Below are 72,089 nucleotides of genomic sequence, written 5' to 3' on the forward strand. Positions count from 1 at the left end.
TCTTCTTTGTGGTAGCTCCTCAAATATTGAAACACCTCTGTCATGTCACCCCTATTCTTTGTGCTGTGCTACACTACACTATACCATGCTTTGCCATGCTATTAAACTCAGGTTTTCCAACTCAGGACAGGCAGTTGTTAGACTGTCACTGATTTGCCTAATCCATCTTTGTCTTTCATATGGTATTTACTTGACTGGATTGTTCCCATGGAGATTGCCATATGGTAGAAATGGTAATACAAGTAGCACCCTTATGTTTTACTGATCCTATATGATTTTTAATAATAGCCAAAGTCCTTAAAGGTACACTTAGACCATTTGTACTTAATGTATTAATATTTTGTTAATTTGAAGTTGTGTGTGTTTGCATGTTTGGTGTTAATGTAGGCTCTGTGGCATAGAGACATCAACATACAGTACTAATTAACACCAATCACACACATTAATGGTAGAACCTACTGCTTAAGTAAATGAACAGCCATGTGCCTGCTGTTTCTACAGGCTGATAGGCATGTGCTATATTGACAAAGTAAGCTAATTTACCGAATGATTGTCCAAGTGGGACTTGCTGTTTATTTGTAGAGTTTTCCCTATTTAACTCAAGGGGCAAATAATGCACTTAACATGAATTAAAACATCAATAGCTAAACGTAAATATTGCAAATTCAGCAAGGAAAACAGAACACATTAATTCAGAATTAACCAGTCTTATCTAGCAATTGATGCTTACTAGAAAGTAAAGATAGTTTTACAACCGTGGCCATCATTTCTGCCTCCTGCTGGTTTAGGTCAGGTTTTAGGCTAGATATAGTAAAAAATGAAAATAAATAAATAAAAATAGAAACCTATAGCTAGAAATCTGCCTGGACAATTAAGGGTGTTTGAAAAAGTTCAGACTAGTAATGACTGGACAGATCAGGTATCTATTTAATTTATTCTGATTTTGCATCTGACCAATATCAAAAGCGTTTTTTTCTGCTCCAAGTCCTGTGAATAGGAACTTTCAAGATTTTCTTGTTTAATTCTTAGTACTTACAAATTCACAAAGGTGTCTAAAGGCCTCCTTTTAAATTTCTTTTTATAAAAAATAAGAAAGTCTTTCTAGAAGCTTAGATCTCTTTTCATGCCCAGCAGCCATCAGATCAGATAAATAGGATTGGAAATTCTCCTGGAAGTAGCAGCAGTCACAGGAACTTTGTACATCAACTTTACAGAATTAAACAATAGAGGAGCTCTCTCTGTCTCTCTCTCTCTCACTGTGTGTGTGTGTGTGTGTGTGTGTGTGTGTGTGTGTCCTCTCTTTCTCCTCTCTCTTTCAAACTCCTTCTCCCATCCTTATGTAATGGAATAATTAATGTTGGGAGTTCAGTTTTGAGGAATATATTGTATTATATAGAATTCCTTTCAAAAGTCTTATTCTCTTCATAGAGCTTTAGGTTTCAGAAACTTTTGTTTTAGCGTACAGCTGGAATATTGCAAATAGCAATGTTCTAATTATAGACAGTGGTACTTCAGTAGTCATCGTTAACTGATTCCAGGGGGAGTGATGAGTACTAAACATGATGAGTACCACACTTTTAAAAATAATAATATAGTGAGTCACAAGGTGGCCAATAAGTTCTAGCTCAGGCATTGAATACCATACAAACTATGAGTACCAGGACAAAGTTTTCATGACAAAATTTCATTGAATACCAAATCCAATGAATTTCAAAGCAGTTGAGCACCAAGTTAGTTCTGTATGTGTGTGAGTGTATATATATATATATATGTGTGTGTGTGTGTGTGTGTGTGCGCGCGTGTGTTTATATATGCATGTGTATCCTTGAAATTACATATAGATTTAATATACAAGTAATCCAGTTGCAATCATTCATTTAGTGACTTTTAAAGTTATAACAACACTGAAAAAAGTGATATGCCTATTTTTCACACTTATGATCATTGAAACATCCCATGGTCACATGATCAAATTTCAGACACCTGATAACTGACCTGTATTTATGACAGTTACAATGTACTTGGTCATGTGATTACCTTTTGCAATCTTAAAAACTGCAGTTATTCACTTAACATTTATGGTAAGAAAAGTTGTGAAATGACGGCAAAACTCACTCAACAATTGTTTCTCTTAGCAAAAAAAAAATTGGACTCAATTGTGGTTGTAATTCGACAACTATCTGCATGTCTCTTATATATTTCAATAATTAGGTTTACATGTACATTAGCATGGTATAATTGAATTAGCATTTACAACTGTTTGATTTAGGGACATTAAGTATACATGCAGTCCAAATTTCTAAATACAGAGGTTCTCCAAGTTGACCTAGAGGTTTCCCAATAAAATACTGATAAGGTCCAAACTCTACTTAGTAATCTGACTCAGCTCCAGTTGTTTAGCTATTGTAACATATATTTTAAAAGAAGATACTTACCAATCTGAACTTTTTGGTTGGAAATATTTATATTATAGCAGTTTGACTATGAGATTAATTTTTGATCCTATTAATTTATATGAATTTGCACAATGCCCACAGTTTTCAGCAGAAGAATAGTCTTGTTCTTTTCAGCTGTAGAATCTCTATTATAATAATGTTGTACAATAATGCTAGAGTTGGCATGCTATTGCAAACCACGTGTCCCTTGTAGCTGATAAGTAAAAGGGGAATTCGAAACTAGGTCTATTCTAATACACTTCTGATTTAAGAGGTACTAAATAAGTTTCCAAGATAGAATCAACTATGTATATGCAGCCTCTTCAAATGACCTATAGCACATATGCAAAATATGTAACATAATATATAAACCATGTAGCCAACTGCAGGTGGCACCTCAAAGTTCTATTTTTTTAATTTATTGATGAAAAACTTGATGATCCTAACTCGATCCCCCTAATATTATCAACCCTATGAGAGTTTGAGTTGAAGAGAATTACTCCAACAATTTCTTGGCTCATTAACTGTAATTAATTGTATAACTTTTGCAAGTGACAATAGCAGCAATGTGTTTCAGAGTGGTGTAGTGGTATGTATACAATATAAAAGATGTTACCCTGAGAAAAGTTACTTTTTCTCGCCACAATAAGGAAAGAAAGATAAGTGTCAGAGGTATTCTTTGAATTTTGTGCCATTTGTTAGCTTTAGTAAATCAGCTTGGATGCACAGCTGAAAAATGCACCACATATTCTACTTATAGAATAGATTAAATGGAAAGATATTCAGTAACATTTCTATCTGAATAATAATTGGGAGAGTACTGAAAGAAAGTTATTCCCCTAAAATAGTGCCTTTTTCTTCTTCCATCAGAAATCTAAATCCATAAAAGAAAATATGCAAATCACCCTTAAAAATTCTATTATGATTTACTAAGGACAGGAAGGTAAACATTTGAACATTTATCTCATAATTTGTCACAATTGCAAATATTAGAAGGAATATACTAGCCTCTATTTTACTAACAAATTTTCGATTTAAAAATTATAAGATCCTTTCTGATTATTATTTTTTTTGCCATCAAAGATTAACATAGCTCTCCTCCTCTAGCAGTTGCAATCTTTATGTCATGTAAAGATGCACATGCAATCTGTTTTCCTATGGATCATCCCTTAGAATTTAAGTTCCTGTCCATTTTTAAAATCAACATATGGTATGCAGTATAATTGAGTTCTACAGAAGGTGATGTTACAAAATCTGTTCTTTGCTGAGGCAATGCAAGGATAGTATTTTTTTAATCACCATTTTTATTAATGACTTGTCACATATGCAAATGTAGCAGCTATTAATCTTTTGCATATGGCAGGAAGCACTTTTGTTGGTCTAATAGACTTGCTGTAAATTATCATGTTACGGATTAACTCATTTTGTTTTACTAATACTTTGCTTGATTTTCTTTTCTATTGTTGAGAGGTCCCTCTTGAATTGTCCATTTGGACAATTGGAACCTGAATGATTAAGCCTGAGGACAAAGAGCTGAGTGAGAGGGTCAACCACCAGTGAATTAAAAAAAAGTATGTTAATTCCAAGTTACCTTCACTGCACCCGGGGAAAAAAAATCAAAGCATTTTCAATGGGAATTCTTTCCAGTATAATCACCACAATGTAAGCTTGTTGACATGTTTTTTTCATTCTTCTGTTCCCCCCAAAAACGATATACAACAAAAGTCAACAAAACAGCTGATAAAGCCTCGAGAAATAATCATGCATCAAATTCTGGAGGTTTGCAATAATTACCAGGCAACAGTGAATGGAGTGCTCCTCACTTTGCATCATGAAAGGGTGATGAATGGCTAGCAATTGGTGCAACCACCCTACACTATACCAAACAACAATACACCGTGTTTCACTATAAGGATTCCATCCACTGCTTTCTACCAAGAGTTTCCTAGTGAGGTAAGAATTTGCTTCATCTTTTGGTGATTTTATTTATTTATTTATTTGTTTGTTTGTTTGTTTGTTTATTTATTTATTTATATCATTTGTATGGCCATCCATCTCAGAACATAACAATGGGCAGTCCACAATAAATCTATAAAACAAATAAACCAACCATAAAAATAGAAACCAAAAATCATCTTACTAGGATGCCCCAAAACCATCCATAGGCAGCCATCACTCTACCTAGTGTCTAGTTTAGAGCAAGGTCTTGATGTCTTTTTCAAAGGCTAAAAGGGTATCAGCCTGCCAAATCATCAGTGATAGAAAGTCTTATAAGGTTCAGGCAGTTTTTAAAAAGGCAAACTTCTGAGTTCCCACTTGAAATCAATTTCCCAGGGGAGACATCTGGAGCATGCTTACCCTAAACAATATAGTGGGACAGGCAGCTGCCCTCAGGAAAAAGTGATCCAACAAATAATCTGGTTCTGTACTATGTAGGACTCAATGGTAATAAGCAGCATCCTGAATTGCACCTGGCAGGAAACTGGGAGCAAGTGCAACAGAGGGTGGGTGAACCTAGGGTGAACCTAAGAATGCCCCACACAGTCCGCATTCCACTCCATTCTGTACCAGTTAACTTCCGGGAGAGCTTCAAGGGCAGCCCCATGTGGAGTGTGATACTACAATCCAAATGGGAAATAATCAAGGCATACATTCTTTTCAGGAAATGCATAAAACCTGCTTGTGATATTGCACAGCCTATTCACTTTAGATCCTTAGCCAATGCCTATGGTTTTCAAGTCCTGTGACTCTGGTCAGAAAACACTACCCACCTCTGAGCTAAAAACATTTTTAAAATCTAAAACAGATATCTGTTTATATAAATGAATCAAGAATTATTTTATTTTTGTGAAAGAGGTTAGATTATGGACAGACACACACCTAATTTTACCATCAATTATTGAAGAATAAGGTTTGCTGAGAGAAAAATGAAAAGTAAAGTAATTACTTTAGTAACTGATAATGGGACTGAATTTGTTAACAAAAGATCCAAACTATGCTGAAATTGGCTGGTGTTGAGCATAAACGTTCTGCACCTTACAGACCACAACATAACTCCTTTGTAGAATGAAGAGGGCAAACATTACAAGCCATGGCTCATACTATGTTATCTAATTCAGATTTGCCTGAAACACTGTGGGTTGAGGCCATAATGTGTAGTAACCATGTTTTAAACAATGTAGTAAATACAACAACTGGAGAATTGCCATTCACTCGTTGGCATGGCAGAAAACCAAATTTAAGTTACCTACACACATTCGGAGCTCCAGCATGGGTACCTATTCCCTCACAATTAAGAATGAAAGGGCAACATAGAGCTAAGAAATTATTTTTTGTGGGTTATGAGGCCAATCATAGATCATTTAGATTTTGGGATCAAGGCACAGCTCATGTTTATTGTAGTGCTAATGCAAAATTTCTTGAGCACGTTGGATGGGATAAACTGGAACAGGAATCCCCAGCAATGATATTATTATTGACACCCAAATAGTCCCTAAAGATAAAATCAGTAAACCCCAAATAGCCATTAAAGAGGAAGAACAGGAAGAAGTAGAAGAACAGGCACAGGAGGAGGTCGAAAAACAGGAGCAGGTGGCACAGGAAAGTCCACAAGTAAGCCCTGTATTACCAAGACATTCAACCCGAGTAACATGACCACCTGATAGATATCAGGCTAGTGTTGTATGCCAGGTGAATACAGTTCCAGGTAACTATAGTAAATTAAAACTGTATCCTGCTAATGATCAGGCTGCTTGGCAGAAAGCAATGGATAAGGAACTGGAATCATTAAAAAGACTGGAGGTATATGAAAATGTTAAGTTACCACCAGGTAAACATGCCATAGGATGTAAATGGATATATAAGCTGAAGACATGGGACTGTTACCCATAAAGCCAGGTTAATAGCACAAGGGTTCAATCAGACAGCAAATGACTATGATGAGGTGTTTGCACCTAGTCTGAAGGCTACTACATTAAGAGCAGCATTAGTGTGGGCAGCTAAGGACAAATACATTGTAAATCATTTAGATATAGAAAGAGCATATCTGTAACACCGTTGCAACACACTATATGTTTAAAGAAACCTTTAAGTCTTAAAAATGATAATACTGATAATGATTGCTGGAAATTGAAAAAAAGTCTTTATGGTTTGAAGCAATCAGGATATGAGTAGAACCAATGTATAGTTAAAGAATTAACTAAGATAGGCTTTGTAGCTGGCATGGCTGATCCATGTTTGTTTAAAAGAGAAAGTAATAATGTAATTTCATTATTGCTATTATTTACTGATGACATAGCAGTAATCACCAAAACTGAACAAGAAGCTACTAAAATAATCTCACTGTTAGAAAAGAAATTTAAGATAAAATAGTTAGGAGAAATCAAACAATATCTTGGTTTAAAGATAGATAGAACCAGGGGAGGATACAAAATCTCACAGGCAAATAAAATTAACCAATTACTAAAAAGTTTTAAAATGGAACTTTGTAAACGGGCTAAAACACCAATGAGCCAGGAGTTTAGCCATAGTGATGTACAAAGTCCTATTTTTGATAAGAATATTTATCAGTCCTTGATTGGTAGTTTATTTTATCTCAGGAATTGGTCAAGGCCAGATATTGCATACTGTATTAATCAAATAGCGAGATTTAATGCTGAGCCAACTGAAAGGCACTGGCAAGCTGCTAGACGTGTGTTAAGATATCTAAAACAAACAATGCATTATGCATTGTATTTAGAGCCTAAAAATGAACTGAATTTAACTGCATATAGCTGATGCAAGTTTTGCTACAGACATAAATACACGAAAATCTACATCGGGTACTGCTGTATTATTGGGAAAAGCATTGATTGGATGGAGATCTATTAGACAGAAACATCTAAGTTTGTCAACAATGGAGGCTGAATTCTCATGTTTGTCTTTATTATGTACAGATTTAGTTTTGTATAAACAATTATTAATTGATATGGGAATTAATGTAACAGATCCTATTGTTGTTTATGAAGATAACCAATCAGCAATACAGATGGCTTCAAATATTGCTGTTAAAACAAGAATGAAAAACACAGATTTAAGATATTTAAATGTGAGACATTGTGTGCAAAGTAAAATGATTAAGCTAGAATACTGCATGTCAGAAAACAATATAGCAGATCATTTTACAAAGGCCCAAGACTCTATAAGCATAAGGCGTGCTGTGAAGATTATGGACTTAGAATGTAAGGTTGTACATATTGTCTTACCCAAAAGGGGAGAATGTTAGGAATGTAAGTAACCTAACAGGTATTTGGGTTAGAAATATATAAACCAGGATAAACATTTTAAAACTGTATCTTTAAGAAAATGCAAAACTGTAATTAGATGTGGTTTCTCAAACAGCCATAAAATGGAGCCAGAAACCTGGGTTGTTTAGTCTTAATCTCAGAAGAGAGTGTGTCTCAGTCTCTGTTTCCTTCTGTTGGAAAGTATTGCCGTTCCTCCATTTCTTCTAATTGCCTGATATTACTGGATTTTGATGTAAGTCTGATACTGAACTGTTTATGATACTGGAATTTAATATTTGGATTATCCCTGGATTGAAAATTGACTGATCTTACCTGTGAATGACTTTGGATTGCCTATTTTGAACTTTGCTTAAACCTTTATTGAAAGTAAAACCCTACATTTACTGTACAGTGTATCTGCGTGCTGTATGTGTATTATTCAAACATTACTCTCAAATACATCTCCCTGTATGCGCTCATTCTCCTAATGGGGAATTACCTCAACAGAATCCATTGGCTGTTAGTATGTTAGTGAGAGTGTGTAGTTCGGTTTTTAGGTGTTGTTCATGGGCTAAGCATTTTGTTCTGGAGATGAGTGTCTCGGCTACAGAATTGATCTGTGCTGGGTGGTTGTGTGAGAGTGTGTGTAGATAGTGGCTTGTATGTGTTTTCTTCTGGTAGATGGTGTGTCCTAGGGAACCATTGGATTTTTTGTATACTAAGAAATCTAGGAAGGGAAGTTGATTGTTAGTTTTTGTTTCCATGGTGAATTGTATTTTGGGGTGTAGGCTGTTGAGGTGTGTGAGGAAGTTGTTCAGTTTTCCTTTCTCATGTGGCCAGATTATGAAGGTGTCATCTACGTATCTGAGCCAGAGTTTGGATTTGTGATCATATTTTTCTAGAGCTTCTGTTTCAAAGTGTTCCATGTAGAGGTTTGCGATGACAGGTGAGGGGGTGATCCCATGGGTGCTCCTTCTATTTGTTTCTTCTAAAGTCAATAATCTACTGTTCTTTAGTGTTATCCATTCCTTTACCCACATCAAACTTGTTACCTAGTAATATAGCTCCCAATTGGGCAAGGAAAACCCTCCTCTTATTCTTGCATCTTGTAACAGTTTTAATTTTATTCTTGCTTTTTTACGCTGCCAAATATACTTCAACACAATTCTATTTAAATCTTCAAAAAAAACTTTCCCTAATTGGATAGGAATTGTCTGGAATAAATATAAAACTCTAGGCAATATATTCATCTTAATTGTGGATATTCTCCCAATCAATGATAGTTGCAATTTTTCCCATTTCATCAAATCTGTCCCAATCTGCTGTTTGAGTTTAACATAGTTATCTTCCTTCAGTGTACTACCCCTTGGTGTAATATGAATCCCTAAATATATAACCATGTTCGTGACCTGTATTTTTAATTTTTTTTCCAACTCTTTCTTTCATCTTGCTAACATATTCTTTGTTAATATCTTTGTTTTGTCTTTGTTTATTCTCAAACCTGCTACTTTTCTGTATTCTTCTATTTTTTCTGTTAATTTGGGTGCTGTTTCCAATGGGTCTTCTAATATAAATACCAGGTCATCTGCAAAAGCTTGCAATTTATACTCCTCCTTTTTAATTTTCATTCCTTTTATTTCTTTTTCTTCTCTAATATTCCTGTTCAACACTTCCAATGTTAACACAAACAGCAGAGGTGACAATGGACAGCCTTGCCTTGTCCCTTTTCTTATATCTATGAATTCTGTTAATTCTCCATTCACCATCACCTTTGCAGTTTGTTCATGGTATATTCTCCCAACATATAAATAACAAGAAAAAAAATCAAGGAAATAGTCGGTCCACTAAAGAGAGAAGATGGCAAGGAAGTAATCAGGCAACAGAAAGAAAGCAGAACTACTTAACTCATTCTTTGCCTCTGTCTTCATGCAAAAAGAAACGATAGCTCAACCCACCAAAAACATAACTGTAAAAGACAGACCAGAAATAAAAGTTAAAATAAGCAAAAAAAAAAAAAAATAGTAAGAGAACACCTGTCTGATCTTGATGAAAACAGATCACCGGGGCCTGATGGATTACACTTTTAAAGGAGCTGGCAGTGGTCATCTCAGAACCACTGCACCATATCTTTCAAAAATCCTGGAGCACCGGGGAACTACCAGAGGACTGGAGAAGAGCTGATCTGGTTCCCATCTTCAAAAAAGGGGAAAAAAAGCAGACCCAGGAAACTATAGACCAATCAGCCTAACATCAATACCCGGGAAGATACTGGAAAAGATAATAAAAAAACAGATCTGCCAACATCTAGAAACAAGTAAAGTAATAACTAGCAGTCGGAATGGGTTTGTTAAAAACAGATCATGCCAAACCAATCTTATTTCATTCTTCAACACAGTGACTAAATTAGTAGACCAGCAAAATATTGTGAACATAATATATTTATATTTCAGCAAGGCGTTTGACAAAGTAGACCACAACCTACTTCTTAGTAAGCTAGAAAAAAAGTGGAATAGATAGCACCACCACTAGATGGACTCACAACTGGCTGGCAAACCATACTCAACAAGTAGTACTTCATGGGTCTAAGTCTACATGAAGGGAAGTAAGCAGTGGGGTGCCACAAGTTTCCGTCTTAAGCCCAGTACTCTTCAATATCTTCATTAACGACTTAGATGATGGAATAGAAGGGGAACCAAATTTTCAGATTATACTAAGCTGGCAGGAATAGCTAACACCCAAGAAGATAGGCTTAAGATCCAGATGGATCTTGACAGACTCGAACACTGGGCCATATCTAACAAAACAAAATTCAATGTAGAGAAAAGTATAGTCCTACACTTAGGCAAGAAAAAGCAAAAGTACACATATAGACTGGCTGAAACCAGGCTCAATAGCAGTAACTGTGAGAGGGATCTTGGAGTCTTAGTGGACAACCAGCTAAATATGAGCCAGCAGTGTGCAGCAGCAGCCAAAAAAGCTAGTGCAATCCTAAATTGTATTAACAGAGGGATACAATCAAGATCAAGGGAAGTACTAATACCACTCTATAAAGCCTCAATAAGACCACACCTAGAGTACTGCATCCAGTTTTGGTCACCACATTATAAAAAAGATGTTGAGACTCTAGAAAAAGTACAGAGAAGATCAACCAGGATGATTAGGGGACTGGAGGCTAAAACATACAACGAACAGTTGCAGGAGCTGGGCTTGGCTAGTCTAGTAAAGAGAAGGACCAGGGGAGACATGATAGTGGTCTTCCAATATTTGAGGGGCTGCCACAGAGAGGAAGGGGTCAAGCTATTTTCTAAAGCACATGTAGGCCAGACAAGGAATAATGGTTGGAAACTGAACAAAGAGAGATTTAACCAGGAGAAAAGGAGAAACTTTCTGACAGTTGGAATATTGTTTCAATGGCTTGGATAAATTTCTTACCAAAGCCCATTTGTATCAATTTCAGTAAAATAAATTGCCAATTCACATTGTCAAAGGCTTTTTGAGCATCTAGAAACATCAAGGCCATTTATTTCTCAGGGTGTGCTTCATAATATTCCAGAGTATCCAAAATAATTCTCACATTGTCTTTGATTTGTCTCTTTGCTGGAAATCCATTTTGATCAGTATGAATAAAATTATTTAAGTATCTTTTTAGTCTTTTTGGCAAAATTGAAGCAAAAATTTTATAGTCTGAGTTCAATAAAGATATAGGTCTATAATTTTTAACTTGCTGTAGGTCTGTACCTTCCTTCTGTATAAGTGTAATGTATGCTTCTGACCATGTTTTTGGTAATCTTTTCTTTAACATAAGTTCATTCATAACTTCTAAAAGATGAAAATTTAATATTTCCTGAAAAGTCTTGTAAAATTCCACTGGCAAATCATCTGGACCAGGTGCTTCACCAGCATTCTGTTTTTTTAAGGCTTCCATTAATTCCATCATTGTTATACTTCCTTCTAACATTGTTTCAATGTTTTTGGGTATCTGAGGTAGGTTTGCTTTCTGAAGATATTGTTTAACTTTTTCTTCTTGAATATTCTCTTGAAAGTACAGTTTTCCATTGTAGTCTTGTATAATTTTTTTCTTCACCTCATTTCCATAGCAAACCTATCCTTCTTTATTTATCAGTTGACTAATTCTTCTTGCTTCTCTTTCCTTTCTCAGTTTATAAGCTAGCCATCTGCCTGATTTATTTGCATCTTCAAAGTAATTCTGTTTAGCATTTTTAATTTTTGTGCTAATTCCTCTTTTTCCATTAATCCCATTTTATGTCTAATTATATCCATTTTATTTTTAATGTCTTTTTTTGTGGGAACATCTTTAAATCTTTTTCCAGTCTTTTATAGTCATCCTCTAATGTCTTAAATATCTTTTTCTGTTTTATGTTTCTTCTCCTAGTATAATCTATTATCAAGCCTCTTGTGTAGGCCTTCATGATGTCCCAGAGATTCTGGAAAGATGTATCCTCTTTTCTATTTTCTTTGAAGAAGAAAACAAGTTCTTTCTCTATTTTCTGTTAAAAGTCTTTTTTCTTTCAGTATCATATTATTTAAAGTCCACCTAGATTTTCTCTTATGTCGTTTCCAAATAACTTACATTGGATTATGATCTGCCCAAGTGCTTGTTTCTATTTCAATCCATTGTACATTAGTCAATAATTATGTTGACATCCATATCATATCTATTCTAGACCAGGATGTGTGCCTGTTTGAATAAAAAGTATATTGCTTACTTTCCGCATTTCTTTCTCTCCATGCATCTTTTAAATTAAATTCTTCTGTTATTTGAAAGAAGGATTTTGGTAGTATCTTTCTAACTTTCTTTGTTGTTTTCTGTGTTTTATAGTTCAACCGGTCATTAATTATTCCATTAAAATCTCCCATCATACAAATATTAACATAGTCCAATTCAATTATTTTTGTATGTAATTTTCTATAGAATTCTTCTTGTTTATCATTCAGGGCATAAATTGCAATTAAAAGGGTTTTAAAGCTGTTATCCATTATTTCCACTATCAAAATCCTTCCATCATCATCTGTATAAATTAGTTCTGCTAAAATTGTTTCTTTAATATATATACCCACCTCTTTTTTTAGATTGTGCCACCGATGTAATTTGCCTAGTTTTCCTTGTTTTAGTATATATTCATGTTGTTTTTTTAATATGTACCTCTTGTAAGCAGATTATATCAAATTTTAATTTTTCTAATTTATGAAATACTTTCCTTCTTTTAGTAGCCAAATTAAGTCCATTTATGTTAATCGTAATCAATTTTCTTTCATCCAAGTTAAGCTTTATAAGAGGGTTTTATTACTCTAGTAGAACTCAATTCTCATTGTTTTCTGGGTTCACCACCTACTGCACCTTCTTCTTTTTCTTTTTCAATTACTGCTACACACTCCTCTTGGAACTCAATTAGTGCCTCTTCCTTTCTTTCTTCTTCCTCCTTTTCTCTAAAGTATTCTAAATAGAATAGCTCAGCTTTTCCAACTGTGTCAATTCTGTGTCTTTGTTCCTGCCAAGTGAACAAGAGGCCTTCTGGCATCATCCATCTGTAGTTTACTCCTCTTTTAAGTAACTCATTAGTCAAGAATAAATATTCTCTTCTCATCTCTCTTACTCTTCTTGGTATCCTTTTCAGCACCACAATTTCTTTATCTTTATATTTTAGTGTTTTCTCTCTCATCACCTGGAGTATCTGTGTCTTAATAATCTTCTTAGTAAATCTAATGTGAACTTCTCTTGGTAGTCTATTCCTCATTGCATATCTTGTGACATGAAATACTTCATCCATCCCATCCATCATCTTTTCTTTGGTTATTTCCAGTGCTTCTTCCATTATTTCAGCAATATCCCCAATTTTCTTATCTCTTTGTATATCTTCTTCAATTTTTTTTAATCTGTCTTCATATTTCATCATCTGTTGAATATTTTCCACTTTTTTATCTGTCTTTTCAATTTTTTTGCTCAATTTTCTGAATTCCTTGCATAATCATCTGTAATGTCACTTCCTTCTCTTTCTCTTTTTCCTGTTGTATATTGTTTGTATAGATCGTTGTCCTCCCGATGGTGATGGAGGTATCAAAGAAGCTGGGGCTGTTGTCCTTCTACTCATCTTGTAATGCTTATCTGTAAAAAAAGGGACAGAAGAAAGAGAAAAAAAAGGGGGGAAAAAAACCTGAAGGCAAGCAATTGCCACTCCAAAGGAAGAACTAGGAAGAAAAAAAAAGCCCCACAAGTTGGGAGGTAGAAAGGGAGGCAAAAGGTAAAAAGCAATTCTAATATAAAACAAGCCTCTGCCACCAAATATCCAAGGCTCTTTGATAAATCAGCTCAGAATTTTTCAAGGTCACTTCAATCTTCTTTCAACTTCAACTCCAGACTCCAGCTATCTGTACAAATGAGACCTAAATAAACAAACTGCCATGCTCATCTCTATATTTTCCAATGCAAAGCTCGGAGTCCTTGACTGTAGCACAAGCTAGTGAGAGGAAAAAAAAACAATGTATCCAAGCCTCTGGGCTGCAGTGCTACTTATTTTCCTTCACTTTCACTTCCCCCTCCTCAATCTACAACCAGGAACTAAAAAAAAAAAGTAAAGTCTTTCTCCCCCCTTTTTTTAAAAAAAGGGAAAAAAAATCTTAAATCAAGGAGAAGAATCTTAGTCAAAAAGGGATTTTCAAAACGGTTGTTAAAAAGGGAGAAAGAAATATAAACAAAAATAAAAAGATTAAAAAGTACCAGTCCAGCTTAAAGTTAATCAGCTTTGCCAAATTCAAACTTGCAATAAAAAGGGAAAAAAGAAAAAAACTTTCACTTTGACAATTAATCACACCGCTTAAATTCTTTTCTCTTCACTTTTAGTCCACTTTAATTTTTTCAGGGTGTTCTCTCCAAGAAATAATAAGTAAAAGTTCATCTCACCAAACTGACACACTTTCATTCCAATCTCTTCCATTCCGGAACTGTCCCAGCTTCAGCAGCTTGGAAAGCTGCCTCTCTGCCGCCAGCAAAAAGGGCTTTTCCTGGATCAATCATCACTTTGTGATGTCCCTGGGATTGACAGGATGCACCCTCCACAATCACCACCTATACGGGACGGTTTAGGTCTGGTGGGATCGTCCTGAAATGGAGACATCAGCGGCAATCTTGGAGCTTCAAGATTGCATGCTGTACCGATGAGATGCCAGCTCCGGCCTCTTGCAAGCATAATTTTTTATGCTGACTTAAAAACCTGAGAAATGCAGATGAATGTGAATGTGGGGGAAAGCATTTAGACACTAGAAAAAATGACCTTGGAGAGGGAAAGGCTCGGACTAATAAAAATAGTAACATCTACTCTTAATTTAGCCAAAACAAAGAAAGATAATTCAGGATGCTAATTATAGAAAAGACAGATTGTCCCTAAAGTCTTTGCTAAAGTGTTCATTTTTTAAAAAGTTATTAAAGAAAGAAACTGGTGCTTCTAGGCTTAAATTTCAACTTACTATATCTTACTTTATTCATGATAGAGAGTGACAAATATTTATTTTTACTGACAAATTTGCAATTTCAAAGGATCATCAAATGTAAATTTGGTATCTTCTTATCAGTGTCCTCTAAAGTGATATTATAAGAGATTGTGTTTAGAAAGGCAGTATTTAACAAATTCTCCTTCTGATTATTTTCCTTTGAAGTTAAACTTTATCAGAATTAAATTTATAAAATGCAAAGAAGAAAAAACATAACTTGAGATTCTTGAGAAACATACACAAGTGTTTATTCAAGCTGTTTATCCTAAATCACTCAGATAGCCTGGTTTGTTATGCCATAAAATTCTTGTGTATTCTCTAAGGAAAATGCAATTTTAGCAATTCACATTCCCCGGTAATTTTATCAGGAAGTTAAGTGTTGTTCTAGGTGGAGAAAAGAAAAAGAAAAAGACATATCATCTTGAAAACCCTGCTTTTAAACCAATCAAAGCAGGAAGCTATGTTTTGCTGAATGAACATTTAAGTTAATTCCCATCTGAATATCTCACCCTGTGCTTCTAAGATGATAGCAATAAAATAGACAATTCCATCCCACAGGCTGCCTCTCATCTTTCTTTTGCTGTTATGTTTTCCACAGTTTTCAGTGTCACTAAAATCTTGATTTATAAACTGCAAGTCTTAGCTTATAATCAGTTTCTGGCTGGGAATGAATGTATTCACAGATTGAAAAAGAAAAAAGTGTAAGAAGCAGTGACAGTGTTTAGGCAATCCCTGGATAAACATTAAACTTTCATTTGGGGCTGAGATCATCAAAATAGGTAGCAAATCATGCACTCCACTCCTTTAGAATACTTGGCAGGACAAATAGCAAATCTCAGCAATAAGAAGAGCCGTGAGAATTAGGGTCAACGCTGAAAACCATGAATATATCCTTAATCTTTTCATTTTTCTTTAGATGCAAGTAGAAACCAATGTGGCTTCTGTTACGTACATCTTATGCATTTCGTGTGTGGTTTGTGTAGCAAGTCCCACATTGGAAGCTGGGGAGGCAACTCTGGAAGCAAAAGGATTAGGCAACATATGGCCTGGAGAAGCTGATACTACTTCATCAAATTGAAAATGTAAAGTACTGCAGGAATCCCTAGCATGCAAGTATCCAAAACTGCAGAGGAATGGAGCAAACTTTTCTTTTTATAAGATTGTAAAATCAGCAGTCTTGCACTGGTAATAGTTTCACGTTGACAATCTGTTAAAGGTAAATACTTTTTTTAAAAAAAAGTATAACAAACTAGTTTTTTCCCCTAAATAACTCACAATACTATTTAAAAAAGCTGTTTCAAGAATAAATTGTGTTATAACAATCCAAGACTGTAGAAATTCTCAGTTTCAATAATTAAAAACAAAACAAAACACTTGGCAAAAGTTAATATGCATGCATTTTGTGCAGTAAGATGTTTGCATATTTTGTTTTTACATATATAGAAATTTTTTATTAAATACTATAATTGTAGTAAAAAGGCAAAGGTTTCAAACTGGATTGGTCACAGGGACAAGAAGTTTAGTCTTCCAAGCCTTTGGATTTGTGCTGGAGATCAGAGGGGGTATTCAACAGGTTCTGACCAGTTCTGGAGAACTGGTAGTGGAAATTTTGAATAGTTTGGACAACTGGCAAATACCACCTCTGACTGGAGATTTTACAATATCCTTCCCCTGCCACGCCCACCAAGCCATGCCCACAGAACCAGTAGTAAAGAAATTTGAATCCCACCACTGCTGGAGACTATACTCGAGCAGAATGTGTGATACATTTTTCTAGAAAGAAATTCCCTGAAGATGGGCTCCATCATGAGTCCAAAAGCTCAGAAGACTAAACCTCTTGGTTCCAGTGACTGACCCAGATTAGATCCTGAAACACTATCCTGGGACACATACTGTATATTTCCCTTCATTTGTCAGGTAAAGGTTTTCCCTATTCAGTCATGTCTGACTTTAAGAGGCAGTGATCATCTCTGTTTCTTAGTCAAGGGAGCCAGTATTGTCCAAATAAGTTTCCATGACCATGTTGCTAGTATGACATCATGCCACAGCTCAGATTGTGCAATGAAACAAAGCAATAGAAAAAGTATAAATAAAAGGTAGAAGATGCAGAAAGGAAAAAAGGAAAAAAAACAGAAGCAGAAAGCAACTATCTGGATCACTTGTGGACACCCTCAAGTCCTCTCCTTATTTGGAGAGGTTCAAAGAGTCAGTCTACTCATCAGTTTTTCATTCATTACCATGAATCATTGGCTCTGGGTTTTACAATCTTCCATCCTCCTGTAAGCCTATAATTATAGTCCCAATGTTTGTATTTTCAAAGGGATTCAACAGAGATGTCCTGAAATGGAGATTGCTTCCCCCGCTCAAGATTTACTGTCCTTCCCAACAAGAAGCTTAAACTTAGACAAGTGTATATTATTCCCATCATATAATTAGGGAAAGTAGTAGTACTTCTTTAAAAATATGTAGAAAGGAATTCTTTTGAAATGTTAATTGAAACATGTGAACCTGCCAGTGGGCATTCCAGTCAAGGAGGCATTAAGTCCCCTTAAATAAACAACAACCACCATAACAAAGATGGAACTTACACTTAAGTTCTTTTAGTTCTCCTAGGAAACATCCATGCTAATATTTTATGTATAAATTTGTATGTTTTAAGCTTTCGCCATAGGAGTCTAATGTAAATTAAAATACACCATCAAATTTAACAAGAGTATCAAACTCTATCCAGAAGATCACTCAGAGAAGGACAGTTTAATTTTATTAATTCAGAAAGCTACAGATGGGCAAATCTCCATTCTGTGGTTTCACAATGCTGTTAATATTTATAGAACTGGAGAAAATGTTTAATTTATTCAAGGCACGAATGGCATTTTGGAAACTCACAAGGAACACATCAATAAAAATGGTAGGTAAGAGAAGGTAAGCAGCTGACATTTTGTTCTCTATCAACAAGCTGCTTTGCTCAGTCACAGAGAAGGATTTCAAAAATCAAGCTAATACAATGACTAAAAAGGGGGAGTAGAGGAATCCTTTGAATGAGTTACTTCTTTCTTCATTGTATATCATTTCTCTTCCCATTCTCTCTTTAGCATCATGCTATTAGCAGCATGGCTAGTATGCAAGACAAGATCAAAGTCTAAATCTAACCTCTCCATATCTCTTTTGCACCTTCAAGACATCTTAAAGGCAAGCAAAACATCCTTTTAGCATTCTCTTGTCTGTGGACAGCGGCTCTTCCTGTCCATATATCTCAGTTATATTGTATTGATCTGAAGAGCTTAAAAAGTTGTTTTTTAAAATAAGAAACCAGTGTGATACATTAAACAAGAATGCTTTTGATAACTACAAGAATGATAACTAAAAGAAGTAGCCTGAATAAATGCCAAATTAATAATGAAAGAATCTATAGATGTCTTTCTAGGGGTAACTATATTATTAGGCAACAGTGGTGAATTATTATCTTTCACACATCTGCATTGGTTGCATCTGCATTTCACCCTAAGCCATAATGTATGTTTTTTTCCCCAATTTGTTCTATGAAACCATATATTATGTGATTTTGAGAGGTGAAGTCTACCCATCTTGAAGAGACCAAGTTTGAAAACTACAGCATTACACAAAACTGGATATATATGCAGAATAACAGAGCTGGAAGGGACTTTGGAGGTTTTCTAGTCCAACATTGCTCAGGCAGGAAACCTTTTACCATTACACCAAATGGTTGTCCAATCTTTTTTTTTAAAGTTCCAGTGTTGAACACCCACAACTTTTGGAGGCAAGTAGTTCTACTGACTAACTGTTCTGTCAGGAAATTTCTCCTTAGTTTTAGTTTGGTTCACTTCTCTCCTTGATTGTTTCCATCCATTGTTTCTTGTCTTGCCTTCAGGTGCTTCATATAATGCAGGGATCTTCAAACTTGACAGTTTTAAGACTTGTGGACTTCAACTCCCAAAATTCCTCCTCCAGTCATGTTAGTTCAGGAATTCTGAGAGTTGAAATTCACAAGTCTTAAACTTGCCACACGTCTTAAACTTGATATAATACGTTGATGGAGCCCCTTTATGGCAGCCGTTTAGATATTGGAACACTGCCATCATGTCACCTCTTTTCATTAAACTAGACATTCCCAGTTCCAGCAATCATTCTTTATATGTTTTAGTTTCCAGTCTCCTAATCATCTTTGCTGCATTAAAATAATATTTTACTGTTTCACAATAACATTTAGATACAATTTCATATCACATTTACAGTAGTATTGTTAGATTTATTTGTGTGTTTCTTCAAGTGCATAAAAATATTTTTTCCTTAGCTTTGTGACAATAGATTACTGTCAAGATTCCCTTCAGAGGTCATTATAGTTTTTCCAACTAAAACTACCTGCTAGCTGGGAAGAAATCCAGCTGTTTAAAAGTCATTCTTGTTGAATAAATAAGTGTGGGGTTTTGAATATTCATACAAGAATAAGCAATCTCAGGATATTTAGTGACCAAATGTAAAAAAAAAAAAAGCTGTGGAAATACACTTCCACACTTGTAGACCCATGTATTTATAACAAATAGAATGTTGTAATATCTTATTTCTCTTCACTGCCTAATAAGCCAAGTCACTACACTGCGACTGAAGAATGAGGCACTCTCTAACTGTTGTATGACACGAGAAAAGGTAACACCAGTTCCATCTTGTCCACTTAGCAGTAAATTGCTTTCTTTTTGTATTTGTTAATCTATGCCCTTCCTACCATTTGGCCTTCTCCTCCTCCAGCTTGTGGAAGAACAGAATTAAACAGAACTGAAGCCTGGCCATAACCATTATCCACTTAGTGCCTATAAGGTAGGCTTGATTTAAAATAATAACATTAAATATGTATTGACTGAATTACCAGACTCTGCTGGGATTCTTCAATTTATGGAAATTAGGAGTTCTGTACTGAATGGAAATCTTTTGCCATCTAAATAAATAAGAGAACATTTCTAAAACTAAATGGAATGCAAAATATCTACCTTTTCCTTAAAATATAAGTTGATTCAAGAAAATTAGGCAACTGGCTTTGACATTTTTTCCATCAGAGAGACATCTTTGATCTTGGACATTCAAATCCACAATACAGATGTACTGCTTTAGCAGTGCTACAAACTGTCATTATTACATTTAAACAGCAAAATCTTGCAGCTAATGTAGATTTGGCTAGGCGTCAGACAGAGGGTCTGTAATTGTGCAGTGAATGTTGGTTAATTTCCTCCTGTCCTACTCTACATACATGGAACAAAGGTAAGAAAAATAGAAGCACCTGCCCCTACTCAGCTGAGCTGATTAGCTTAGCCCCATTTAATAGGCCTTATGGGGGATGTTTGTTAGGGAAGTGAGACAAAGCATTAGCTACTTGTCTCTGAGGTGCATTCAGTCCAATGGCTGAAACACCTGTTGGAATGCTTGTGACAACCTATAATTAAAACCCCAGCAAAGTTTGCTAAAAGGAAAGGAAAAGAGTATGTCACAAATAAGGAAATTCCTTTCAAACCTCATTAACCAGTGGATGACTTGCATACAGCAACTTATATTACAACTCAAACAATTTGCAAATCCATCTATTACACATGAGGGGAACTGGCATTAGACTGCGTGTTGGTCTTTCTTTTAGTCTGAAGAATATACTGGAAAGGTAAACACTGTTCTCTGATTGGCTCTCAGAAGACCTGAGCTCCTGCCCATCTATTTGCTAGTTTATAGCCCTGGCTCAGAGCTGATCATTCTGAAAGAGTAGCTTTCCAGAACCTAGAATTTTACCCTTACCCTTTGGCTATTGCCTCATACTCTAGAGAAGCAAGGGCATCCTGCCATCCTCCTTCCTTATCAATTAATGTTGTATTTTATATCAACTTTTCCTCAGACAATAATACTGGACTTAGTTTCAGGCAGCATGATCAACATAGCTGTGAATCTGGAGAGCATCCAGTTGGAGGATGGTAGTTGTAAACGTCATATGTCATTATTGAAAAGAATTTGAGTGAGAATAAATATAACTTCCAGTGAAACTCATGCAAATTTAGTGAAACCACCTCAAAATTGTGTGGATTATTATTTGTGCAGTAAGAATATATACCCAAATGTGCATGCATGCACACACACACACAAAGAAAGGCAGTGGTGAAAGGAATGATTTTAAAATTTTAAGTTGCTCTATGGACATTCAGAGAATCACAGCTGAGAAAGCAGTTTGAAGAGGATAGAAAAAAAATGGCAGATATTGATGAATTCTCAAGTAAATAGTTCTGTACATAAGAAGAGCTTAATTGTTAGATAAACATTTGACTTTCTACACTCCCTAGGGGATGTCACGGTTTCGATTTAGAGTCTACAAGGAGCTTGGCAATGCATACACCATATCCTGTAGTCCTATGAGACTAATATAATCCAGATTTTAGTGAGGCACAGATAGTACAACAATATCTTCAGCAGTTGTTATCCAGCAACAGATTGCTAACAAGTCTGCTTATGCTTATGATGATTTGTATTCCACCTCTAAATCCAGAGGCACTGAAAATTGATAGCATTCTAAACTATAAGGAATTCTGAATAGATAAAAAGACAAAGATTACTGTAATGGAAGAATAAAGTTTTAATGCCTTTCCTGAATTAAATCATGCTCAGGAGCAAAGCAAAATGCCTCTCCCTAATATCCACCAGACAAGACATGGTAAAGTAATATGATCTCAGTCTTCAATTTGAAAGCTCTCTTTTCTAAGGAGGATACAAATACATAGAACGTAACATCTAAAATGACCCTGACATAATTGTAAATAGCCCATTGCTATGTTCTGAAGTTCCCCCTCTGGTCCAGTTCCAGAAGGGGGCGCCCTGCCGCAACCTGATTGGCTGATAGTTTGACAGCTGACTATATAAGGAGTTGTCAAACAGGCCAACAGCTGTTGCCTCAAGGCTGAGTGGCTTTTTCACTGTTAGCGTGTAAAAACCAATGAAGCCTGAATGACCAATTTAACTACCTTGCCTCATTCTGTAGTGCATTCGTTCCCAGTTCGAAACACTGGCGACGAAAGTGGGATTTCTACCCTCGAGGCATTAGGTGAGCTTGAAGTCCTCCTGTGAGGTAACCAAAAGAGCTGATCACTGTGGCAGAAAGAGCCAAACAAGCCAGAAGGGCATACAAAAAGAGCAAGACATGCTGAGGGAGCTCGATAAAGTCCACACAGCCACCTGCCTAAGGATCAAGGGTTCTGTGGAGCTGTTCAGAATGGCAGCGTTAAATTCATTTGTGCCACTTGACATGTCCACAGAGATTTGGGAGTCATATATTGAGCATTTTGACTGTTTCCTGGAGGCAAACGATCTGGTGGATTTGACAGACAGCTGGCGAAGGGTACTGTTTTTAAATTTCTGTGGCAAACAAATGTTTGACACATCCAGAGCTCTGTTAGCACCTCAGCCCCTGAATTCTATCACCTAGGAGGCATTAATGACAAAGCTTAAGAACCATTACACTCTAACTCCTGCACAAATTGCCTGTAGGCAGGCATTTCACTGGTGTGAGCAATCTGAGGGAGAATCTGTCAATCAATTCATGGCGGGTCTCTGAACAGCTGCCCTCCATTGCAAGTTCAAAGAGCTGGATGATGCCTTGCTGGATCAGTTAGTCTGTGGGCTAAGACAGGGGTCCCCAACCACCGGGCCGTGGACTGGTACTGGTCCGTGGAACATTTCCTACCGGGCCACTGGTTTGCTGGGTGCCGCCATCTTGTTTGACAAGAAAGTGCTTCCGGGTGAGCTTTTCTGGTGGAAAGCAGCATTTGGGTCCTAAAGGAATCCTTGCACCTTAGTTTCATCGAAGGGGGGGGCTTCGAACGAAACTAAGGCGCGAGGATTCTTTCAGCACCCAAGGCAAGGCGAGCCGAGTGACCATCCTGAAGCCGTCCTGAAGTGAAGCCCATCGACAAAGGTACAAAGGAGGAGTTGAAGGTGGCGGGGAGAAGCAAGGGACGGCTGGCTGGCCGGTCGCTCAACTCACCTTGCCTTGTCATGCATGCTGATGCTGGTACCGGGCCATGGATCATTTTGTGATGCCGGTACTGGGCCATGGCACAAAAAAAGTTGGGGGCCACTGGGCTAAGAGACCTCTGAATCCAGTGCAGACTACTAGCAAAGCCTGACCTGACGTTACAATCGGTATTGGACGAAGCCTGCGCTGTGAAACTATCCAACAAGTTGATGGTAGAGATTCATGGTGTGAGCAGCTCAGCCTCTGAAAGAAAAACCTTAGCTGTCCACCAAGAAGAGGTTACAGAGGAAGACGTCGATCTACCAGGGGATGACAACATCCACCAGTTTAAAACTGCATTAGGTAATAAATGGCAATCCACAAAAACATCCTAGGCACAATGCTGCATAGGGTGCAGAGGTAACCATCCATGAGCAGCCTGCAGATTTAAAACCACAAACTGCCAGCGCTGCGGGAAGAGAGGCCATTTAGCTAGGATGTGCAGAACCATTCTGCCTGATGACAGAGTCCAGGAAAAAGCAAGGGCAATTGAAGGGGATCCCTAAAAAAAATTCTAAGGTTGAGGGAAGAGTGTTTCACTATCCAAAGGGATACTGGCCACTTCAACCCCAGAGTACGGCAAACAAACTTATCACTAAAGAATTTTTTTTTCTTTCAATGAAAATTGAAGGACAGGATTGTAGAGTGGAGGTTGACACAGGATTTTCCTTGTCATTAGTCAGTTGGAGCACAATCAAAAGATTGGTATCCAAAATGGCAAAGAAAAGATTAAGACCCTGTTCCCTCACATTAAGATACTATCAAGAGAATACAATTCCCATTTTGGGACTCACTAAAGTGACTGTAGCATTCAAACAATTCAAAGGCCATCTCCCACTAATAGTAGTGGAAAGGGCATTGCCAAGTTTACTGGGCCTTGACTGGTTCGAATCCCTAGGTCTGGACATAAGTGGAGTGCATGCCACAAATGGCTAAGGTACAGACACCATAGACACTCTGGCAAAGGAATTTGCTAGTGTTTTTGACAATGACCCTGGTAAATATAAAGGTAAACCTATTTCATTAAATTTAGACCCTACAATTATTCCCAGGAGATTGAAAGCCGGGCAAATGCCATTCGCACTCTGCTCAAAAATTGATGCCGAACTCCATAGCTAATAGCATAGTAGCTAATAGGGGTATTAGAGCCAGTAGATCATGCCCCCTGGGAGACCCAATTGTCATGCCACTCAAAGCTGATGGATCATTCAAGGTGTGTGCTGACTATAAGGCAACCCTTAATTTGACATTACAGCAAAGTGCGTACCCAGTTCCTGTGGTTGCAACAGAAAGATTTTTGCAAAGCTTGACATGGCTCAAGCGTATCAGCAGCTTCCCATGGACTCAGCCACCACAGAAACCTAGACTATAGTAACACATAGAGGGGCATTCAGATGCAATAGGCTACAATTTGGCATCAGTGCTGCCCCTGAGATATTCCAGTCCCTAATGGAACGACTCTTACAAGGCATCCCTAGAGTCGTCCCACACTTCGATGACATTATTGTGTCAGCTAGAGATGAAAAGTCACTTTTAAACAGCCTAAGGGAAGTTTTAAGAGATTCCAGGCCACAGGCCTGAAACTAAAAGAGAGTAAGTGCCATTTGGGCATACCTAAGGTGGAGTTCCCGGGGTTCCTGATCGATGCTGCTGGAATTCATCCCATGACAGCTAAGGTTCAGGCCATAAAAAATGCTCCCACTCCAAACAACAAAACAGAACTGCAGGTTTTCCTAGGCCTACTGAATTTCTACGCCATCCTTCTTCTCCTCACAAAGCATCAGTAACAGAACCTCTTCACAAACTTTTAGATAAAAAATCTCCTTGGGTTTGGGGCAAGAAAGAGGCTAACTCTTTTAAGGCTGTGAAGGACTTGTTAACTTCAGACTCTGTTCTCATATAGTTCAACAAATGTTTACCATTGGTATTGGCATGCAATGCTTCTCCTTACGGAGTTGGGGCAGTTTTGAGTCAAAGATTGCCTAATGGCTCTGAGGCCCCTATATTGTTCTTCTCTAGGACCTGTCTTCAGATGAATGCAATTACAGCCAAATAGATTGAGAGGCCTTTGCTGCCATTACTGGCATTAAATGTTTCCACAAGTATATTTGTGGACATAAGTTTGAACTTATCACTGATCATAAACCCTTACTGGGCATATTCACCGGGGACAAGCAGACTCCTCAAATACTCTCCCCTTGAATGACAAGGTGGGTTTGTTTTTTATTTTTTTTGGCAGCATACTCATACACCCTGACATATCGCCTGGGCAAACACCTCAGCCATGCTGATGCTCTCAACAGGTGTCTGCTACTAGCTGCAGCAGAGGACCATCTTCCTCATTGACCATCACCAGGAGTTCTTATTGACTGCTGCAGACATCACTGCCCATTTAGACAGACTCTTAAGGCAAATTCTGGACTGGGTAAAGAGTGGGTAGCTACAAGGGACTGTGTCTGCTGACTTATGTCCTTTCAAAATAAGGCAACAGGAACTATCTTGCAGCAGGGGTTGTTTACTATGGGGGAGCAGAATGGTGATTCCCTCATCCTTACAAAAGCATGTCCTGGAGGCACTCCACAAGGGTCACCAGGGCATAGTTCCTATGAAGTCCTTAGGCCGAAGATATATATGGTGACCAGGGATGGATCAAGCAATATCTGAATGGATGTCAGGGTGTCAGCAGTGTCAGGAAACCAGGCCATTATCCCCCCCAAAGCTCCAATAAGAGAGTGGGAAGCCCCCAGAAGCCCATGGTCATGCCTGCACGTTGATTTTGCTGCCCTCTTCCAAGGCCAGACTTCCTCATCTTAGTAGACGTGTTCTCCAAGTGGGTTGAAGTAATTTTAATGACCTCCACAACATCTGAAACTGTCAGCTTGGCCTTACAAAGGGTGTTTGCTACCCATGGGCTTCCCAGTCTAATTGTATCCAATAACGGGCCACAATTTACTTCAAGAAGTTTTGAGCTGATTCTCATTGGTTTAGGCATAAGACACACATTCATTGCTCCCTTCAATCCCACTAGTAATGGAATGGAAGAACGAGGGGTAAGATCTGCAAAAAAGGCTTTAGCAAAGATGGGCCGAGGGCCATGGCCAGCTAGAGTAGCCCAGTATCTGCTAATCCAGCATTCTACCCTGTTCCGATCCAGAAATCAGAGCCCAGCAGAATTATTAATGGGCTGCAGACTTAGAACATTCTTAGATAGGCTGCATCCTGCCTATACACCAGAAAAGCCCCTTGACTCACATAGCAACACCAAGGAGTTTAATGTGGGGGACCAGGTATTCGCTAGAAATTACACTGGTAATCCCCTATGGCTACCAGCTTCCGTAACTAGCATAACCGAGCCATGTTCAAACATTGTGAAGTTAGAGGATGGAAGGAACTGGAGGCGCCACATCAACTAAGGGGGCAAGGGAACCTTAGGCTCGGAACTGTATTAACCAGGGAGAACAATGAGTTTTCAGCAACCGACCCAAGACCATCTGCACCAACGACATGCCAGCAGCCACACTTACCAGAGAGGCCCTTAGTTGAGGAATCACCAGCAGAGGTCCAATTGCAACAGTTGGAGGTTCCAGTCAAAGAGTTTCCAGCTGAAGCAACTCCTGCCGCATCCAATGAACCAGCGCTGGGCAGATCAATTAGGATCTGATGCCACCCAGCCTATCTCGAAGATTACATATGCGCCTGTTGAGGTGGGAAGGAGTGCTATGTTCTGAAGTTCCCCCTCTGGTCTTGTTCCAGCAGGGGGTGCCCAGCCACAACCTGATTGGCTGATAGTTTGACAGCCGACTATATAAGGAGCTGTCAAACAGGCCAACGGCTGTTGCCTCAAGGCTGAGTGACTTGTTTGCTGTTAGCGTGCGCAAACCAATAAAGCCTGAGCAACCAATTTAGCTGCCTCACCTCATTCTTCCCAGAAAAACCCTAGAAGAAAAATCATTTTAACCACTGCCCTACCTGGTTAGGCTTTGACAACCTAACCCCTACAGTAAGAGTAACTCTGCTGCCAGCTACAAAAAGACTGAATGGCTTCATCTTAAAATTCATGGTCTGAAAGTGAATTTTCTAGGAATCAGGAAGGCTGCAATAAATGAAGACAACAACATTTTGGTTAGATTTTCAGGAAGGCATTGGATACTTGGATTAAACATTATTTCTTGGCTCTTCTTAAATCCCAGCAATTTACACATTTCAATGTTTCAATCATTTGAAGCCTACTTGGTTTCAATAATTTCTTAGAAAAGGAGATTCATCCTGAAATAAGGCTTGTAAATTGTTCCTGAATATACCAAACATAATTGCAAACTATCAATCAAGCCTCAAGGGATTAAGAAGAGTTTGAAGTTAAGCAAGGATAGTTACCTTTGAGAATAAATTGTTTTTTAAGAGAGATAATCTTAAAGACTTTGAACAAGCAAGTCACTTTCAAGTAAATGAAAGCTAGCTTTACATTTTATTGGATTTTGTTTGTTTGGGTTTTTTTTTGTTTAAAGGATAACAAGGATGCATGGTCACACATTTGAATAGAAGTATGAAATAGGTATCTTTACTGGGAAGAATTGTAAAACCAAGGGCAGTTTTTTGTTTTCTATGAAAGATGAGCCAATTCGCTCCAAACTTATGGAAATACATGAATAACAGTGATTCTTCATTATTTCATACAAGTTTTTGAAAGTTTGAAAATATAGTTTCCTGCCCTATTACATGAAGAAAAGTCAATGAAATATTACTATGATTGTCTGCATTTTAATAATAGTCTTTTGGAAAATTCTGTATTTTTATGTACTTGGTTGATAGTTGGTGAAATAATATCAGCAATCTTTTGTCATTTTGCAAGGCAGATGATTTGCCACTAGTATTGTTTTATGAAACAGTGTTATTTGCTGATTTTTCAACATTTCCTACAACAGATTTGTTTGCTAGTACAACCCATTGTCCTCGGCATTTGTTTAAAATAAATAGCAATGGTGGCACTTGCGGTAATGGTAGTACACATGTGAAGTTCATTATAAAGTGGGATAAGTTATAATATAGCAGCACAATTCTGCTGAGATATCTCTGGGTAAGTTCCCAATTTTTGTATTGTATTGCTGCTGTGGGGCAGGACAAGCATGGAAATATTACTGCACATGCTCAGATGTTATAAAAGTACATCTTGTTCCTTTCTTGTCAGCAAAAACAAACAAATGAACACCAGCTTATTTTCTGCAAGTAACTCAACCAATTGCCAGCTGAGTTGTGCTCTAAGATGAGCAGCCATACAAATAATAATTATTTTTAATATCTGTTTACTTAAGGTTTCTTGGACAAAGATACAGCCAATTAAGTTAGCCAACTCTGCATGAAAAAAAACCCTTTTGAATATATTATTTATCTGTATCACAATCTCTTGCTATGAGTTCTCTCTCTTTTCCTACTGTCTTCGGTTATTAATCAATAGCTATTGAAGCATAAGGCATTTTTTTTGCAGAGAGAAAATAGGGAGTTCCTGCAAAACAAAGATGCCATAACACATAATTTCCCATGATTGTATTTGATCCTGGAACAATTTACTAAATGGAAGCACCATAACAGCCATTGGAAATTAATGTAAAATGCACTGTTTATTTACATTTCTCCAAAACAGGATCCTTTAAGTAAGTAGATGCAACACATCTAATTCACTTTGTTATGCAAAACAACATGTATCTTGAATCTGGTAAAAAACAAAATACAAGAGGGGAAGAATATTTTTGAGATGGCTGCATTTTATATCAGAATGAGTCTCAAGCCAATCTAAGCATTCTGCATTTCATCACAACATACAAATCATTTTACTTCTTTCAGCCATAGGAAATATCAGGAACAAAGAAAAAGCTATTGTTCCTTTTTTCATTTCAGGATCACAAGGACAGATAAGTAGCTGTTCATGCTGAGTATGACCAGCAAGGCAGTTTTGAGAAGAATTGGTGAGTGTGTTTTGAGATGTGTGTGTGGGGGTGTGTGTGTCTGAAAACCCCCCATTACAGAGGCATTTGTTTCATCCTCCTCCTGAGATGGCTTTCTTCAATTCAAGTACAAGTGTGTCCTTCTTCCTTTGCCCTTGGGTATGCTAATTGAAAGGAATGACAGAAGAGATTACTAGACTGCTTCTTTCTTCTTTCTTTTTTTTAAAAATAAGGAAGAAAATAGAATTCTTACTCACTTGTATACCCTTTTCAAAAGACTTGCCTCCTCCGGGGTAGGAGAACAACCTGGCTGAAAATGAATCCCAGCCAAACCATTAATGTATCTTTTTATTATTCTTTTTAAAATATCTTTTAAAATAAAACACTTCTTAATCTAAACTGAGTATGCTTCACCCAATCTTTCAGTCAATCAGAAATGTGAATTGTCATTTTTATTCTCATCTAGAAATGCACAGGTTTTCTTTCTGAAAAATAAAGAAACAAGGAAGGAAGGAAGGAAGGAAAGGAGGGAGGGAGGGAGGGAGGGAGGGAGGAAAGAAAGAAAGAAAGAAAGAAAGAAAGAAAGAAAGAAAGAAAGAAAGAAAGAAAGAAAGAAAGAAAGAAAGAAAGAAGGATCTACCTGGGGAACAAGCAAACAAGATCTCTCTCTGCATTTACTGCCAGCATTAGTAGTTACACAAAACAAAAGAAAAATCAAGAGCAACAATATTTCTTCATATTGTATCTGCAGATAGACAATCATAGCCTGGTCACCTCCAGAGTGGATTACTACATATTGAAGAAGGTTCAACTGGTGCCAGATGGGGCTGCAGCCCATCTCTGTTCCATGCATTGGCTGTCAGTTTGCTTCCAGATGTAATTTGGTTTTTTACTTTTAAAGTTCTAAGTGGCATGGGGCCAAGCTACTGGAAGAATCATATTTTCCCAATCACATCTACCCATCTAATTGGGTCCAGCAGGAGAGGTATGTTGCAGGTCCCATCTGCTAAAGAGGTCCATCTGATGGGATCAAGACAGTATATATTTTCTCACCCTCTGGAACATCATGGTTAGCTTCATCTTTGTAGCCTTTTGGAAAGCCCCAATAACATGTTTTTTTCAACAACATTGAACATTTTATGGGGAGTCTACACAGTGGTTATATTGTATTTAGATGGATGTTCTTCAACATCTTGATTTAATTTTTTAACAGCTATAAGATTGTTTTACTGGTTGGCTGAACATTACCCAGAGTAATGTTCAGAGACATGGACAGCCTTTTCCCCCCTTTCATTCAATCATGTCTGATTCAAACCATGAGTCATGCATATATCTTTGTTCAGCAAAACCACTTATTTTTACACTGGAAGTGTTAAATGGACAGAACTGTGAAAAATAAGCCATCAATGTTTCTTTGTGGTAAAGGATCTTTGATCCTAGATGGGTGTCACTCCTTCAGATGGTTCTGGTATGCAATCTGATGGTCTACTTGTACTCATGGCTCCTAATTGGAAAACAGGTGATTAATGTGCCTAAGAGGCCTCATCACACCTTCAAGCTGTACACCAGTTGCACCCATTGGTTAATCAGGAATCTGTGTCACTCATGCGGTCCTATTTGACCAATGCAATGTGCCCTACATGGGGTTGCCCTTGAGGAGAATTCAGATGCTTCAGCTGGTATAAATGCATCTGTATGGGTTGTAAATTATGTTGGCTATTAGGCACATATAACACCATTACTTTAGGGGCTGCTTTGGCTACCAATGTGTACAGAAGGTTTTCATTTTCATCTTTATAACTCTTCAAGACTTGGAAACAGTATCTGAGATATTGTCTTCTTCCAGTTGTTTTTACCCATAAAACCTAGTTTGCCAGAATGGGAATGGTCTGGGTCATCAGCCAAGGAATGAAGACACACTTTTCTGCCATAGCATTTACTCTCTGGAACATCCGTCCTCCCTGAGGATGTCCTTGACCATGCCGGCCTTTCATAAAATTTTGAAGACCCAGGCCTGAGATCCTGAAAGTATGAAGGGCCTGTTTTCTGATTATGCTGACACTAAAGAATTATAATGGCTGCTATTTGTAGTTCTTTTTGTGCCGTGTTTTAACTGTTTGTGTAATTGTTTTAAATCAGAGTCAGTGGTTTAATGGGGGTGACTGTACAAGTTGAATAAGCAACTTAGTCTAAAATATTAATAGATCAATAATTAATTTGTATTGGGATATATCCAGTAGTGTCCCTTCTACTGCAAAACAGGGACTGATGACTCATGAAATTCTTACCTTTTGTACACACACACTCTACCTTCTGTATATTCAAAAGACAGAATAGAAAGAATATTACATAAAAAATCTGGGAATATTCAGCATGATGGAAAGGATGCAAATTCGCAGTGCAAAAATACATATACCAAAATCCAGGCTATCATGATAAAGATAAAGTTTATTTTCATGACATCTTTTTATTTAGAGTAAAATAAAATACAAGTGAAGATATGATGATCAAACATTTTCCTAGATCTGTACTTGAATTGAGTACTGTATAGGGTTTGCCAGCAGAAAACAGAAATGCAATTTCTATCACCCAGTTAAAAAGCAGTCAAAATAGCAAACAGTATATTATAATGAAGCACAATTAGAGGTAAGAGAGAAGAGAAAGAAAGCTTCTCACCAGATGGAATAATAGTATTCAAGGCATCATTTATAGTTTTAATGTGCTATATTTTATTTTATTTATGCATTTTATGTATTATTTATGTATTATAGTTTTTTTTTAGTTTTTGTATGCATTTATATACCATGTATTTGGAAGATTTATCCAAACCTTTAGCTGGTGTGCAAAATAAAGTTACAATTACTTGGAGTAAAAGTTGGATATTACTTGTAACCTTGACAATAATACAGAATACTAATTTTGTGAAATATCAATAAAATCACAAAACAGTAATAATAGCAGTATCCCTACCAATGCAGAACACTTCAGTTCTGAATGTCCAAAGATCTTTTGGGAAGAACCTGTTCTTGGTCTAAAGATCATGAAAGTGATCATCATCCTTGCCTTTTTGTCAACATCTGAGACAGTGCACCATTCAAAGTGTCCACAATGCGCAAATTTGGAGTTGCCACACATGCTCAGGGGGAGGGGAATACACAGGGCCACAGATGGGTGTCAGGGACTCATGCTGGGAGAGAAGCCAGGAAGGCAAGCCAGCAGCGGTCAGTTCAGAAGCCATCCAGGCCTGAAGAGTACTTTCTGGAGCCAGCGGGAGCAACCAGGAACAGGAGGGTGGACAGTGCTGAGTCCATATAGCCAGGTGGCTAGCAGAAGCCAGTAATGCTGGCTAGAAACCCTTTCACTTGCATTCTTCACCACATGCCAAGCTGAAACTGCAGTTAAGAAACCTGTTCTGCTCACAGTGTGGCCTCTTCTTTTGCTGGCCAGGTTTGGAACCGTGACACTTGGGAGATTAAGCTGATGCAAAAAGGATAAAGGCCACTGTTTCTTCACCCTTCTTATAGTACCCCAAGGTAGGATGTGATATTCAGGTGATGCATATTATTCACCTGTGAGGTGCAGTAAAGTTTTTATGGGAGCTAGTCTCTAAGACACCACCCCTTGAAAATGCAGTAGTAAGTCTGATATTTCTGCAGATACATCCAACTCCATTCTAGCAAATTTTACTAAATAACTAGAAGAAAAAAGTTAATATTATAATGACTACAAACATATTTAATAAGTTTTATCTCTTATTTAATTTCCTTGTTGTCACAAAGTGCTGCTGCTAATGTTTCTATAACAAGTGGATAATAATAAAGTGGATAATGGACAGTCCTATTTAGCACCTTTTGAGATTAAGAATTGTTTTGAGTCATAATTACACATTTTTATCTGGGCATTAGTAAGATTATAAATGATTGATCGTATGAAAATAATTGCCAAATTTAAATTTCTGTAAGTTTGTTTTAAGTATGGTCCAACCATGCAATCAAAACCTTGAAAGATAATTAATTTCTACAATGATAAATAAGATGTATTAATTTTACTAATAAATATTTAATAATTTTCTAATAGAATTATATATCTTTCTTTTTCAAACAAAGCCTGATTGTATAATAATTAAAGATTAATTTAAGATGATTGTCCATAAGTTGAAATCAATCACGTATTATAAAAACTGATGTAATAAAAGTAACAATAATAAATAGCAGTACAAGTAGAATGACAGTGGCAAAAGAAAAGAAAGGTAGCCTCCTTAGGTGCAATCCAAAAAGAACTGGAGCACCACTTCAGCTCCAGTGGCATTGACAAAATCAGTCAATTGCAAAAGACAGCATTATTTGGAACATCTTACACCTTGAGACCAGTGGTAAGATTAATTTATTTTTACTACTGGTTCTGTGGGAGTGGCTTGGTGGGCGTGGCAGGGGAAGGATATTGCAAAATCTCCAGTCAGAGGTGGTATTTGCCGGTTCTCCGAACTACTCAAAATTTCTGCTACCGGTTCTCCAGAACTGATCAGAACCTGCTGAATACCACCTCTGCTTGAGACTATGCTTTTAATACCATCAAATAGTAATATCTCCTATTCCCAGATTCTTGGGAAGGACTAATTAAGTGGATAAAATGCCAAATCCAGTCCAAACAACTAGGTGATTATGTGACAAAACAGTAATAATGTATTACAAGTATATGCTGCTTGATTTCACACGACTCTGGGCAGAATATGTAAATAGTTAATTCTAGCACAGCTGTATCTCATTTCGGGAATTAAAATTATTTTAGAATGATACCAGGTTATTATAAGGGTTTTTATTGATGTAATTAATAGCTTATTAAGAAAAATGCAGTTTCCATGATATTTTAACATTCTTTATAAAAGTTATATGATAAACCAGCCAAGCCCTAGGATTGTCTATATTTAATACTTTTAAAAACTGTGTTAAGTTCCGCTTTTGAGAAAGGGCCATCTTAATATTCCTTATCCTTTAAAAATGCATTTGGGAAACTAATTTACCTTTAATACTTACTTTTTCCTATTGCTAAAGAGTAGAAATGTATCATCCTTTGAAAAAATCAACAAAATCTTTATTAGTATTATGTTCTATTATAATTTATCCATAAGGTCTGATGAGTCCAGAAATTCCCTCAAATACATGTACCTCAAGAAACAAAGGTAGTTTCATCATAAAACCAATTGGCTAGTCAATTTTGGACTAGTCACTTTCTGTCAGCCCAATCTACCTCACAGGGTTATTGTTATGGGGAATATAGAAGGAAGAAGATATGTTGGGTATGTTTGCAACTTTGAGCTGTTTGTAAAAATAATAAAGGTGGGATGCAATAAATAAATAATAAATACATAAACTTCTAACATCAGAATTCACACTGTACAATTTCCCAAAGTAAGACTGGGATAGAATTTTACATTATAAAAGTGGAATATTTGGTATTTTAATATTATAGTTGTATTGATAATATTGACATGGAATTAGTTTTATTGTCAGATACAATACAAATATTTGTGTATGGTTGTAACATCTTTTATTAACATATCTTAAGTAATATCCTTTTAGTAACTTGTGTTTGTTTTCTATTCTCCTTGAAAAAAGGACCATCTGAAATATTTTAGAAAATAAATAACAGATGCTCAGTTCAACTATTGTATTTTATTCTTTTTTCCCTAGTGTTTATATAGTTTTATCCCCTGTTTTCTCCTACTGACTTTTGCAGCCATACTTGGTTTGCTGATAGTAACACCACACCTAATATTTGTTTGTCCAGACATTCTGAGAAGCACCTCTATGTGTCTGCAAAGAAAGGAACAGACTTGGGGGCAGTTTGGAGAATGCTTATCTTAAAAACCTTTTTTGGCATTTTATTGATATATTTTTGATGTCAGTTTAAGACACCCTTGCCTAAAGCTGTTCGTAAAGTGCCATGAAGCAAATGCCCACATAGTGCAGGGATAAGTATGGTTTATATATTTATTGTTTTCATCTTTTTCCTGTGTTATTTATTAATGGATTTTATTGCTTTCCTATGTTTAATGTTTTGCTGTTCTTCATGTTTTGAATTGCTTTGTAATTGACTCTGACAACTCTAGTTTTGGGACAGATTAAGAAATATAAAAAAAGTTCATTCCACACATAATTAAGTTTTGAAGTTATACATTCATTATACATTCATTCATATAGTTGCCACTAGAATTTTCCAGATTTTCAGAATAATAATGATAATATTCTATTCAAGTTGATTGCTGATGAAATGACAGACAATAATGGTACAGTGTCTAAATATGTTGTATTAGGAGACCGACCCCCAAGGTTCTTGTTTTGTCTTAGACACAAGGGCTGATTGAGTGATTTTGAGCTAGTTACTCTCAATCCCACTGGAGAGAGAGGGGGAGGGAGAGGGATGGAGAGATAGAGGGAGATATATGCAACATACCATTCTCCTCTTATTTCTCCTATTTTCCCCACAACAGTCCAGTGAGGTGAGCTGGGCTGAGAGAGATTGATTGGTCCAAAGTCTCCCCAGTTGGCTTTCATGCCTAAAGCAGGACTAGAACTCAGTTCTTTGCTTTCTAGCCTGATGCCTTAACCACTACGCCAAACTGTTTCTCCTCTCTCTCCCTCTCCCTCTCTCTCTCTCTAATCTATATCTATCTATCTATCTATCTATCTATCTATCTATCTATCTATCTATCTATCTGGGGAATGTATTCCTTGCAGACAGCTGGTCATTTGCATCCTTTCAGAGGGTCACTGAAGCACTTGAAGGTTTATCTTGTCCTCAGAGTCACCAGAGTAGTACTCCTAGTTCCTGTAGTCTGCAGGGTTTTTTTCCCTCTGGAAATCCATCCTTATACCATTCCAAGTGTGTTCATCCCAAATTGTCTAGCTAAAAGTCTGTAAAGATTCTCAGTCATCCAGGTCATGGTTGTTCCAAAGGTGCTTTTTCAGAAGGCACATGGACTTTCTTGTGTTTTCTTTGAAGATGTTTTACTTCTCATCCAAGAAGCTTCTTCAGCTCTGGCAGGATAGTAAGGAATGGAAGGATTTATATTCATTGCAGAAAGCTGGTCATTTGCATCCTTTTAGAGGGTTGTTGAAGCACTTGGAGCAGTGGTGGGATTCAATTTTTTTTACTACCGGTTCTGTGGGAGTGGCTTGGTGGGCGTGGCAGGGGAAGGATATTGCAAAATCTCCAGTCAGAGGTGGTATTTGCCGGTTCTCCGAACTACTCAAAATTTCTGCTACCGGTTCTCCAGAACTGGTCAGAACCTGCTGAATACCACCTCTGACTTGGAGATTTATCCTTGTCCTCAGGGTCACCTGAGTAGTGCTTCGGGTTCCTATAGTCTGCAATTTTTTTTCCTCTGGAAATAAATTCCTACTCCCACACCATTCAAAGGATGTTCATCCCAAATTGTATAGCTAAAAGTCTACTTTTAGAATATTATATGAGGCAGTAGACATAGAAAAAAGTTGTATATATGTTTTTCAATGTTCCATTTTTTAAAATTTTTGGATATTTAAACATATCCTCATCCCTTAGGGAACTATAAAAATGCAATTGTCTAGGCTGCAGTGCTTTTGATGGATTTTTTTGAGTTTGCCTCAATTAAATTGGCTATCGTTTAAAACTAACACATGACAAGTAAACATACATTGAAGTGTTATGGCTGGAACTGGAAAAAATGCACAGGGCCATTGAGTCAGGGGGAGAAATCTATCATGATGTTTGGAAGGTGTGATGACCAGCTGCTGCTCTTGGCAGTGGGAGTGATGATGAATATACAGCCTCATTCCATTCTGATGATGTGAGAAGAGGAGTTTTTGCTACCCAGAATTCCAATTAAGTCTCAGAAGAGTATGAATGGCTGTTGCAGTGATTTAGGAGCCACTTTCTTTGTTTTTGCTATGATAGTGCCCTAAAATAATGAGAGTTCTGATGAAACAGTAGGCTGAGATGTACTTTTTGAATGGGCTGGTGTTGCAGGAGAGGCTCAGTGATTTTATTGGCATTGACGGCCTGCCACTGTTTGAGTTTATGAGGTTTCCTGATGCAAGATCCCCTTGACCTGAATAAAGTTGCACTTTTAATGGTTGATGCATTCATTATCCATTAGGCTATTGAGTATGTCAGGTATGCATTGGAAAGGAAGTAAATGTCCATATTACTGTCACTGTCTAAGCTGGAGAGGAAAGTTGCCAGCAGTTGTACTTGATTTTGAATAACTGTGGATGTTCTGCTCATTATGCAAGATCTATAATAAGGATGTTCATTCTAAATCATAAAGAGTTAATCAGTTAAGAGTTTTACAATCCTGTGTTTACAAGCTATGTAGCGAAGATGGAGCTGATTTCTTTAGAAGTATTATCTAAAAAGCTGTTTTGAGGAGGAAAAGGTGTTTTCTTTAATTTTCTTGGCTAGCAACTTTAATGGAGGGATTTTATAATTCTTAAAACTTCTGATTATTATGGGAAGGTTATCCAATTATTGTTGTTGTTGTTGTTGTTATTCCCCTCTCCATCAGCTGAACAAGCTTAAGTGGAAAGGTGGATGGTTAAATGTGAACAAAATATTTTTTGTTGCTGGGTGGCTAAGCAGGAATTGAACTGAATCAATTTATAAATGGAGGGTGGCAGTTTAAAAGTAAACTTATAAAGTTTACTAACTTGTGAAATGACCATCTCTGTGCATTGATGTGGTTCATTGCAATTTGCAGCAATATCTGACTAGTTTGAAGTAAATACAATGAATGTAGTGGGTTATTTTTGGGATAACCATGTATGTGTCTTGGGTAAAGTTTTGGTAAAAACTCCACCTGGAGCTGAGGAAGAATGTGCCTAGGAATTATTTTATGGTTCTAAATTGAGCTTATCACCCCTCACTTGCTATGTACTGCAAACACATCATAGTTGAATGTCTCTACTCTTGCTGGTACAGTGTTTAAATATTTTAAAAACTGAATCAAGATTTCTGCTGTCAAGAGGCATGTATTACCTAGGAATTATTGTAAAGGTTCATGGGGAATGTGTGGAATGTGAGGAACACTCTTAGCCATCTTGTATCATCTATCTATCTATCAGCTCCAGGGTAACATTTCTTATACTGTATTTCTTAGACCTAATAAAATGTCTGATGTGGTAGAATTTCTCTTGTATCAACAATAAATGCAGGGAAATACTTAGTAGGGGTTGTAGATGCTGTTGTAGCTCGATTTAGTATGCTTATGATTCTATTTGATTCATTGGTGAGGAGGAGGAAGAAGTCAGTTTTAATTTGATTTTCTACCTTGGATTATGAATGACTGTTTAGGTTCTTTTCTGTTGGCTTTTGTATACCATAAATGAAATTTGCATAAATTCTGCTTTGGAAATTCAGTCCCAATCAAGAAAAGTCCATTTTCAAGACAGAAATAGGTACAATTATTGTTGAATAAAGTTCTGTAGGTATATTGCAATTTGTGTTCCATTTGCTATATTATGGCTTGAGCTCTCAATATAAATATTAAAGTGGGTGATATATAATAATAATCATGACCTATCTCTTTTCATATAAGAAGAAAAGAACCGGACTTCTGGCTTGTGGTGCTTCGGTGCAGGCAGGAATCCACGACTGTGTGCGGTCTCTGCCTGTGTTCACTGCCTGAGTGCCCCGAGCCATTTGGCTTCGGGGCTAAGCCACCTTTGTAGAAGGTGGTGAAGACTGGGGGGTTCTGGCAGGGATGAGAGACATCGCATCTCTCTTCCCTAGCCGGCTAAATCTCCCTCTCCGATGACAGCTGAGCGGCGGTCTGTAATGGCCGCCACATAGAAGAGCTCAGCCGGAAAAAGAAAGTGCTGGAGGAGCTTGTGAAGAAGTGAAAGTGATTTTGCTGACCGGGACAAAGGAACAGTGAAAGTATCCTGGTATTTAACACCTACTAAAGACACATTGTTCCCAGACTGAGTAAGCAGCGAATGGATATTAAAGGGAAAACTTTTTTCTTTTCACTCTCCTTCCAAACGGAACAACTCTGAGAGAAATCGGAAAACCCGCATTGAAGGTATGCTAAATGCTAAAGACTATGCTAATGCCAAAGGGATATGGATTTCTAAATATTTAAAGAAAATTTTTTCTTTTGCTGTGAGTGGGAAGGGAGAGGAAAAAAATTGAAGTAGAAGTTGAAAATAAGGAGCAGACTGCCTAGAATTTTAAAGAGCCATTTGAACATTAATAAGACTTCAAAAAGACATATTTTAATTGGAATTTTGTGATTTAATAGCAACCCCAGAAAAAGAAATGGAAGAAGGGAAAAAGTGCTAAAAGAAATAGCCTATCTGGATTGTTTGGTGACTTTGGATCTTTTGGGAATTTTTTTTTTCTTTGTTTAAAAACACTCGGGTGGTTGTTTTTGGAAAAAATTTTTCCTCTTTATAATGGCATCACCCTTGGATGAATCTAAAACTGAATATCCAAAATATAAAAAGGAAGAACAAGACTGGAAAGATACTTTGGACATTCTTTTTCAATCTCTAGAAATGGCGGTGCGTTCCTATGGAGAATTGATTGCGCAGCAGGTTAATTGGGACAAAGAAGAAACTATTTTTGATGAACATGTGATCCTATTGGGGGAGAAGAAAGAGGAAAAGGAAAAAGGGATTTTAAAACCTAAAAAAACAACCAAAAAAGATAAAAATGAGTTGAAAGGTGGATATAAGGTTAGAAAACAACAGGAAGGGGGAAAGCAGAAGAAGAACAGGGAGGTGGAGAGACAAAGGGGTAAAAAGGTAAGGAAAAGAATAAGCAAGGGAGAAAGGAAGGGGTGAGAAGTCTCAACGATGTGAAGCAAGATTTAAAGAAACAAAATTTATTTAGAGACAATGGGTAAATCTAATTGAAAAAGGGATTCTGTAAGGTACATAAGATTGTGTTATTATAGGCGTTTTTAGAATAAAATGTTTAAGATATAAATGAGTATTAACAGGTATGATTAAAATGGTTTTGACAGGGGTACTAGCTATATTATATATTTATAAATTTGTTTCTTTGTTATTGTTGTTATTTCTTTCTTTTTTCTTTTTCTCTCTATATAATATATTGTGTGACTTTAGGATGTGCTAAACAGAATCCCAATACAAGTTATGTGTGATATTAAGTATTATTAGGTTAGGGGAAAGAGTTAAAGGCGTCATACTCCAATTAGTGTACAGGAGATGTTTTGTTTAAAGAAAAAAAAATGAATGGATAGTTGAGAACAGACAAAGATTGATAAGTATTATGACTTGAACTGAGATAAGTAGAATAAAACTAAGAGAGTTAAAAAAAGGAAGAAGCTATATAGAAAATGGAAAACAGTAATAAGATATGGAATGATATATAAAAGGAACATGATTTTTGAAGTGGTGTCTGTACGATGAGTTTTAACCCGGGATCAAGCAACTTTCAGAAAAGATGTTTTATGTTTTTATGTTTTATGTCTTGTTTGTTTTTGTATTGGAAGAGAATAATGAAAATGTATAAGACAGATGGATATAAAAAATGTATACAATCTAAAGTTAAAGAGATATAATTTGAATAAATAGAAGGAAAGGAAGTAATAAAGAGAAGTTTGGGATAAGATATGAAGATGAATAGATAAGGTAAATATATATATTAAATTGTGTTTGTTTGGAAATGTGATAACTTGGAATAATTCTGTCTTTAAATAAGATGTTGTATTGGTTTTTTTAGAAAAAGATTTCTTATGTCATTATATTTTATGTTTTGTTTGTTTGTGTATTGTTTTGTAAAATCAATAAAATTTGTTTAAAAAAAGAAGAAGAAAAGAACCTTGATAATAATGAACTGATCTGAGGCAGTATCTGATCCTTGATGGTAGCAAAAACAACTATGTTTTCTTTTTTGTGATCATCCCCCCAATGTATCATTTGTCTACACATTCCATTATGTTTATCCTTTTTATTGTTATTATTTAGGAAGATTACATCCCGTAGACATGATGTCTAATAACTACAGTGAAGCACTGATGGAGCTACACATGAAGTGTTTGAGAAGATGCTCATTCAGGGAGTAGTTATGCTTGAAGTGGGGGAGCCTCTTCCCTTTAACAATTATAGCTCATTTGCTGGCAAATGTCTAGTCAGTTGTTAATCAGACAGTCATTAACCTTAGTAATATTGCTGTGTTGCCACCAATGGTGCATTTCAAATAGGTGAATAAATAGCAGAAGGTGAATAAAGCTTATGATAAGAGCAACTCTTTTCTTCTTTGCACCCATATTTGCTTCAACACGTTCTCTCACATTTAGCCACTTCATTTCAGCAAACTGCTATGAGCCAATGGATAAATTAAGAATTAATGTTAATAGGAAACCCACTGATCAGCTCAGAAATCCATAGGAAAGTTGCAGATGATATTCTGATTGCCTTTACTGAGAACATATAGCAGGGTAGGAAAGAGCCATGTGAATGCGAAATGACTTTTTGCTTCTTCCTCCCAAATCTTGCCTGTTGTTGCAACTAAAATATTTAAAATTAGATTTTATCATATCTAAGGTCTCATACTGTTAGCCTTGAACCAGAGTGAAATATCAAAGACTTTTAAAATATAGGTAATAAAACTGAATACTCAGAAGTAAGTCCCACTGAGTTCTGTGAGACTTTATTCAGTTAAGCGTGTATAGGATTGAAGCCTGCCATCTAATCATTTGAGTCACTTGGAAGTTCTCACTTGTACTCAGTATTTAATTAAAGATTTAATTAAAGTTTAAACATGTCATCTAATTAAACAGAGGGGCTGACAAATAGCAAAGATTATGTGAAGTGGGAGCTGTCTCATGCAGGTTATACAAATCTATCAATCCTATCCATCGTCTTCTCCAAGGAGAGTTGTTTGAAAGAAAACTTTAAAATGTAAAATAAAATGGTAGGTTTGGCTTACTGATTTTGAGTAATTTATTAGTATGACTATGAATAGTGCACATTTTGTTTTTTGTTTTTTTCCCAGAACAAATATTGGTTTCTGAATCACAAGCCACTGATAAACATACACTTCCTTTTTAGGTTAAGGTTTGAGGGATAAATTAACTGGGTTATATTTTTAGTGTAAATTTCACCAATGTTTGCTTCCCAGAACGTTTTAGAGGATTTACTGCAAAACTTTGCTGTTTGAATGCATTCCCAAATGTGAACAAGCATTCATAAATGCATCCTATATAAGAGAAGAAAGTCTTCCAAAAAGTGTATATAATGAGGACACTGTTATGCAAAATAGTCCTTTAATATTTCCAGTGTACTATTATTTTAACCCAAGCTTAATGCAACATATATTTTCCCCGGAAAAAAAAAATACTCCTACGAAGTAGGTTAGATTCAAAAAGGATGACTAACCCAAAGGAACCCAGTGGGTTTCATTGGTTGGAACTTAACTGAATCATGATACCACATTAGCTGCACTTTTGGGAAATTACCCAGTAGTCAAATGTACAATACCAGTGAATAAGAGCTTATGCCTTACATTGGATGATTGAGACCCTTAACATTAATTTGCCAGAACAGGAATTGAATTTACTGTATTTTTCAGAATATAAGATCCTCTGGACTATAAGACACACCTGGCTTTTGGGGAGGAAACAAGAAAAAAAAACTGCCTCTGCCTCCCAGCAATTTGCCTCCTTACAGCAAATAGCAAACAGCCTGGTCAGCTTCAGCACAGCCTGATTTAGCATGAGCAGCTGATTGGCAGTTGGATCTGCCTCCTGGAATACCACTAATCAGCTGTTCCAGGCTGCGCAGAAGGCCACCACTCATTGACACCATTGGTGCCCATCACTGCTGCCACCTATTGCCACCTCTGTACATCCCATTTTTGGCCTCCATACATTCGATCTTTGGCCTCTGTGTGCCCCATTTTTGGCCTCCGCACATCCCATTTTCAGTCCATTCCAGGGAGTGGGATTGCTGCCACCACCTGGAATGGGCCAAAAACTTCTGGCACACATGACACTGGTTAGCCACCATGGCTCTATAAAATGCACAGACATTTTCACCCACTTTTTTTTTGGAGGGAATGCATCTTATATTCTGAAAAATATGGTAATTGCAGACCATCAACAGTGCACATGGATACAGAAAATGAAAGCTACAATTCCTGCCCAAAATAGCTGCTGAACAAAAGAGGCTCTTTCTCTCTTACCAATGATATTCTGTTTTTGCTGCCAAAGCTGGTTCTCTGGCAGTGCTGCTCAGTGGATTTGAATGGGAGCACTTGAAGATTCCAGTTCCTTCTGGGTGAATCTATCTTCCTGTCAGAGTTTCATTTTCTTAAGTCTGCCTGAGTTTTTAACTTTAACTTTTAACTTTTATTTTGTTTTTTAGTTTAAAGTTGACCAGCAGTTGGATGCAGATTTATTTCAACCCCTTTCATTTTCTTGATTTATGTTGTTCTGAATAACCTTTCTTTTCTCCTTAAGGAAGCATGGTGCATTTCTGGATGATGAAGTATTTTCATTTGATTTATAATAATATTGGACTCTCCCCACATGATTTTTGTACTTTGCAAATTGAATTGCAAAATATTTGGAGTTTATCTCTTTTGACACACACACACACACACACACACACACACACACACACACACACTTGTTAATCTTGGATTGAAACATTCAGAAAACATTATTGTTTCCTTCTGCAACACTGTTTTTTGTCCCCTGATCGAGTTATATTGTATCAGATTACAGGCAATCAATGGTGGCTGAAATATAATAAAAGACTTGGGTAATATGGAGGTTTTTTTAAAAAAAAGTTTTATGAGATGATAATGGCCATGGAAAATATGCAGAAGCTTGTAGTTTTGGATTCACAAAAGCATTCTGATCTGAAAGTTGCAGCCCAAAGAGATACCCACATAATCAGAGAAGTAAAGAAGTTAATCTCATGTGTTTCTTTGAAAAGCAAGCCTGTATATCTGTACAATGCTAGAAGTCTAACTAAGTGAGGAAATGACAAATAATTTTTTTCTATGAAGACTGAGGGACATTGGAGAATGCATTTAATATACCTAACTGGAAACCACTTCTATTTGGAAGTTGTGGGTGCTTCATCACTGAGGTTTTTAAGTAAAGACTGGATAGCCACTTGTCTCAAATTGTATAGGGCCTCCTGCTTGAGCAAGGGGGTTGGACTAGAAGACTTCCAAAGTCCCATGATTGATTGAGATTCCTGAGGAGACTGAATCCATTATATTTAATTAGCCAACAACTGATAAAAGGTGGCATTAAACAAGCATGCATATTTGATCTAGAACAAATTACTTCTACCTTTTGGGACAGATAAGATGCCATGGAAAATTTTCCATGAATTGATTAAAATAAGTCTGTTAACAGAGATTTTTGAATTCTTAATCTTATATTTTTTTTTCTTCCTGTTAAATATATTATCATTAATATATAAAAGACAGGTCAATAATTTGCAAATAGATTTACTAGTTGAAAAAATGGAGTGAAGGCCTGTTTTGCAAGGGTTTGGAACCAATATTGCAGTAATACTGTGTTTCTCAGAAAATAACGCCAGGCCTTATTTTCTTTTGACCCCCCAAAAAACAGCTAGGCCATCTTTTCAGGGGTGACTTAATTTCTCCCCCTGCGCACCCTTGCCTAGAGCGCCCTGTCGGCAGCCATGCCTCACCACCAGCCACTCCTAATGGCTGATCATGGTGGAGTGCAAAGGGCTCCCTACCCCCGCCAAGCACCTTTGCTGCAGATCTGGGTATGGTGCTGGCTGCAGGCCAGGTCAGCAGGTAGGCGGCAGTGGTGTGGATGTTGGCCTTGGTGGCGGCGGGCACTTTGTGCCCACTGTTGCTTTCCCTTGTGTCCTTGCTGCAGCTTATGCCACATTTGGACTGTTGCCATTGGGCAAGACACAGAGGCTGGAGTCTGTGCATGACATCATGGTGCAGTAGTAGCTGAGAAGTGGCCCTTCCAGTGGATGGAGGAAAGGTTCGAGTGCATTCCTCCACCGGCAGTGTTTCAGCTGCTTCTCAGGTGGGGGAACTGCCTCCATAGCTTCCACAGTTCCCACTGGCGCTGGCGCCTCTCTCACCAGCATCATCTCCAACAACAGCAGCAGCAGCAGTGGGACAGAACCCCGCTGCCAATGAGAACTGCCTGCCTTCCTGCAGGGGCATCGCTTTGCTTGACAGTGGCTGTGTTGACAACGTCCTGCAAGTTGGTGAGTCTATTGGGGTGAATCCTCTGGGAGAATCATCTGGGAAGCTTGGCAGGGAAAGGAGGACGGAGGGAGGGAGGGAGGGAGGGAGGGAGGGAGGGAGGGAGGGAGGGAGGGAAGGAAGAGTGTCTTTGGGATTTTCCAGTAGAAATCCAGGAGGTGGATTTCCATCCTATTTCTGCCCTTCAAAGAGATGAAGGTAGGGAGTGCATTTAAGGGGGTGAATCCTCCTTTGGGATGAATCCTTTGGGAGAATCCTCTGGGAAGCTTGATGCTAATAGTCTGTAGGATGATTCCCTTTCTCTTCTGTTTGGATTGGAAGGTTTGCCTCTGCTCAAAGAGCAAAATGGATAGATGGTTCCCTTTTTAAAACTACTGGGAGGGGTGGGGAGGAAGCTGCTCAGCCAGTCTGTATTCTTAGGGAACTGACAGAGGGAATGAGAGTAAAGAAAACTTAAAGGGGGGGGGGAAAGGTCCATGGGGTGGTTTCAGGCAGCTGGAGCAAGAGGAGAGTGCCTGACTGTACAGGGGATGAGACCATGACCAGAAGCTCCTGAGCAGGAAGCAAAGGGAGGCATGGGAGGGAGAGAAACAGTGGCATCACCCTCCCACTGCCGCTTCCACTCACTGAAGCCCAAAAGACTCACTGACTTGCAGGACATTGTCAACGCAGCCACCCTCAAGCAAAGAGATGCCCCTGCAGGAGGGCAGGAAATTCTCGTCAGCAGCAGGGTCTGTCCTGCCGCTGCTGCTACTGTTGTTGGAGATAGCACTGGTGAAAGAGGCACCAGTGCCGGCGGGAACCATGGAAGCTACGGAAGTGGTTCCCCTGCCCAAGAAGCAGCTGAAATGCTGCCAGTAGAGGAATGAGCTCGAACAATTCCTTCACCCACTGGAAGGGCCACTTCTCTGCTACTGCTGCGCTGTGATATCCAGCATGGACTCCAGCCTCTGTGTCTTGCCCAATGGCAGCAGTCCAAATGCATAATAAGCAGCGGCGAGGGCAGAAGGGAAAGCAATGGTGGCAGAGGAAGTGGCAGTGGTGCAAAGTGCCCTGTCGCCGCCGAGGCTGATATCCATGCCACTGCTGCCTGTCCATTGACCCGGCCTGCAGCCAGCACCATACTTGGGTCTGCATGAAATGCGCTTGGTGGGGGTAGGGAGCCCTCTGTGCTCTGCCATGATCGGCTGTTAGGAACGGCTGGTGGTGAGGCGTGGCTGCCCATGGGCCGCGCCTAATGGCAAGTTCCCCCTGCCCTTCCCCCCCATTTTGCATGTTTTAAATAGGCCTAAATTTTGGGGGGAGGTGCTTAAATTTCACCTAGAAAACATGCTGGGCCTTCCTATTTTGGGGGGGCGTGTATTGTTGGAGAAATCCGGTATATTAATCAGTATTCAATTAGGAAGAATAACATGTATATGTGTTGCATTATTTTCTTTTTGATGCATTTTTAATGTCATAAATATTTTGTGTTTTCTTTTGTTTTTTGCCTTTTTTAGTCTTTTGGGGAGATTTATATTTTAACTTACTTTTGAATAAAATAAAAAATAGAATTAAAGAAAAAAGAAAAAGAAAGATAGCAAACTCCATCCATTATCAAGCTTACTTGCTGATTACTCAGCAAGCAAGGAAGAGATCTTGCAATCCAAGATCTTTGTCACTTAACTAAAAAATGAGATCAAGACAAGGGAGTGAAGAGATACTCACATACCTCACATAAAAAAGGAGAAAGGATTTGGAAAGAAACCCTTGTGGGAACAAACTTGAATGTTTCCTTCCTTTTGTTTTCTCCTGTGGGTCTTTAATTCAGCTTGAAGATTGCTGGACCAACCATACCTTCTTTCCAATTATAAAAGGAAAACACTGAGAGCACAGAAATGTGATAATCTAGGCATGTGCTTCGGGATGATTTGTATCATCTTGGACAACAGAAGGGAAAAATTTGTAGCCAATGAGTGGAACAGCCATCAGCTTACCAGGTGACTAATGCTACAGGAAGAACAAACCTGGGCTTGAGCCATCTAACAATAAACAAGCTGAAAAGAGAGGCAAAGCCAACAGCCTTACCATTCCAGCAGTAATACTGGGAGCTTACAACTCGTCAAGCAGGCAGCTGATAAAGTTCCTTCTTTTCCCATCCTCTACTCCCAGCACAGTCTGAGAAACTGTAAAACCAACACTTCAGGACCAGGCCACAACAGCACCCAACAGCAACAGAAGCTAATTAAATTGAAAGTGGCTCATTTGATCACTCAGATGACAAAGAAGAAGAGAATTGTTAATAAGACTGTTTAGGAAACAGAAGAATAAATGGGTACATACATTATTATCACTATAATACAGCATTGGTTTAGTTTAAAAGATTAACAGTTATAATGTTAAGCCAGAGATCAGAACATTAGTAAGTTTTTATACAATAATAGTCTCACTGGAGGAAAAAAAAAACCCAGGGAAGAAAAGCAACGGTCTCGTTGGACTGTATCCTTTCCCAAAACAAACCAAATAAAAAACAAAAAACCCTCACAGACATTAGAAAAGTGTATCCTAAATCTGTACAGACCTATTTTAAGAATAAGACGTGCTGATAATTATAGAGCTGACATGAAAAATCAAACTTTATACCTTTCCCACTGTTGGCATGCTTCTCTTGGAGAAATACTGTTCTAAATAAGAATCAAAATAGGTTTGCTATGGAGGAAGGAACAAGCCCAAGAAGCACTGCAGAAAATAATGGAGTTGATCCTGTTTGGGCTCAAAGAAAAAAAATACTTTAAAATGTGGGCTTAAAGATACATTGCTGATTTTTTAGGACCAGAGATTCCTTTATAGACTCATAAATTGTGATTTAACATGGGAATGCTTTACTGGCTAACCTGATGATCCAATTGACAGATTAAACTTTACAATCTCCTAAATTGACATAAACCCATAAACCCACAAACCCTGGACTGTGTGAACTTTCCATCCTTAATCTGGCATCTCTCTTGATATTGGCACAGTGAACCAACCTTGTTTTGTCTTGTCTTTTTATTTATTATATGAAATTCAGCTATTACAAATTCTAGATAGCTACATGAGGTTCTTCTTGCTTGCTGGCTCTGAACATGGCTCTCATCTTATGCTGAGGCATTATAAAGTACTTCTAGGTTATTAGTTTATTTGAAACTATTTTGAAGTGCTATCATAATACCCTTTAGCCCAGCATGTTACTCTGTTTTGGACTCTGAATACAAAAATTCTTAGAATGATGACTAGGGAACTACATCTGAGAGAGAATCAAATTGATAAAAATATTTTGTTCCCTGTTTTCAGAAGTTATTCATCTGAAACAGTCTGTGACTCAAGAAAGGTCATATCAAATTATAGTGGGCTCATAATTTTTTTTCCAGCTGATCATGCTTAAAAACACATCCCCACTTGCTCTGGCTTCCACAGTGGGCTTGGGGAGTAAAGTTCAGAGCTAGTTTTGAAAATGATAAATCTATGTTTCTAACTTTCTGTCAAATGCATTTGCCAATCATAGCAGGATTATTTAGTATTATTTATTATTCACCTTTATTCATGAAATGTGGCCAATTCGTTTGCATTTTAGAAGAGTATGGTACAAATTGTGAGAAGTGTTGTGGTAATGGACTTATCCTTTGTCCATGGTCCTGAAATGGTAAAACTTTCAAACTATCTTATGAAGTGGAGACAGGAGTCCTTTCACAGGTACTCAAATATTCATAGAACATCTATGGGGTTCAGCAAATGAAGGAAACTATCCTTTTGGCACTAACTGTATAATTATTATGAAGGAATTCCTCCATTGTTTTAGACATTATTCGGTGCAACAAGAACCTGTCTTGGAGGTGAGCTTATTACTCTTATGGAATTTTAACATGATCCTTTCAATGATAAACAATACTTATTTTATGCATTATTACTCCATTGGTATTAGAAAATTGGTGAGAAAAATGTCTGTTATTTACAGTACAGCCTCACCTACAAATATACAAAAATACAACCATCTTTAAAAAAAAAACATTAACTTTTTTCTTTAAAACCATCATACTTTATCTGCCTGTAAATACCCACCATTTGTCATACCCAGACCCTATTCTGAATCCTTCCACAAAGCAAGTTTTCAGAAAAAACAGCTTTGGCAGGCAATGGATACTAGGGGTAATTTACAGCTAACCAAGCAATACCATGATGGGGAAAGCTGATTTTTTTAAAATGAGAAAAGCTAAACAAAAGCTGAAATGAAGACACCACACAGTTCACATCAAATTAAAATGCTAATGAAGAAGGTGGCAGGCTGATGTATCTTAGATCAAGTTCTAGTTTTCTTTAGTTTTATTTTCTGTCAGGACTGTTCCATCATAATATATCAGGCCAAGCATTGTGCTCTCATCAAATCAATTCATTAATGGGAAGGGTGGCAGTCTGAAGTAGCCTTGATCAGTTGTTAATTTTGTTTTATGCATCATCCCACTATATTTATTCAATGTTAAGGCAATTACTTTTGCATAGCAAAGGTTTTGGCAGGAAAAGTCGTATTAAAGCCAATTAAGGGGAACTGGATATAAAGAAAAGCATTGTGTTCATGGAGCAATTTGAGTTGCTACCATTACATTAAATGCATCCTCTGTAGAATCAAGCTTTCACATTTGATTCAGAAAATAAGACAGTTCTTAAAATATAAAAGCTACTTCCTTGTGACACCATCCATCACTACTGTTAGAACATCATATGGGAAATGCCAGCAACATGTTTACAAGATGTGCTGGATTGGCTTGAGTGGAAGGTTACAGATTCTTTAGCAATCCAAACATTGTGCATTCGTAATTAAGATAGCCAGATTTGCCTTTCTTGTCCTAAAATGCAGGCTGGAACATAGATACTTGTGAAGGCCAATAGTGTTGAAGCCAATGTGATCTCCAAGGAATGGTATTCTAAAGGTCAGATACCATAGCAAAAAAAGGCTTCCTTTCTGACCCCCACAAAATCACTCCATAACAGATGGGAATTGGGGCATAACCCTCCTGCCAGACCAGATGGAATACATAGAAACAATTGGTCAAGTAACCACAAATATCTTATTTTTGCATATTGTAATGTAATAGGATTGCAATCAGAAGCAGCTGGATAGTAAAGGGACACGTTCACTACATTGTCATGTACAACCAATATAATATCTATGGATGGCATCCAGAATAGTATGGAGTGTGGCATATAACAGAATAACAGAGTTGGAAGAGAACTTGAAAGTCTTCTAATCCAACCCTCTGCTTAGGAAACCCTATATCATTTCAGACAAATGATTGTCTGATCTCTTGTTAAAAATTTCCAGTGTTGGAGCATTCACAACTTCTGGAGGCAAACTTTTCTACTGATTAATTGTTCTAACTGTCAGGAAGTTTCTTCTTAGTTCTTGGTTGCTTCTCTCCTTGATTAATTTTCATCATTTGCTTCTTGTCCTGTCTTCATGTGATTTGGAGAATAGGTTAAATCCTCTTATTTGTGGCAGCATCTTAGATTTTGGAACACTGCTATAGTTCCCCATGAGGGATTGCTTACTTATTAATATTCAGTAAAAGGCACTACTTATGTGTATGATGATATGACAATGCTGATAAATTATAATTTGCAATATTTGCCTGACAATGCCATCATGTATGTGGATATCATTCTGGGATTCTTTTTTGTTTTGGAAAATTGTGGAGAAGGCAGTAGAATTTGTTAGAGGAAAATACCACTGCCCAATTTCTTTGTGAGAAAATAATTTCTACCTGTGCTGTCTTAAATGGTAGCCAAATCTTTCTAAATAAGGTAAACAGAAAATAATTAATAGACCAGAAATGATCTGCTCAAAAATTATTTTATTTATTGAAGAAAATCACTTGTGCCCACAGAGGGGTATTACAAAAAAGCTTCAATTGGTTTTGAAGAGCTGAATGGTTTCAAAGTGTGTAGAATAAGAACATATTATTTCTATCTGGGGAGAAAACGAATAAACTTAGATTTACCCAAAGGAAATTGAATTACATGGCATTGTGTCTATTCAAGTTCCAACTTCTGCTATTAGTTCCTATTGTTTGTGGGGACTTCTTAAGATAAAATATATCTTAATATTCAATGCTCTGTCTATATGACCTTTAAGAATTGAAGGGTAGTTTTCACACAAGAGCATTAGAATATTAAAAAATGGAAGATGCATTTTTAAAAACTGTTTGCTTGACTTTTTTAGATGAAAGGCAGATCTGGCATATTGTATTCAAATTCAAATAATCAGTGGCAGCTACCTTATTAATTAATTTCTTTCCTTCATTGCTTTAAAAATCTCAGTATCTGTACTTTAACCTGTGTTAGCATGGCATGTTACTAATAGTGTTGTACAGGAGGCCATTTCATGAACTGTTTGTGAACAGCATTTTAATTTTGAACTGTGTGAGAAAGATGTAAAAAAGTAAAAAAAAAAACTCCACAAAACTGCATTTGGAAATATAACTTTCCACATATGTTAAAAAGAAAGTAACTAGTCATTCACATTACTGAACAAATAGATTGTGTAAGTAGGAGAGAATCAAACGTTGAGAATCACTGATACATTAAGATGCATAAATTAAAAAGTAAGATGAGATTCCTTCCACTTTTTAATGTATCTTTCTTTACAAATCGATGTCTTTATTCTTGAAAGGGCAAGGCCATAGAGGTATGTCTAGGGTACAAACAGAAAAGTAGATGGGTTCAGAACAAAGGACATCTATAACAGCATGCAAATTAACAATTGCACACTAACATTTAAACACCAAGGACAGCATACTTTAAAACCTGTTATTTAAAAGATGTACAGATCAAATTCAAAGTATGAAATTTAATTTTATATAAAGATTATCAATAACTCTTAATACTTATTTTCATGCTTTCCAATTTCAGATAAGAAAATATTGTTTTTAAAAAACTTTTCAGTGAAATTGGAGTAAGGGAAATTGTGCTGCTAAGTTTTGAATGGCACCAAACTCACACAGTTTCAATTGACAGATCACTTGTCACCCTATTTGGATAGTAGTTCCAAAGGTGATTTTTCAACAGTCAACTGAATTTTCTTGTTTTTTCTCTGAAGACATTTCATTTTCATCCAAGACGCTTCTTTAGCTCTGACAGAATAGAATAGAATAGAATAGAATAGAATAGAATAGAATAGAATAGAATAGAATAGAATTCCTTATTGGCCAAGTGTGGTTGGACACACAAGGGATTTGTCTTGGTGCAAATATTCTCAGTATACATAAAAGAAAAGATACATCTGTCAAGAGTCAAGAATCATAAGGTACAACACTTAATGACAGTCATAGGGTACAATAAGCAATCAAATCATACTAGGAAACAGTCAATATAAATTGTAAGGATACAAGCGACAAAATTACAGTCATACAGTCACAAGTTGGAGGGGTGATAAGAAGTGATGAGAAGATTAACAGTAATGGTAGTGCAGATTTTGTAAATAGTTGAACAGGGTTGAGGGAATTATTTGTTTAGCAGAGTGATGGCTTTCGGGGAAAAACTGTTCTTGTGTCTAGTTGTTCTGGTGTGCAATGCTCTATAACATCGTTCTGAGGGAAGGAATTGAAACAGTTTATGTCCAGGATGTAAATATTTTCACAGCCCTCTTTTTGATTCATGCAATATACAGGTCCTCGATTGAAGGCAGGTTGGTAGTAATTGTTTTTTCTGCAGTCCTAATTATCCTCTGAAGTCTGTGTCTGTCCTGTTGGGTTGCAGAACCAAACCAGACAGTTATAGAGGTACAGATGACAGACTCAATAATTCTTCTGTAGAACTGTATCAGCAGCTCCTTGGGTAGTTTGAGCTTTCTGAGTTGGCGCAGAAAGAACATTCTTTGTTATGCTTATTTGATGACATTTTTGATGTTAGGTGTCCATTTTAGGTCATGTGATATAGTAGAACCTAGAAATTTGAAGGTCTCTACTGCTGATACTGTGTTATCTAGTATTGTAAGATGTAGTAGCATGAGAGGGTTTCTTCTAAAGTCTACCACCATTTCTACGGTTTTGAGTGTGTTCAGTTCCAGATTGTTCTGGTTATACCACAGGGCAAGTTGTATAACCTCCTGTCTGTATGCGGATTCATCATTTTCTCAAATGAGACTAATCACTGTTGTGGTATCAGCAAACTTCAGTATTTTAACAGATGGATCATTTGAGATGCAGTCATTGGTATATAGGGAGAAAGAAAGTGGAGAAAGCACACAGCCTTTGGGGCATCCTGTGCTAGTTGTACAAGTATCAGATGTGATTCTGCCTAGCTTCACCTGCTGCTTTCTGTCCATTAGGAAGCTTATGGTCCACTTACAAGTGCATTCAGGTACTACTAGTTGGTTTAATTTACTTAGAAGAATGCCTGAAATGATGGTATTGAATGCTGAACTGAAGTCTACAAAGAGGACCCTTGAGTAGGTATTTGGAGATTCAAGGTGTTGTAGGATGTAATGCAGAGCTATATTAAGAGCATCATCTGTCAATCTATTTGCTCGGTATGCAGACTGCATGGAATCTAATAGCGGATCCATGATGGTTTTCATATGGGACAGCACAAGCCTTTCAAAGATTTTCATACCTACAGATGTTAGAGCAACTGGTCTGTAGTCATTCAGTTCCTTGATGGAGGGCTTCTTTGGCACTGGGATGATAGTAGAGCATTTGAAGCAGGAAGGAACATAACACATCTCTAGTGATCTATTGAAGATTCGAGTGAATATGGGACCAATTGGTCACCACAGACTTTTAAGCAAGGCACAGACTTTTAAGCAAATGAATGGTGGGCAATGGAAAGATTTATAATCCTTATAAACAACTGGTCATTTTCATTCTTTTAGAGAGCCACTGAGGGCACTTGGAGGTTTGTCTGTGTCCTCAGGTTTACTTGAATAGTGTAAATGGTTGTGAAGCCTACTTGGAACTGTTGAAAGGACTGTGTTGTGGAGCTGTGCTTTCTGCATGATGTTTTCTTCCCTGTGTTCCTTTATTGGAGATGATTCTGTGTTGTCTGCATCTCAAACTGAAATGCAAATCATTTCTGTAGTCTGCAATTTTTCTTACTCACACACAATTCAAAGGGCTTCCATCCCAAAGTGTATAGCTAAACTTCTATGGAGATTCTCAGCCATCTAATGCATGGTTGTGCTTTTGTTTGAGAGCAGAGAACACAGACTCACCCATTGCCTATCCCTGTGTTCAACATTGAAGGGACACAGGATAAAAAACATCATGCAGAAAGCACAGATCCACAACACAGTCCTTTTAGCAATTCCAAGAAGGCTCTACACCCATTTGTGCTATTCACTGAGGACACAGACAAACCTCCAAATACCCTAACTGGCTTTCTAAAAGAATGCAAATGACAAGCTGTCTGCAAGGAATATAAATCCTACAAATCCTCACCATCCAGCCACAGCTGAAGAAGCTTCTTGAATGCAAAGTTAAATGTCTTCAAAGAAAAACAAGTAGAAAAAAAACATGCTTCTAGGTTCCAATATATGGCAAGAGGGTTCCTGGATCATACCCATCCTAGCTGATCTAGTGGGATAGGCAGATGTTCTGAGGAAGAAGTGATCTCAGAAATATGTTAGATTTTGCAGCAGAAATCAAATCCAGAAAGCACACACAGATGACTGATTCAGCAGGATTCACTAACTTCTTTATATACATATAATACATAAGTAAATGTACAATACCAATGTAGGTTCTTCTAACGTGGCAAAGAGTTACAGGCAAAAACACAAGCAAATGAGAGATCAGGGAACAGTTTCAGTTTCAATCCAGCAGTTGCAGCCAATACTGCAGCTTCAGAGCTCAGAGTTTAATATAGAGCCACGATTAGACTCCTTCCCGTTTCAGTTTTCAAACAGCCCTCATTGGCTGTCTTAGTTACTATGCATATTCATTGGCTGACCTTGTTACTATGCCTCTGCCAGTTCATGAATACTCTGAAAAAATAACTGTTTTAATGGAGTTTGATGAGGAACTGTTTTCCATGGGTTCAGATTATGAAATGTGTCCAATGAATTTCAAGTACAGAAGCACTTTCAGGGGATAATAGTTTTTTAAAATATTGTTCTTTGTCAGACATGAAACTTCAATATATTATAAAGCCATGTATATACCCATGTTTCCAAAGGTAAAGTAGTTATTGATGAATACAAAATCACAGCATTTGGTAACAAGATGTGTTGACATTTCTGATGAAGTTTTTCTGATAGCTTGAAGTCCATGTTTGTGGTGGATGTTGGGATCTCAGTAATCTTGCTAACTAAAATGGTATAGTTAGGAAGGTTGCCAATGGATTTCAGTTGTCTTATGGAATGTGATATGATATAATTTGGCTTATGGGTGCAAAAAGTCTAAGTACAAGAGTCATGAAACCATATATTCTAGCCTAACAGTTCTGCTTTTTGAAACAAAAGGACAGCCCAGTTTTGTGTAATTTATGTATTTTATACCTGATAGGAGCTCCTGGGTGTTGTTTCATCAGATTGCATAATTCTATCTGATATGTTGCTGTGGGAACTACTGTATATAAAATCAGGGACATTTTCTGAGGAGAATATCCAGCATCAGAAGTCACCAAATATTTTTTTAGCCATGAGAGGTTCTCTGTGACACCTCTTGGTATAATTTCAGAATAATTTAATATTGAATCAAACAAGCTTTACTCAAGTAAGTTTCCCCTTCCCTCATCTTTATGCCAAAGAGAATATACAAATCTTGGATTTTCTTGTTGTAGTTGGTATGCCTCTGTATGGCCTTGTGAGTTTAGGAAAGGATATCGAAGGACTGAATTGCTTTGAGGGATAGGCTGGAATGCATTGAGAGAATATGTAACATCTTCACTTTGATCTTATTTTGAATTTGACTCAAAAAAGAATTCTGCAGCTTGGAGGCAGTTAAGAGCAAGCTGTCAGAGATCATTTTGTGGTTCAAGCTTTCTACTATAACTCTAAGCTATGCCATGTATATCCTGATGGCATTGATTTCTTATACTATAATTTTGAAAGGAAATGCTGTTGTGTAGTATTTTATATTTGTTCAATATGTGAAATTTGCTCAAGGTTAAATATTGGATAATAGTTTTTGTGAAAATATTATGAATATAAAAAAACAGATCCAGTCATGCTACAATAATTAGTCTTTACATTGTTGCATTTTAGTTTAGTTTAGTTTATTGTCATTGCACCACGTACAATGAAATCAAACACCATCTTCAGTGCATATCATGACCATGACCATGAAAATAAACACAAACACACATACTTCACCCTCCACACATTGAACTGGAAACTCCCGACACCACATCAACACTGTGCTATACAGCAGAATTCAAAAGAGCTACTGCCCTGGGATAGAAGCTGTTTTTCAGCCTATTTGTCCTTGTTTTTATTATTCTGTACCATCTGCCAGATGGTAATAGTTCAAAAAAAGGGTTCCTAGGATGAGATGGATCTGTGAGAACATTTTGAGCTTTCTTAAGGTAGCGGAAGCTATAAAGCTCTTCCAATTTTCAATTTTCTACTTCTCCAAATGGTTTTCATTGGAGCACTAGTGTCTTAATCTTTGTTTTATTTCTAAACAGGCAAAAGACTATTGGGCAAACTGCATGGGATAACAGATATACTATGACACGTTTGAACTTTAAAGAAAAAAATGCAACATAATAATCAAGATATCCCATTCCCTCCCCACCCCACTAACCTGCTGTCCGGATCTCTTCTCCTGTGCAGGGCAACAAAAGAAGACCCAGCCGATCATCTGGGACATAAGAGGCAGAGAATAGATGGGGGCAGAGCCAGTCAGAGGTGGTATTTGCGGTTCTCTGAACTACTCAAAATTTCTGCTACTGGTTCTCCAGAACTGGTCAGAACTTGCTGAATACCACCTCTGGTCTGCTGCTTAGGTGGGAGATTGGAATAGATGACCTACAAGGTCCCTTCCAACTCTGTTAATCTGTTAAAGCATAATTTATCAGGATGGTGAGGGAGCAGTATTGGTCAGTCATTGCGTTGTTAATTTTATTACTGAAGGTCTGAGGAATAGATCACATGGAATATTATATGTAAGGTATATAATCTACTTCTAAAGTAACATGAAGCAAATTTATTCATCATTTTGATAAAGAAATATGATATTTGTCTTCAGTTGTCAAGATTATATTAGCTGAATAGCTAAAAAGGGGAAACAAGGTACAATACAATTAGTTTCTATAAATTATCATATAACATGCCCATATGTGTAACTTGTTGATTCTTCAAATTTAATCTACATAAAGTCTGTATGTCAAAAGAAATAAGATGAATCACAACTAACAAATCTGTAGTATACCTTAAATAAATAGCTTATGTTGGGCATTTTCTTTAAAGTTATGAAATAATCAAATAGAACTTTTAAAAAGTAAAGGGGTTAATCAGTGACAAAGATTATTTAAATAAGATATACTTCATTTTTCTGAAACAAAAGGATAGTCACACTGAATATTTTAATTTCCTTAGAGTAGAATTACTCTGCCAATATACTGGTAGATAAAATTATTCACGATACCCTTATTAGTATTGTGTATCATTCCCTGTTTTTTAAAAGAAAAAAAATCACAGGGAAAATGAAATTGATTCTGCCATTTGAAACTCAGAGTCAAGTGTAGCACCATGGCTTTGGAGACAATGTAAAGGATGATGTGATGCCTTGGGCTCAAGCATGAGGGAACGGAAGCCTTGTTTGTTATTAAAGTCAATAATGAGGAGTCAGACGTCAGGTTCCCTGCATCTTGTTTGGAGCTAATTCCACTAGAAGATAAGCCTGTCTTAAGACACAAAGCACTTTTTCATCCTACAATCTGAACATTTAATATTTGAAAACATTATTTCATATAAAACCATGATACACAATTGTTGCAGCTTGATGAGTGTCTCATTTAAATTTCTTAATTATTGCAAGTACCATTGTCAATAGTATAACATTTTCAAGAGATTAGCTTTTCACAATAAGAGCCTTTGTGCCTGTCACTAAATCCTTAAAGGGTTTCATCTATTTTGCATTACTAAATGGCCTGAGCACAATCTTCATAGACACTCCCAGAAAAGGATGTTTAATACTATAATAATAAGAACAGCAATAACAATCATACAAATGAAATTCAAAGGGTAAAACTGCATTGCCACTAAAAGAATATCTATAAAAATGTCTATTGTTAATGAATCATACCCAATTAGGCCCCATTCGGCATCTTTTGTATGACTTGAAAATTATTTAAGCCAGATAAACACATGGTGTTTTACATTGTATAGATAAAAGGATGTTGCATATAGTTACTAACCTGACAGTCTTTTCAGAACCTGATCAGAAAGAATGCAATTGTTTTACTATGAACTCATTTCCTTCCTTCCTTCCTTTCCTTCTGTTATTGGTGCAATGTATTAACATTCTACCTTAAACTATAATCTCACCATTAGAATAGTTCTTTAAACTATTTACATTTACATTTTTATATAGTCTTAACTTTTAAGAAACAACTCAAGGAAGAGCATGTCAAAGAGACAATGGTGGCATGGGCTAAAAATTTTGGATATAACATCAAATTGGCAAAATGGCAAAATCTTTGGAAAAAAAATAGGAAACTAACAATGGCTACAGCAACCATCGATGAGGTGCAGGAATTATACGAACAACTGGCAGGAATAGAGGAAGAAACAAGTAGTAAAGAAGAACTGGAGAGCAACAACCAAGACCAGTAAGAAGATCAATGACAGGAAATGCTAGAAGAAGAACAGGAAGAAAGAGATAAGGAAGAGAGAGAACAACCAAGAAGAAAAGGACTAAGAACAAGACCACAGAGAGAGGCAAGAGTTAATAGAAGACTAAGACAGACTTATAATTAACATGATGGAAGAAGAAATTAAATTAATTTCAATAAATATTAATGTACTGAACTCCCCAGCTAAGAGAAAGCAAACATTGGTGAAATTAGTTAAACAAATGTTCATGTCATATATCTACAAGAAATACACATTCAAAGAAACCACAGTAAATGTCTGGAATATCCCAAATTAGGTGAATTATACATAGCATTGGCAGACCCCCCAAAAGAGGGGTAATTATATACATTAGGAAAGGGATAAGTGCAAAACAAATATATGTGGAAGAACAGGGAAGAATTTTGATGGTACAATTGAATATACTTCAAAAACAAATAGTATTAGTGGGGATATATGCCCCAAATGTGAATCAAAAAGAGTTTTATAAAAAGTTATATGACAAAATAGTTGAGACAGGACAGGAAAATATATGCTTAGTCGGGGATTTCAATGCTATTGTAGATATTGAAAAGGATTACACCAGTAAGGAACAAATTGGGGGGGAGGGGGAGAAATGCCCACCAAAACCATTTTTGACTTAATAAAAGAAACCAATTTGGAGGATATATGGTATTTTCATTTTATTCAAGTCCACATAAATCTTGGTCGAAAATCAACATGGTGTGGGCAAATGGGACAACTGGAAAAGACATACAATGTAGAAATAATGCCCAATATATGGGCAGACCACAATCCATTAAAAATTATTTGGAAAGGGCAGAAGAAAAGAAAGATGAGATGGATATTAAATTTGCAAATTTTGAAAGAAAAAGAATACAATCAGAGAATAAAAAATGAATTGGAAACTTTTTAAAATATAAATTTAAAAGAACATACAAATTTGCAGAATCTGTGGGATACCACAAAAGCTTATATTAGAGGAATATCAATAGCCTACAAAATTAGGAAAAATAAGAGAGAACAGAAACAACAAAATGAATTGCAGAAGAAGATAAAAGAATTAGAAAATGGACTCCAAAAAGACCCCAAAAATGTGACCATGAAAAAAGAAATAATGATGGTTAGACATAAATTAAACTTGATATTCTTAGAGGAAAGAGCATGAAATTTAAAAGTTATAAAAGTTTTATACAAAACTTTTTTGAGTCAGCAAACAAGCCAGTTAGATGGCTAGCCCATAAGTTAAAAGTAGAAAAAGAAAAAAGATTAATTCAGCAACTGAAGGACAAAGAAGGGAATATATACTGTCAGATGAAGGGAAAAAAAACAGATTGTGCAAAGCTATTTTGGGGAACTGTACAAACAAGAGGAAGTTATGGAGAAAAATATAATAAAATACTTAGAGGAGAATGGTCTGGGTTCAATTTCGGAAGAACAAAAGGAAATACTAAATAGAGAAATAACTCCAGCAGAGTTGAAAAAGGCAATACAAAAGCAAATAATAATAATAAAACACCAGGCCCAGATAGTTTTCCTAGTGAATTATATAAAAACATGTATGAAGTATTTGAACCAATACTATTAGAGGTATATAATGAGGTGTTACTGGAAGCTAGACTGCCAAAGTCCTGGTCTGAGGCATATGTCACATTAATTCTGAAAAAAGGTACTGATCAACAAATGATTTCAAATTATAGACCAATTTTCCTATTAAACACAGATTATAAAATATTTATGACAATTTTGGCAGAGAGAATGAAACCAATCTTAAGTGGGATTATACATTTGGACCAGAACGACTTTCTGCCAAACAGACAAATTAGAAACAACATCAGAATAGTGTTAATATAATTGACTATTATGAAACACATCCTAAAAAGCAAGCAGCATTAATTTTTTTGGACGCAAAAAAGGCCTTCGATAATCTTAATTGGAAATTTATGCTCCACAGATAACAAGAATGAATTTCGGTACTAACATAGTAAAAACACTACAAGCTATATATTCTACCCAAACATCAAGTGTGTTACTGAACGGAGATCGTACAGACGAGTTTGAGTTAGGCAAAGGAGTAAGACAAGAATGCCCATTATCACTCCTGCTGTTTATTTTATCTTTGGAAGTGTTGCTTGCCACAATCAGACAAAACTCAAGAATAAAAGGGATTAAAATTATAAACAAAGAATACAAGGTCCAAGCATTTGCAGATGACCTTGTATTCATAGTGGAAGAACCAATAAAAAATGGACAAACACTACTTCAAGATATAGAAAAATTCAGGGAAGTTGCACAAAAACAAAACTAAAATGATAATTAAAAACTGCACTGCAAAACAGAAAATAGAATTACAAAATAAAATGGGACTACAGAGTGGAAAAAAATTAATTATTTGGGAATATGGCTATCTACTAGGTGTTTGTCAATTAAAGAAAACAATTATACCAAATTAATCGAACAAATTAGGAGGGATTTGGAACTATGGGAGAAACTACAACTATTAATATTAGGCAGAATTTCAATGTTGAAAATGAATACCCTATCAAAATTGATGTATCTCTTTCAGATGATCCCGATAAAATTAGGAAAACTATTTTTTACTGAATTAAGTAAAATAACAACCAAGTTCATCTGGCTCGGTAAGAAACCACACATCAAATTAAAACTGATGCAGGATAGTAAAAGCGTGGGTGGTTTTGGGCTACCAGAATGGGAATTATACTATTAGGTAGTGATATTAAATTGGATTAAGGACTAGGTCAAATTAAAAGATAAAAGAATACTAACAACAGAAGGTCATGACCTCCAGGAAGGTTGGCATGCATATTTGTGGGAGAAAAAAAGGCAAAACACATGCCTACTTCAACCAACACTTAATAAGAGATTCACTAATACAGACATGGAGGAAAATTAAAAATAAGCATTATATGAAAATATCACATTGATTATCAACCATGGAAGCCATGATACATCCAAATAGATTGGACTTAGGGAAAATGATAAATTATAATGATTAGACACCCAAGGGAAACTAAAATCAAATCAAGAACTTAAAGAACAGGGAATTACAATTGATTGGTGGCCATATCTTCAAATTCAAAACAGATACAAAACACACTTATGAGAATTTGGATTCGACATGAGGTAAAATCAATTAGACAAAATTTTAATTGGACCAGAACAAAAATTTATATTCAAAACATATAGATACCTGTTAGACTTTAAAATGGAAGAGGAAATGGTTAAGAATATTATGATAACATGGGCACGGAATTTCAGTTATAATATAAATCTAGAAGAATGGGAAAAATTATGGAACATAAACTATAAATTAACAACAGCCTCAACATGTAAAGAAAATTTATATAAAATGTTTTATCGATGGCATTTAGTCCCAAGCAAGATTAGCCAAGATATACCCAAATATCAGCCCAAAATGTTGGAAGTGTCAACAACTTGATGGTACCTTTTACCATATGTGGTGGCTATGCCCTAAGGCCAGAATCTATCAGACCAAAATTAAAGATTGGATACCAGGAATTATGGGATATCAAATTGAACTCAGCCCAGAACTCTATTTATTGGGGATAATCAAAGACCAATATCCGAAAAAAAATAAAATACATAATCTTACATATTCTTACAGCTAGAATAGCTTATGCACAAATGTGGAAATGGCTTAATGTTCCAACAGAAGAATTAATCTTACAAAAAAGTAACAGACTGCACAGAAGTGGATATGCTTGCATTAAAAATAAAAGAAAAGGGAGAATCCAACTATTACTCAATTTGGCATAGATGGTATGAATGGTTAGAAAATAGAAATAAGGAATGAAAGGTGAGGATTACATAGAAGAACCCTTAAGAAAAAGATATATAGATATGTAGAAATGTAAAGTAGATAAAGATAGATATTAATAACAAATATAAGTAGGATAATTATTGGTGAGGTATATGAATAGATGATAGTAAATACATGATAAAATGGCATGTATGTCAATGCAAAATTCTGTTGAAAATGTAAATATGATTTGTACTGGTGGAAAACAATAAAAATTATCTGTGATAGAACAATGGCTACAGCGTATAAGGAAAATCTATACAAGATGTTCTATAGGGGGCATTATCACCAAAAAACTGGAAGTGTAAGGATCTACCAGGCACATGTAATCACGCAAGACAATATTGGAGATTGATATAGGCATGGGTGGAGCAAATGGTGGAGGAACACATTCAATTTAAGCCAGAAATATTTCTCTTAGGAATAATGACAGAAGGTCACAGCAAAGGTATAACATATTCAATAATACATGTATTGACAGCGGCAAGAATGGTTTATGCACAATATTGGAAAAATGAAAGTATACCACCAAAAAGAGAGATAATAAGGAAAATAATGGCTTGTGCAGAATCTGATAGATTAACTTTAATATTGAAATATAAAGGGGAATCAGAATATTATGATACCTGGAATAAGTTTTACCTGTGGTTGCAAAAAAGAGGGGAAGGTTGGAACAAAAATAGCTAGGAAGATTAGAATCAAAATGTAAATATTGTACCAATAATAGGAATGTTGTTTGGTTATATTTTTGCATGGAAGGCAAAGTAATGCCAAAACAATTGCACGATGTTTGATACTTATAGTTCTAAACAAAAATATATTCAAAAAGAAAAAAGAAACAACTCAAGCATAGACAATGACTTAAAGAAAAAGAAATATTTTAGTGTGAAGGCACAAAATGGGATTAACTGTTTTGCAATATGTTGTATGCTGTTCAAAATTCCAATGTGTGCTTCAGGCTTCTTTAATGTGACTGCAATCAGTGACAGTCATAAAAAAACAACAACAGTTGGATATACAAACAGCCATAGGAAAGTCTCTCGTGATAATCAGATATAAGTGAAATTATCAATTCAATGACTATGCCATACTTTTTTTCAGTGCAAAATTATAAATAAATTTATATGGATGTTCTTTTAAAGCAGAGATTCAGACTTATATCTTTTACTCTGAGCTGCTCTTCCCTTGGGGAATGAGGGGTAGAGAAAGAAGGGCAAGCATTTTGCTTTCCTTTGAAGTATGAGTGTGCAGAAGATGAAAGCAGCTGCATCACTGTCTTTGATGCTTTTGATTCTGAATTTCTCAGATGATTTTTTTTTTCCTTTACAGACATTCAAAAAGTAGATTTACTTCTTTGGTCAACTTTGCACTAGATTCTCACTAGACACTTAGTCTGTGCAGTTTCTGGTTCCTACCTTAAGAGAAATAACAAAAATGTTTCCAATTCAAGCCCACCTACTTGAACTTTATTGCATTTAGTTACTTTTAATCTAGCTTCCTTATCTTTTGAGTAGTCCTTGAAAATTCATAGTCCTTTCTTCTATAGCATAGAAGCAACACTTTCCAAATGTTGTATTCATACCTCAAAGTACAAAATGATTATACATGGGGAATAAATGATATTTTGAGTCTTTTAGTGAAAAGATGCAAAACAGTTTTTTAAATAGAGGATGTTATTTGATCCTGAGTGACATGACAGCCAATTCCATCATGCAATCTTTGTCAAGAAAAGGAGCAGTGGGGAATCTGCAACCAAAACTAGCAAACAGGAGGATAAACAAGAACAGAAGAACTTAGTAGCAGAAAATAGCATATCTGTAGCTTAAGCATGAGATGAGTTAGTAATGGTGCAGGAAAGCAAAGATATACACCTACATAAAAGTAAAACACACAGTTTTATTTTATATTATGCAATCTGTAAAGAAGAAGACAATAACATACCAACAACAATTGGTATAAACCAGAAGGAAAGGAATCACTTCCTAATTTATTGCACAGAATGTTAAATTTATAACTATTTGCTTTGGGGCATAAAACATGGATTTGTGCTAAATGCAATGAACTCCTAGCACTCAGAAACAATTTGCTGTGAGACAGAATGTCTTGGGAAAGGAAATAATCATTTTGATAAGAGTGATATTTCTGGGCCCCTATCTCTGAATGATGAACCCAGATCTTCATGTACTGAGTAAGTCTTAGTTGTGATTTCACACAGGTAGATAAATGACGTTGTAGGTCATTTTATGACTTGCCTGCCTATTGCAATGATTTTTGACATCACACCTCACTTGGCCAAACTAGAAAGAGGTCAAAAAGGAAAGAGTTGTGATCTATGTTGACCCCAGTGTACATAGTTGCCCAATTATGGAAGTCAAATTAACCATTCTGGGACCATCAAACAAGCTTTCTCAGAAATGTTTCCAGTTCTGCAACTGGATAAGCAATAGATAGGCAGGGCTTAGTGAATCAATATGTGGACAAGACACTGATAAGTGTTGAGGATTTAGTTCTGTTGGGCATTGAAGGAAGCTGTGGAGAAACTGAACCACAGAAGACACAATACTGCTTAAGAGCCATACCATCAAAAAGATGATGGAATAGCTTTTAAACTGATCCCTGGGGACAAAACCAACAGGTGCTGGGCAGCATCTGGTCTGAAAGGGTACAGGTGTTTCATAAAACACAATAAGGAAGAGGGCCAGTGCTAGAAGTAGATTAATTGATGAACATGACAATCAGGAGGCAGAAAAGAGATTAAAAAGCCATTAAAAAGCTCATGCCAAAAACATTTGAAAACAACATGATTGATAGCTATTTCTACTCAGTGCTAGAAATCATTGAATCTATTTAAGATAATTAGAGTATTTAGCTATCAAAGATAGAACCTGGTGAAATATAGATTATGAGTGGGATAGGATCATTTCCAAAAAGACAATTTATAAAAAGGACAGGAAAGATCAATTGCCTCCAAAGACTCACTGAGTCCCAATATGTAACTTAGGTCTAGAAATATTATTTCACCTTCCTGATCAAAATAAAGGATTCAGATTTCCCTGCTAGGAAGATAATTCTGAAAACAGAAGAGAATGGAAAATATTTCATTTCCACTGCATTTGATTTAAAAGTTAATTTTTGTAATTATTAGAAAAATGTTTGTTATAAGATCTCCAGCATTTATTTCTATATAACAAAATAGAGAGAAGGATCTTCTGTTGATTGCAGAAAAAAATAAATACCCCGCATGCTTTTATAAACCTGGATGTTCACTTCTTTCAACAAACATTCATTCCTTGCAACAAAATAAATAGAACCCACTATCTTTTTACCAGTGTTTGCATGTCTTAAAATTCTATAGCTTTGGTTATCCATTGAAGCCAGTAAAATAATATATATTACTGACTAAAGAAAATTCTTTAAATATGGCTAACTCTAAAATTATCTGACTGGCTCACGCACTTACACAGAATCTTATTTCATCCATTTCATGAAAACTCAGTAATAAATAGTATTTAAATACATCTGAATGATTCTTCTGGACTTTCTCTTATCCCAGGTAATTGCTATTCCTTTCCTTTGATCTTCTTAATTAAAAATGGTTACAGTAACAATTAGTTGACCTTTTAGAATAGGCTCTGTTCTATTAGTTAATCCAGTAACCTTTGAAAATAAACCTACCCCTGCAAGAAGACACTCCAGGGCTCACACTTTGTTTTCACTTATTACAGCTGGTTTTCTGTTTCCAAATATTCAGAATAATTAATGTTATATACATTTAAATAACTGCTTAATATGTTTAATGTTAATACTTAATGTTATTTTCCTGAAATTTCTTAAGCAGTATTTAAAAAGTAAGCTGAATGCTTAAATGCAAAACATTGAAAATTAAATCTATTTTGGTCTTAATGTAAATGAATGCCATTTATATCCTTTCAGTTTTAAAAAGAGTTGTTTTTCTGCTAATGTATTCCAGAATATATTCTGTGAATGTATAGTTGTGTATATTTCAGTGATGTGCTTCTTTCAATTTACCAGTTTTAAAAAGCAAAATAGTATGTAAAATTTGGGGCATTTGTTGTTTCTCAGTGGAAAAAAGAATACAGTTGTTTGTCTCTAGTCAACTGTCCCAAACTTGCTACTCCTTGGTAAAATGGGATAGTAGTATTCAGCTATATTTAGTCTCATGGTAAACAATGTGAAGAATATATCATCCATTCTGTGTTTACAGAACATATAAAATACAACCTATGTTTACACAACCAGACTGCATATATTTCCTATATTATTCATCTATGGAGATTTTCAGTCATCCCAGGTGCTTTTTCAAGGGAAACCTGGACTGATTTTTTTCTTTGAAGACATTTCATTTCTCATCCAAGAAACTTCTTCAACTCTGACTAAGTGGTGGGGAATGGAAAGATTTATACTCCTTGCAGACAGCTGCTCATTTGCATTCTCTTAGAGAGTCATTGAGGCCACCTGAAAGTTTGTCTGTGTCATCAGGGCCACCTGAGTGGTGCAAATGGGCATGGTGCCTTCTTGGAAGTGCTGAAAGGACTGTGTTGTAGACTGGAGATCAATGGTGTTATATCATTTCCCCTTGTTGTTCGGTTTTGACATAGGTGCCTCTTTGACTCTTCTTTCAAACAAGAGCTCCTCTCTGTCCAAAATGTGGACTTTGCTATCTTCAAAAAAAGTGGCTTTTGTCTTTTAAATGCAAATGGGCTTCTGAATTATGTCCTGATGGGTTTTATTATTTATTCTTAATGTTTTTCCTATCATATATTTCCTGAAAAGGATTTTGGTGGTAGGCAGTGAACAGGAAGCAAACAATATTCCTCAATCTATGTTCTATGAGTCTCATTTAAATTATATACCAAATCTTAATGGAAAACTAACTCTGCAACTGTGAAGAAAGGCTTATTTGGGTTGGTAAATCTAAATGATGAATGACAGGGAGTTCTCAGTTCCTTGCAGGTAGAACGGGTAAAAGAGGTTTTCTAGTGTCCTGCTTCTGATGGTAGGAGCATGGAAATGGTGGAAATAATGATCATATGATTATTCTTTCCCAGAATTTTAGCCAGGAATTCAATTTGCTGCTGAAAGGATATTAAATATACTCAGCCCTGATATATAAAAATGAACACCTTTTAATATGCAGAATGGAAGAGTTAGATGACCAAATATAGTTACTAAATTAAATATATTAAATCCTAAATTTGCATAGGGTTCAGAACAATGAGTAATATGGAGTAATTTAAAAAGGTGATTGGTATTTTTGAAATAAAAATTAGATGAGAATGTTTATCTCCTCCCCTTAGCATTAAGAGATGATATTTCTTCAGCATCAAAGGAGTCATTTTCTGAACATGAAAAACAGTATTTCTGTATTAGTAATTCAATAATTGTTCAATAATAAATCAGCATCATTCTAATGTTAAGGGTTACTATCCTAATTGAATATCCTTGTGCAACCTGCATGACATGACATGAGCAATCCAAAAGTAATGATACTTTCCCACAGCAAAATTCAGAGCTAGAAAAAGTGAGGATTATTTAAATAAAGCAAAGATGGGACATGTGTGATTTGAATGAAGTTTGTGTATATTTTATTACAAAAATATATGTATTGCAGAACATTATTAAGAAACAAAAACAGGGTGTTGTTTCTCCTTTCCCATTTTGGTCAGCTATTCAGCTGCTGAGGTGTGGGGAAACTTGTAAGATCTAACTCCCTATTCATTTTTTTCCTTTCTTGAAGAAAAGTTACAGTTCACAGATACTCTTATCTTCCAACATTCAAAGGTCTGAGGTACACAACTTCATCCCCTGTATAATGAAACTGCTCCCTGAAAATAATAACCTCAGTATGAGAGAGCCTCTCATATAATTGGTTTGAAAATAAGCCATGTATCAAATTGACAGAAACTTTTATCCATGTGTAAGTATTTATATACAATTTCAAAGCTAGGAAATAGAAGCTGCATAGAGAGAGGGAATATTTGGTTCATTTTATGATTTACCACATATGTAGGTAAGTTTAGAAATGAAGTTTAGAAATGAAGCTCTATTTTCTTTTAACAAAATATGGCAGACTCTTATTTTGATGTAAGCCAGAACTACTCCAAGAAACATTAAAGCACAGCAATGATAAAGTAATCTGGAATGGATAATATAGATTTGATAAAAGTACCATAGGAAAGAAATATATATTTTTGCAGCCTAGATACTATAGGCTTCAACTCACTCTACTTTCCTGCCTTCTGATGTATGAATTCAAACCTGCAATGTTTTCAACTAATTATTTAAGGTCTGTATTTTTCCCCTTCTGTTCAATTGTGTCTGAGGCTTGGAGTATGCAAAGAAAAGTTCCTGCAAGTTTCTTAGCAAGAAATGGTTTTTCATTTTTCTCCTTCTTAGGGCTAAAAGAAAGTGACTAGCCTAAGGTCATCCAGCTAGCTTTGTCCCTAAGACAGGATAAAATTCATGATCTCCCAGTTTCTAACCTGATTCTTTGACCACTACACCAAATTATTCTGTTTTGCATATAACGACCTACTATTTCAGGTTGCTTTTTTCCCACATATTGTGTGCTCCACCACTTTCATTTTCCTACTTTCTCATGAACCAGCCCCCATGTGATAATAGTGTGAAATTTGTAGCATGAATAGCTAACAACAATTTACAACAAATGGATAATTTTGCAATGTTGAGCACTTGAATTTCCCTCATCTAATTTAGCAAGCAGAAGGTTTCATGTACATTTTTTCAAGAACATTTCAAAACAAACACCAGATATTTCAGATGCATGCACACTTGAGACAAAATGTAACGAAATAATTATAGCTAAATATAAGAGCTAAGATCAACTTTATTTTGCTAAGAGACATTAAACACAAATAAATAGCTGCTTCTACTAAATAAAAGCTAATTTGCATCCAATTCTTTTCTGATATATGTAGTATATTACCATTTGCTAATTTGTCTCAGAATGTTGAGTGGTACTTAAAGTTTTGAAAATGTGTTCTTGTATTTATTTAAACTTCTCTATTGAAAACAATTTAGCTCTTTCTTCAGGGTAGGCACTAAAAGAAAGCTGTTAGGTTTTGCACAATATTTGAGGGTTAATTATTAATTGTAATAATACAATTTGATTTAAGGTACAAAATCTAAGCTTCTGGTGGACCTTATTATTTTTTCAAACTACAAATAACCCCTCTTTTCTCTGACTTACAGTACATGCATACCCACAATATTGGGTTTGGAAACCCCACAATTGTAAAGATTATTTGCTATTGATTTAAAAAAGTTATATGGAATAATGTTACATCTGGGTTTAAATAATGTAGTTTCTGAGCAAAAAAAAAACAGGAAAAATCTGAGTTGATTTCCCGGAATATGTTACTCTGACCATCTGTCTATGAGAGAACGTTGTCTTCAGAGAAGAAACAATTAAAGAAGTGACATCTGGAAAAAGGATTGAGATGAATTTTGTTACACATTCACACTCTGGTCATGAGTTTTCCCCAATAAATGCTAAGATGAATTGTTTATACATGACTAATTTTTTTTGAAAACACATATGCATATAATTATGCTTACTGCAGAAATATTTAGTGCTATTTATGCTAATCATTGTTGCTTATCTTTCCTTCAGTCCTAAGCTTCCCAAAAAGTGTATATATATACTTTATTAAAACACACACACACACACACACACACACACGTATATCTAAAACAAAACTCTTGCAGAAAGTATAGCATTATTGTAAATTATTTAATGGTCAGTTTGGTTAGGGTTTTGGTTTTGGATTTGTTTGTCTTCATATAAATTGATTATTAAATTGCATCCTATAACTGAATGACTTTCTCCAGGTACTGCAATTTCTATTCTTGAAGATAAAACCTGAATGAAGAAGACACTTTCGATTTCCATTAAATGTATGCAACACACATTTAAATGCAGCAGTGTGCTTAACACTTCAATGTGCATGTAACATTTTGTTAAGTGTGTCGCACTGTGCTGCAGCTTCCAAAAAAACCAATGCAATCCTAGGCTATAGCTATAGTATCAAGATCATGTGAGTTGAACAGAGAGACTGGACAACTACTTGTCTGAAATAGTATAGGTCTCCTGCTTAAGTAGAGGGATGGTTTAAAAGGCCTCCAAGATCCCTTCCAACCATATTATTCTATGTTCTAATTAAGTTAACATTTCAGGATGTGACTGGTCTTGTTATTTCTATGTTTATATTAGGCATAAAGAATCAACTTGAATTTTGTTCGAACATTTTTGTTCAAGTAACAATGTTGTGTGCTGACTTATTTTCCAGATATCTCTGTACTCTTCAAACTTATTTAAGGAAATTCTACCTTTGCATCTAGGTTTCAGATTCTATTATACAATACATTTCAGCCCACACAGATCCCTCTAATGACATTTGTTACTATATACAGTTAGTATTCAACTTACAACTAATTGTTTAGCAATCATTCAAAGTTATGAAGACATCCCCAGCGCTACTTACAGTACAGATTTGAAGTTCCAATGGCTGCCCCACACTCGCAGATATCTGGCCCACATTTAGATCTGTGGTTAGCATCCTGTGCTCATATGAATGTAATTTACAGGATTATTATTTTTTTTGGTAGAAACCAACTTCTATTTCCAGTTTCTGGCAAAAAGCATCCATTGCAGATATTCAATGGACTGTAGTATTTGCTTAACCACTGCAGTGTGTGTATAGCATTCCCTTTACAACTACCACAAAAATGGTCATAAATTGGGCATGGACACATAGTGACCCACTTAATGACCTGTATGGATTACAATCATAATTCTGGGCTCAGTTACAGTAGTAAATTGAGAATTACTTGTGATCTATGAAAATGATCCTGAAGTCAAGCTAGAAAAGCACATAGCATTCACCAACAATTTTACATTCTGGCTGAACTCCAGTTATGGATTTGTATTCTGCATTCACTGAAACCAGCCAACAGAAAGCAACCTTCTTATTGGCAAAATATGG

This window comes from Pseudonaja textilis, chromosome 2, assembly GCF_049901715.1.
Source record: "Pseudonaja textilis isolate UNSWEBS1 chromosome 2, rPseTex1.2, whole genome shotgun sequence".
In the NCBI taxonomy this organism is placed as follows: domain Eukaryota; kingdom Metazoa; phylum Chordata; class Lepidosauria; order Squamata; family Elapidae; genus Pseudonaja; species Pseudonaja textilis.